Here is a 72,089-nt window from a genome sequence, read left to right on the forward strand (position 1 = left end):
TTTAGATACCACAGAGAAAAATACGCATTTCTTCCCATTAGAAGTCTGTTGACTTTCCTAATTAAGATAAACATGTTTCTGAAGAAGTTAGCTCTCACAGTACTACATTTGTAAAAACAACCATGCTTTTAAAATATATACACAGACAAGGACGTGTGCCAAGAACTAGTGCTGGTGTGGTCTTACAAATCACTTTACAGGAATATTTTTAAATCATTGCGTTATTTAAAAGTGAGCGAATTTCATTCCCTCCAGTCAATTAAATATCTAATTTCAACTCAAGTAGATAATAACCAAAGTATTTTTATATAAATGAATGAACAGTTAGAAAACTGTTAAACACACAGCCCTCAAGCATGAAAAATATATTCGTTTAACTGTTTTATTCTTTTATCGCTAATTTACTACAGAGATTTTGTACTTATATCATTTTAGTTTGTGGCACTGGGGGAAAGAAATCTTATTTCAAAAAGATTAATTCAGATTGAAAATCTCAAGGATCCCTGTGCCACCTGAATTATTCCAGCAACCACATTATGTACGTGGCGAACGGTGTTGATAGACAGTTGTGATTTTTCAACAATGAAAAGTTGTGATTTTTCACAAAAGAAGCCTGTGAAAACTTCCAGTGATCCAATCCCCATGACAAAGCCCATGCAAAATATCAAAAACCATGTTGAAGTCATAAAAGGACCCAGTGCCCATACAAAGGTGCAATGCCTGAAGTTTTGGGGGATCAATTGTAATATTCTACCCTTTCTAGATGCCTGTACAAAGCCACACTCTTATCAAGTGATTTAAAGGAGCCCTTATATCATTTACTCCCATTGTCAAGTGCTCTGTGATCAGTGAGTGTCTTGTTCAAATTGTTGATTCCGCTTCCATCGCAGTTCTTCTAACTGGGATGTGATCCACACCATTCACGTTGTGATCCATCACATAACAATGTAGTGAAAAAGAAACCACATGATGCAAACATCTCATGTTTTGAGCCTAAAAATAAGTTGAGAAAAGTCTAGATGAGAGTATATAGAACAGAAAACATACTGTGTGCCAAAATACACCATAGACATTATGTGTGCGTGTGTGTATACATATGTATAATTTATGCTTTTATCCTTAAAAATCAGAAAAATCTCATTTTATCAACAACAAAGAAAGTTATGCTTCAGTAAGAGTTTCAAAATTGTCTTAGTTGGAACAGATGCTCTTGCAGGTCTTCAAACAGTTGCTGTTTTCATTCTGTGTCCAGAAATATTCATGAGTAATATAAAATGGATCAGAATTTATTGATACTCAACAGTTTGGGTACCACATTGTCTTGGAACCTCATAATCTCCAAACAGGTAAACAAACACATTTTCCCCTCTCACTAATATATTCTCCTCTTTCTAATAACCTGTAGCACTCCTTTGTTTTTTAACTCTCTGGTTTTGTCTCTCTGGTGAGATTGGTGATCTGTTCATAGACTTTCTTCTCCTACTATTTTCAGTGTCTTGAAAAAAATCCAATCATTTTGTTTGGTGTTTTTTTTTTTAGTGCCTATAGATGCTACCTGGCTGTTCTCCATTCCCATTCTTCTAGGGCACAGTCATTTGTTCTACCACATTTGAGAATTAATAGACTTTTGCTTAACATTAGATGTCCATAAGAGAGATGTCCTAGATGCAGACAGCTTCTAACTGCCTGGAGGACATAACTCTAAAAGTTAGATGTCTTAGTGAGGCTGCTGAGTAGACATATTCTTCAATTTATTGTACAAAATGATGAGGTGAATTTGGTTCACAGCCCTTCATGTGTAAATAAATAAATAATACCTCTGAAACTTGATCAGAGATGAAAGAAACCATTTCCTTCAGAGACCTAAAGAAGTGGTTTCCCATGCCATGTGCTTTATGACACACATAGAAGCCTTTGTGGCTTATGTTTTTTATCCTTCGTATTATAAGAAGTCAGATGCATGCCTTAAAATGAGACAGTGTCACTTCTGACATGACTCTTTTTCTATAGTTTGTGTTCTTTCTTTTAAATATTGGTTGTTCTTGTAGAAGCCCCTTACAAAGAAAGATATATGTGCTACACTTCTCAATTCCTGGTTCATAAAATATCATGCGCTGTTATCTTTTTAGATTATCAGAATGGAATCCAAATTGGAAAATACTTTATTTCTTAATCTCACCAAGATTTCATATGAATTTCCTTAAAAATAAGCTGTGTTTTCTCTGCTTTCTAATCTTAGGCCATTTTTTTTTTTTCATATAAAAGCAAAAGGTGCCGGTGGCACAGCCACCTCATGTAATGAAACACATAGATTTCTCTTCTACTTATTTTATTTCTCACATTCATCATTCATATTTAATGCCACAGGCGTTTGACTTCTTAATTCCCTATATTGAATTGAAGAGGCATGCACAGCATGCACTCCAGTTTAATGACTTGTAATTCTTCTTCCTTGATGACATACATTTTCACCTGAAAAACTTGTGGTGAAAAACTTCCTCTCATATCTGCAATGTAGTCAGTATCCTTAACGAGGTGGTGATGGCTGGAGAGCTGAATGCTTGCAAAGTGTAAGGTGCTAACCTTAAATGCCTCTTGGTTTGAGACAATATTGGCCTAAAGGTTTTTCTGTTGATATATTTTTTTTTTTTTCCTGTAGTTGAACTTCAGTTGTTGACTTCTCTCCTGTTGGCTCTAGAGCCTCTTTGCTTTGTCATTCTCCTTCTGTGAGCCGAATTTCAAGTAATGCTTAACTCTCCCACCCCTAAGCTAATTAGCATTAATCTACTGAATAGGTTTGCCAACAATTTTTTCAACAAAAAGGTTTCATAGACTTCACAGGGCTAGCAGATCATATGAATGACAAATTACAGTATCTGATGTCAGTATTTCAAACAAAGATATGATGGACTAAGCATTACCCTGAACATTATTATTTACAGATATCTCACAGGAGTGTCACTGTTAAGGTTAGTTATTTTTAAAAGCTTAAGATTTTGGAATAAAATATTCTGTAGAACTACTAAGCATTAAAGCCATCATAAAAACATTGCACCTTTCCAGGTTTTCAAAGCACTTCAGAAACGTTTACCAATCTTCATAGCCCTGAAGCATGGGTAGTCTTATCTTTTATTGATTTCCCAAACGGGTAGACTGAGACATTGAAGAGTTATGGTTTGCTAACTATGAATACTTTGAAGGCCAAATGCAACGTTTGCAGGAAAACAAAAATTGATGCTGAATTTCCCCTCTAACTATTACAGAGAAACCTTCTGGAGAGTTTCTCTCTGATGCTTTCAGGAAAACAGAGGAAAAGAGCACAGAGAAGAGGTGAAGTTGCCTGGTTATTCAGGGAGAGCACGCCTGAATGGAAACAGGAAGGAGGTAGAGGTGTCTTACAATTGAGCTCAACTCCAGAGTCGAGGAAGAATATTTTTTTCATTCAAAACCTGCTCAAGGCATATGTCCTTTGTGGAGATAGGTGGAATGTGGATGGAAGGGGAAAAGGTTTTCAGAAGAGGAGGGCAAGGGAGGAGAACAGGTCCAGTTTGGTTCCCCGTGTAGGCTTCAGGCTAGGCACTAGCTGATGAAAGCTGTGAAGAGTAAATGTACAGCTCTTTGAACAGCGTTAAAATCTCTGCTGTCTTAGCGTGTTTACTGGGGTCCTCTTTCTGTCCTGTTGTGAGATCCTGTGAAACCATTTACCGCCTGGCAGTGACCTCTCTGTATATGGCTTCTTTGTGTTCGTGACTTCAGCACAGTAAAACCGCAGCTGTCCTGCTGTGAAAAGGCTTTATTTGTTGTTAGGCATGTAGCGAAGAGGAGGAGAAGTGGAGGTTATCCAGGTACTGGTCCTTTTCAGTGTAACACCAGTTTTTCAGGAAGCTCCAAGTGAAAGAAATTATACTTGAGTGAGTGTAATGATTGTGAGAAAATGAGAATTATTCTGTTGATGAATGGTGATTTAACCTTTGTCTTTGTAATATCCTGGAAGATTTTCTTTGGAATATATCCTAAAGTACTTAAAAAAAAAAAAAAATATGTGGCAAAAGATCTTCAAATGTTTCTGTATAGAAACACGAAACTTATGTCTGGGAGGAATTTCAGAGGTGATCTAGTTCCAATTACTGTCCCAAGGCAGGGACAGCTCTACCTAAATGCGCTTCTGTTATCAGGTGTTTTTTTCCCTTGGAAATTTTCAGTTACTTTTATAACTTTCTAAGAGTTCTTCCTCTGCCTGCCTGCCACCTCTCCCCTCCCCCTGAAGATCTTAATGTATTTAGTGTTCTGATTTCTCTTTAGTAGTTAGAAATGTCTCAGAAAGTGGTTATTAATAAATCATTAAAGGTTTGCATCTCATTTAATTTCCTTGCTGCTCTACTACTCTGTATTTTCAACCATAGTACAAAGTCATTCTGAAAATCTAAAGAGGAATTTTTTACAACAGAGCCAAATCTAAATGATGATGACAAACCTACAGTTTTTTTTCTTTACCTGAAATGCTCTTTATTATTCAAGCTATTTGCTTAGATGAAAGATTTCTTAGCCTGATCTTGTTTTATCTGGCATCTGTGAAGAAGGAATAACTGTGCATGCAGGGCTTTGCAAACTGCATATCTTGAAGAGAACATGGAGTCACTTCACCAATAGGGCTTTCCTGGGAATAGGGAATAGCAAGGTTGAATATAACACTTGATAACTACAGATATTTTCAGTAGCACCAAAGGAGGTATGGGAAGTGATGAAAAAACTTATGAAAGGTAAACGGACTATAATTCATACTAAATATCTCCCCTTGTGCAGAAGCTCTTTTTAAATTACTCAGATAAATGAGCTCATTTATGGAATATTTTGTACTGCATGAACTTATATGGGCACCTGTCATGTATATATATTTTTAATACTGAACTCATATAGATGGCTTAAAGTCCCCCTTGCCCTTTAGTAAATTTAAATCTCCCACAAAGCTGCTGTACAGTAGTCATAAAGAAACATTTATGGTTCAACATAATTTCCCTTCATTTCTTTTTCTCTTTCTTAAAAAAAAAAAAGGCAGTTTAAAAGTAATAAAGCACTTCCTTCTGTAAATCTTTGATCTTTTTTCTTCCTAAGGGAAGATTAATTTGTAAATATGCTAATGGATTTGTATAATACGAAACCTTCATAAGAAAAACTACATTAGTTCATATGAATGAACACATCTATCTTATTCAATTTATAAACTAATGGCTGAGAGCATTAACACTGCATTCTGCTCGGTCTCATGTCCAAAATCACTGCTTGCATTTCTAAGACTAAAATTTTACAAAAAAAATGTGTTAAATAGGTCAAATTTTGTCACCTCTGATTCTTGTATTTATTTATTTATCTTTCCTTTTTGTTGCAATAGTGAGGTTTACTGCTGTTCCAGCTCTGAAGAAATCCAGTGTGATGGGAGTTGTGCTATGTGGACACATGCCCTTTCAATGAATCCCGTTGGTTTCTGGTGAGGTGCCAAGTGTGCCAGCTCAATGATCACTCAGGCAGACACCCCAGAAGCTACAGAACTGAAGTTGTTGCAGCAGCAAAGTCTTCACCAAGGTTGCTTACCCAAGCTGAGAACTTGACCCTAAGCCAGCACCTCGCTGGAATAGTGATGCTGCTACTTTTTATTTCTAGCTAGAAGTTGTGGAGAACTTTGGTCCCCTCAGCCTCTCCCTATTTCCCCAAGCCAGTGCAGCTGCAGTGGGGGCAAAACTGACCTCCCTGCCCCATGGCAGGAGGGGAAGGGACATGGGCAAGGTCTTCATGTGGGGGGATTCACACCCAGTGGAGATGCATTAAAAATTGATTCACTGGAACCTTCTCTTACTTGCATCCTGGGAGCCTTCAGGCATTGCAGAGCTCCTTCCTCATTCCCTTTGGCTCCCCAAGCCCACAGTTCACCTCCTTCCTTGTGTTGTGTGTGGGTGTTTTTTTTTTTGGTTTTGTTTTTTTTTTTTTTTTCTTCCCCTCCTTTCTCTGATTTATCCCAGTGCTTAGCTGAGAAGCCAGGGAGGGCTGAGGTTTGCTTCCAGCCTTGCCTGCTAGTGAGGCTGTGGTACCTCTACCACATTTCTTCCAGAGAGAGTTGGGTGGGAGTGCAGGTAAAGAGGACGGGTAGAGCCTACTCTGTTGACCCTTTTCTTTCTGCTGGTGTCTCTTTGCTATTTAATTTTCTCCATGCTCCTTGTCTCCTGGTTTCTTTTTGATTCTTTCCTTTCCTGAACCAAACAATACTAATAGAAACTTAGCACTGTATTAAATCAGGCAGGTCTAAGAATCAAAGTCTGTGTGTTGATCCAGCGGGGTTGCGCTGTACGACTGTGCAGTCACCCCATGGCACCCCAGCCTGTAGGGAAATGCTCTTCTTAGCCATGGGCTCATCTCTGCTTCTCCACAAGGAAGAAATCCATGTGTTTTGATTTTATTCCCTTAAATATACAGTGTAACTCTTAACAGAAAGAGTGGGGGGGAGGATTTAAATTGATTTTGAAGTTAGACCTAATTTTGATCCAATTTTGTCTGCAGAATGAAGCTTAGTGCCGGAGGAGTCTAAATGGTGACCCTGAACCTCTAAGCTTTATACGGGGATTTCTCGGCATTGTAGGTCTGTTTCATTAAGGTAAGGATAGATATCTTGAACTTCAAGCCAGCATAGTCAATGAAGGACTTGTTTGATGTGCTTATGGTATGCAGCACCGAGGAGGTGCGTCGTTAGTGGCTTCAGCAGTGTTTTTTTCCCAAGGGCTGACGGATTTGTGTCCGGCTCCATCGCGTGGCTTTCATCCTGCTAGCCGTAAACAAAAGGTGTGCGTTTCTTCAGGCATGAAGCCTACCAAGACGCCTGCCTGCCATCGTCCAACTGCTTCCCTCGTTTGATGCTATCGCACTCTGGATAAGAATAGAATCGTAATGTGTACCTTAAGGCTGGAGAAGAAGGAGCACAAGGAGGCAATCCGCAGCTGATTTATAATGGGGGTGGGTGGGAGGGAACTGTCAAACACTGCTCAGAATAGATGAATATTATAAAGGGGCCTGGAAAGATCAGAAATAAGAGAGATTCAGATCTCTTTTTTTTTTTTTTTTTTTTTGTCTCTCCAGGAAATTCTTTCCAGTGCTTCTCAATAATAGTGGGGATAGAGGGCGAGCACAGCAAAACTGGTGGGAGAGACTTAGCGGTTGTAATGAACATGAGCCTGCAACGTGATATAGTCTGTTCTCTTTTTAAAAGAAAAGGCGGGGGGGGGGGGGGGGGGATGGGGGGGAAGGGAGGTTTATACTTTTCTCTAGCAAAGTTTTCTTCCCAACAGTCAAAAATAATAGAATGTAGACATAGAAGAGATCTGTTAATTGATCTTGTCCATATCTTGCCCAACACAGGGTTATTCCCTGCAGCATATTTACTAGTGCTGAGTTCAGCTTTGTTTTTAAAACCTCCACAGTGACAATCTCCCGAGGGAAGTGGTGAAAGCCTGACTCTACAGCCTACTACATCTCCTTGTCGATCTGCTTTGCAGAGGGAAACTCTCAAAATCAGGAAATATTTTCTGACGTCCAGCCTACCTCCCTCCTTTTTTTTTTTTAATTCTGTCTTATTAATTCTATTTATACTCCTCTGTATCATCCAAAATAATGTCCTTCCAGGAGCACCACAGGTTAGCTTATAACACCGAAAGGCTGCATTCTCAAGAAAGAAGAGCTTTGCCTCATGCTTACTCTCTTGAAGTAAATGCATAATTTTAACTACCTGACCCATTACTGGCCCATAAATCATTGTTAAATAACCACCTTAACTGCATGTAGAAGTTTTGAGTTGGTTACCTGCATTTTCCCTGCCTCTAAAATTGAGATATTCTGCATGAAACAGATCCAAGAAATCAATAGTCTGGATCCTTAGCATTTTTAAAATTTATTTGGTGCTCTGGATCTCTTTTCTTGCCTCACATTATCAATAGATGCCTGTCTGCAAAGCACGTCCTTTTTCATTGTCTTTTTTCCCCTCTTAATCTTAGCACTAGATCGTGATTTGGTCAGGGTCCTATTTAAATAGTTTTGGGGTTGCCAACATGGTGTGTTCTGATATTCAGATCTCATAATCCAATTTTGAAATTAAAGAGCTTGGGGCAAAAACATTCGCACAACTGAAATGCATGTTTTTGAGAACTGAGCCAGTGTTTTCTTAAGAAAAATATACCAAATCTCTTTCTCTTCCCAATTAATATAACAAATGTAATGCACAAAATCTTCCTTTTTAACTTGTGCCCCGTATGAGGACAACAGACAGCGGAAATTTAAACTGCAATATGATTCCAGGCAAGGTATCTAAATTCCAGCTGAATACAGAAAATATGCAGAATAGCAACTGATTTATAGTGCCTCATTTTCCATCTTAACAGAATGATGTTCTCTGTATTCCCAACAATAAAAGCAACAGCAAGGAAAAAAAAAATCCCTTTTTTTTTTTCTTCTTTCTCCCCACCCCCCCGCTAAGGTTTTTCTCCCCTCTGCCCAAGTCATGATTTTAAGTTTCTCAGTATTAAATCTAAAGGTTCATCAACTCACATCTTTACAGCTCTGTCTTTCTGTATACAGGACCCTGTCTGCCTGTTTCCTCTATTGCACTATTTTGTTTGTACTACTGTAATCATTTTGCTGGCCCAGATCTGTGTGGGTGTGCTGGCAGCTTTACAACAAAGTTACATGGGAACTGAGTTAAGGTTGAATATTTATTAGAAGAAGCCATCTGGCGTCAGGCTGTCTGTACAGGGGGGCTTATTTCTTTAGTAGTCTCTCCTTTTTCTTTCTAGCTCTTCCTCTCTCTCCGTTTCTCATTTACGCGCCGCATATATGTGAAAAGTGGAACACACATCTTGACATATTGATTTGATTCTTGATATTTATAGCAATTAACCCTGCTTGTGTGATTATCCTTGTCCCCTCGCCCCATACCTCTCTCTCCCCCTCTTTCCCCGTGGCGGGGGATGCTCAGGGCTGGTTCCCGTGGTGGCAGCCCCACGGATGCTGCAGGGCTCCCGCCGCAGACCCTTCCCGCTCGTGCCATTTCCCATAGGCTCCAAGCAGCTATAGATTTGCTTAAACATCCCTCTTCTACTCCTTGCACACTTTCCCTCCTTCAGCTCGTGAGCTCATAAAAGTGCTGCACTCTGAAAACTCCCGACTCACCATATTAAACAAACTAGCCAGCAGAAGGGTGTCCGTGCTATTTCACCATTTGTATGACATAGCCAGGCTTCAAAGTGCAGCACTAAATTGCCAAAAGATGTTTACTTTACTTGCTTAAGAGCTCCTCGTAATTCAATTGTTCTCTCTCCCGCAGTAGAAACACACATGCATCCTGAGAGCCGTGCTCTTGTGAGCTCCCACTAGTTATTTACCCATGGGGTTTCCTCCGTTGTTTTTTGCAGAGTGGTTGACATATATTTTTTTTTTTTCCAGGGGCTTATGGCTCAAGGTAATTGTTGTTTTTTTTTTTTTTTTTTTTTCTGGGGTGCTCAGCTATAAGGACCTTGAAAGATACAACTGTCTGGCTGCCTTTTGTTTTTTTCCCCAATGATAGACAGTTAGTGGTTTTTCCAAAAGATTTTTTTTTCTTTTTTTCTAAATAGGCATGAAGTTGGACATCCAAAATTGACGGTCACCTTGGAAAACCTTGACCTATTTTTCCAAGCAGGCCAGGGAAGCTGATGTAGTCTAGCTGGCAGCCCTTCCCATCGTTCCTGACTTTTGTAAGTTAATATTCCAACCTTGCAGCCTTGCGTAACCTTCTTGTTCGTCGGTGTGGTGGTTTTGGTGGCAATGCCAGGTGGGAGAAGGGGAGCGTGCTGGGCAGCAGAGATTCTTTCCACTGACAGAAACAGTGAGTCACTACTGTCCTGTGATTATTCCCTGGCCTTTTTGCAAAAGGCTGCCTGCAGGGATGAAAGGAAAGTCCTTTCTCCATGACCTATGCTGGGGGTTAGCAGCCTACCAAGCTCTGGCAAAGCATAACACGTGGGATGATTTTGAGCAGCATAAAGCAGGGAATGAGGGCTGTGAGCCATGGTATCTTGAAGGACATAAGCTGGGAAAGATGGTGGTTCCCAGTTTCAGCCTCCTGCTACTTTTCCAGCAACTGCTGCCCCATGATACCACTGGTGAAGTGATTGGCAGCATGTTATCTCCTCCCCCAGGTAGTGTTCCTTGGCTTGTCATGTCTTTTTGTATGTTTAATTTGGGAAGATAAAAATAAGGATTTTTCCATGCAGTGTGCTAGGATGGCTTAATACCTGTGCTGCTTGTGGGAAAGGGCTTGGGGAGTGGACCAAGGAGGTGGTCCATGTGGGAGCAATGCAAGGAGGAGGAGGCTGTTCTGAGGAGTGGGTGATAAAGGAGGCTGGAAAAAGGTAGCTGATGAGCTGACCTTCCTCTTTTCGAAGTTTAAATGAAAAGTCACACATCTCAACTAACCCATAGTTACTCTTCCATCTGTAGTGTGGAGAGAGGCAAGACAAGTCCTCTGGTGAGCACCAGTGATCTTAGCTCTTAATTCTCTAGCAAAATGGGAGAGGAAGAAGGTGAATCATGTAGGCTTTGTTTTATGTGTTTTATGGACAGTGAAGAGAGCCAGACCTAGATCTGAAGCCCACTGAGGCTTCCATTGCCCAGCAGACTGAAAGAGTTGTGTTTAAGTCACTGGGCAAGAGATGTTGACTTTGTTACCACTCTTCTTCTCTTTGTCTTTTGCAAGACACTTAAGTCACCTTGCCTCGCTTGTAAAAGCATTATGATAATTACCTTCTCCTATAAGTATTGTAAATTAAAGATTGCTATTGTAGTAAAATTCTCTGAGATGCTTAGAAGAAATATTGTGTTAAGGTGTATAGCTTAGTCTCCCTTGTCAGACCTAGATGCCTGGTAGCTATGCTTTTTCACTGATACAAAATCTATTTTATGTATGAAAGAATAGGCTGAACTGTTAGTTACTGCTCTGAACAAAATATTTTAAAAAGGGTTTTGAATTCAATTTTAAAGCTTGTTGCACTTATAAACTTTCTGTGTTCTCTGGACAGGCAGCATAAGTATTAATCTCTGGTGAAGTATGCCAGCGTTTGCCCCGGATTGGTGTTACACAGACAGGACCAGGTAATGCTGGAAGAAGGACAGTAATGGGGCAGCAGCTTCTGACAAGGACAAGAAAGCAGCCGTGAGACAGGATGAGCATTCAGGATGGAGCAGGACATGGGAGAACATCGGTGCCAGATTGAGTATGTTAAGCAGTGAGTACTGTCACCAATTAAAACAACCATAAAAAGCCAGACATTCCTCGCTGAAATAACTCGTAACAGATCCCGAGCGCTGCTTTACCTTTTCAGTGGAGCTCTGTGAGGGAGCCATGGCCTCTGCAACATGGAGATCTGATCTGGAAAAGGGACAGGAAAGCTTGTTCCCATCTCCCTTCCCAGACCACACCATCTCATTAGTGTTACTCCTTGTGATGGCCCTTCTGAGGCTCTTTCCCCACCTCTAAACCCTGCACAGCTTTTCAGCAATCCCTTTTCTGGTGTCCCTCTCCTTCTCTGTTAACACAGATGGTCCCAGAGTATAACCTTTCTGGATGGTTTGAGTGTAACTCATGAAGCTGGAGACTGGCAGCTTTACCTTCCAGCAGTCCTGTCCTATTAAAAAACTAGGTTTGGCCCACTGTGCCCTAGGCATGGATTGAGAACTCTTCCAGGGTAGAGGTAAGGGGAGCTAGAAATGCAAACTACCTGAAGTCCTCTGCTTGTCTCCTTGGAGAAGCCCCCTTAGTCCTTTGCTTAAAAAAAATTTTACATTCAGGAAACCCTAGAGTAGCTATTCTAATGTGTAAGCACAAAGTAAGGGAGTGTGTGTTTTAATGTGTGCCTTCAAGCTGACAAGTAACTTCTTTTTCAGTACCGGAAGTGAGTAAATACTTTAGATTTGTCTGCTCTCATCTTTCCAGGTAGTCATTAAAAAGTTTCTGTTTAGCCTTTTTTTCTGTTTAAGTGATTAAATTTACCTGTAGCCAAATTTATTATGTTAGTTTTTAAACACACAAGTATAAAAGCGCTGGCATGTATTTGAATGAATAATACAAGTTGAATAATAATAACAAAGTAAAATACAGACTTCAAAATATGAATTCAAGCACTGTGATTTATCTTGGAAGAGGAGATGAGTATCTGAATTGTAGTAGGAACACGTGGCCCCTGTGGTGAAGCAAGCTCGTCCTCCCAGCCCAATGGTTATTCAGAAAAAGAGCCAAGTGACACAATTTAAATAACTACTATGCTAAAATATTCACTGGTTTAGTATTTTGCAAAAGGAGGGTGAGGGTATGACAAAAATGCATGCATTTTGAATTTTTAAGTATAAAATATATTGATACTAAATGCAGTATATACAGTATCCGTATTGTGTTCTAATGAATATTTTTTTACAGCAGTGAAACATCCTTAGGACCCTAAAATTAAACTTTTCAGATGTCAGTGAGGACCTTACCATTCACTCATTCTGTGGATTTGGACCACACAACTTTTTTTTTTAAGTTGGTATTTTTTGGCGTGGGACGGGGTAGGTCTTATAGGTTTGTTGTTTTTTTGGGGTTTTCTTTTTTTTTTGAGTCTATATTAGCTGCTTTAAAATTCAATCACTGTTCACAATAGCTGCCTCTCTAACCCTTGCCCTTATGGCTTCAGTGTTCACATAGGGGAAAAAAGCGTCAGGCGTGTGCTTGTGCTACTAGTACAGCCACACACACATGCAGAGTCTGTCTGCTGCCTTGTCCTTTGTGGCTACGAACTGGGGGTGCTCTCATTTGGGAAAGGGGTTTATTAGACATTTTCCAGTATTGCCAAAACAGGCGTGCTCCAGATAAGATACTCGCATTAGAGGGATTTATGCTGCTTCCCTCTGTTACTCGGAGAAACCCAGCTGCCTGAATTGGGCTGCATCAGACCCAGATACTCTGCTTATGAAATAACATATGGTTTAAAACCCAAACTCTTCTCTCTACTGCTCATTTAGTCAAACAAAATATTTTTTATTGTTGTTTCTTGACTTTTTCTTTTCAGACACAATTCCTCTAGGCTATTGTTGTTTCAACAAAAGAGGGGGAGGATAGGCTCAAAAGAGGGGGAGGATAGGCTCAGCTAGTTACTCTGTGGCTTTCTGGTGAGGAATTAAGAAATACTCTAACAGTTTAATAATGATAATCTCCAAATAGTTCATAACGGCATTAAGGGTAATTAATGACATTTGAACAGTAAGAGTACTTAATCTCTAGGGAAATGCAACATCCACAATTTTATTTACATCTGAAGTTGTTTCAAAGGTAAAGGGGAAAAAACCAATTTCTTTTTAAAATGGTTTCTTGCTCGCACTGTTTCAGCTTTTATCTTAATTTATTATAAGCAAATAAAAATAATAAAGTTTTTGCTAATAATAAAAACTGCATTCCATGTTAAATCCACTGTTAGTTTAAAAATAAAGAGGAACTCTTATATGTTTCCTGTGGGATTAAGATTTTCTGAAAATTATAAATCACCAGTGATACTGTGGTTTACAAAGAAGGATAACTTCTTCGAAGACCCACATATTTACATTTTAAAAATATTTTTCATAGCCTTTAGAGCCATTAAAAGAACTTAAATAATTTTGATGATAAATGCTACGTACTGTAGCTTTTATGTTTTTGTAGCACTTTTTATTTTTTCTTCACATAGCTGACCTCGCTAAACCTTTGAAAAATGCTGTTACATCCTTTTACGTTTTCACAATTTTACAATGAGGGGAAAAATAACTCCTCTGATAGTTTTCAAGATAATACTTGAACTAGCCTGATTCAAATGTTTAGGTTTTGAAAGTCAACAGAAGGAAAAGGGTTTAGTCGACCTTGGGTTTTGAGAATAAATAGGATAACACCTGATTCAAGACAGGAAGCTTTAGCTGGGGTAAACATACAGAGTGAGCGAGAGTGTGTCAATCCAGTTTAGCATTTGAATGCAGCCTCTGCTCTTTTGGCTATGCTTTTGAGCCTGTTTCTACTTTTGGCTTTTACATTCCACAGAACTTCTGTAAAATCAGCAGGGACAGTGCTAATAAATTTATAATGTTGTTTTGTATTTCTGAACATAGTACCTCAGTAATTAAGTGAAATATTTATGATGAATATAAAACAATGCAAATTCATTTGTTTGCCTGAAAGCTAGCTTGTTATTTATTTAGATTTATCTTTGAATGATTCTTTAAATTGAATCACAGTATGAATGAGAGTGATATTTAAAGCATAGAAAATTTGCTATAGTGTATTGATGCATTACACTCTGTTATCTAGTGTTAAAGCTATGCAGAGGATGATTAAAAAAACCCAGAAAACAAAAAAACTTTGACCTAACAAGCATTCTTTCATTTTTTTTCTTGTAGAAATTTCACAAGCGAAATCATTTCTCAGCAACTGAAACCTTAAATAAACCTTATGCTTTATTATAGCTAGTTGTACCTATGTAAACTGGATCTTGAATTATAGGACAGGTAGGAGTAGGTTCAGCATAATGCGATCTAATTTTTGCCTCAGCTGGCTGTATTTTGCTTCATGGGCTACTACTTCCAGTAGTTTCTGTCACTTACTATTTTCAATCCTCTAACCAATTCTAATCCAATGAATGTAGTGACCTATGAAACGAAATGCCTATGCAAAGTGTCCCTGTGTTGATGATTATGAACTAAATTGTTTACTTCAGTCAGACTTTTTTCCTCCTCCTCTAAGTAAAAATTATCTTCTAAAAATAACTTCCTTTACAAACGTATTACTGTTGTTCTCATCTTTCTGTTTGACAGTTGTCATGTTTTTGTCATGTCTAAGGAATGGTTATCTTAATATAAAAAACAGGTGATATGTTTGTTTTGCTTACAAAGGATATTTTATTTCATAGTATTTTATCTAACTCTGGATGGATTGCTATTGTGCCGAAAAATTTTTGAGATTCATAGGTGGGAAGCCTCCCCTAAGATTTTAGAAGACTTTAGCAGTGTATGGTATGCACATATCTTCTGTTTCTTGTTTGATCTTGTTTTTGCCAAAACAATCCTGAGCAATCAAAGGTGACCAACTTCTATGTACAGCTTCCATAAGGTTCTGTCTTACTGACGAGTCTACAGCCAATACCGGGGTGTTCGGTGAAAATATGGCTGTTACTTGGAAGCTCTATTTGTCATCATCATTTTGTTTATTTTATAACTATATGAAGAGATTTTAAAATAGCTTCGCTTCATTACATGAAGGCACGGAGGTTGCTGTGCTCAAACCTAGAGCAGGGTTCCTGGACATGAGCAAAAGCAGAGGCTGAAGTTTCTACCCTACGGTGTCTTATGTTGCCACCAAATGTGCTGCCGCCAGAGTACATGGACTGTGACACACAATCAGCTGGGGATGCAGGAAGGAGCTGTGTGTGACAGCACTGATCTGCAACACGTTCAGCCCAAGGTGAAGGTAGGAACCCGCAAAGGATTTGCAGGTTGGCATGTCTGTTTGGTTGTGGGCTTCCCAGTAGCTCAAGAGGGAGAACATCAGCAAGGTGTTAAGAGATACCAAGTCAAAGATGTGCTGTGCTGGCCTGGAGCAGGACAAGGAGTTTTGAATGACTCTATTGACATCTTTAAGAAAGTTTTAGATGCTTTTTTTTTTGTCTTTTAGAGAAAAGAAACAGCTTAGAATTAACAGAAGGACTTTCATATTTGCTTTTATTTTGTCAGTGAATATATTTTAATTTTACACCTCTCATGCCTTAATATCGATAATTTTGTCTATTAATATATGCATCACACATGGACTATCAATGACATAAAATATAGTTATTAACCCTAATATTTAAAAGAATAAATTTGCAATAAATCAACCATGCCTGCTGCTTACGTTCTGGGCTCTTAGAAAACTATTAGAAGCATGCAGTAAACATAGAGGAAGGCTCAGTAAGTTTAGTTGGCTTGAAATGTGCTACTGTGTGTTACTATAGGAATGATGTTTGGAGTCTCTTGCTGCCACAAATTTTTTTTTGAAATGTAAATCAAGCACTATAGTTTGGTGACATAGTACGGCTGCGAAGTCAAAGAGTAGGCCTCCACTGATACAGAAATATTAAGCACAGAGAAAGGAAAAAGAGTGCTGTGCTATACCATTTATTGCTGCAGAAATTTAACTTGTGATTACGCCTTAGAAATTTAAAATCCAGACACAATGGGCAGTTTCTGTCCCTTCTCCTGTTCCTAGGTCAAAAGGTCCTGCTAGGCTTTCCTTCTTTTCAGGCATTCCCAGTAAGAAGATGAAGTTGTCAGCTTTAGTAAGTACAGCAATGCTCCTCTCTTCCTTCAAACCTCAGTGGCATGAAATTTTCAGCTCTCCTCATTTTATTTCTCCTGGTGGATTCCCCATGTGGAGAGATTTAAAGAAATATATGAAGCACATTCATAACGAAGAACAAGCAAACATTCCCACTCTCTCAATTACTTCTGATTACTAAAAAAAAAAAAGTATTTTTGAGCAAATCTCATAATTTGATGACTGCCTCAAGGCTTCAGATCCCCTAGCTGGCAGTGTCACAGAGGTAATGGGGTGTGCTGTGGAAGGGCATGGCAGGGCGAATCCTACGATCATCTCAATCCAGCTTCAGAAAGGAGGCTAAAAAAAACTCTCTTTGAAGGGATATTTTGGTTAATGTTATATTTTCTGATATTCGCGGATTACATGTACAGTAGAGTCAAAAGTGTATTCAAAAATCTCAAAATAGAACTCAAAATACTCAAAATAGGCCTCCAGCAGTACAAATAGCATCCAGACCAGGGTGCAGAAATAGCCCAGGCTCAGCTCCTCGCTGTTCCTGTGCTGGGCCTGGTGGTGGTGGGGCCACAACAGCAGCAAGGCTCAAGCTGCTGTTATCCACTCTTGGAGGCATACTGCTCCTTTGGGCTCCCCAGTATCGCTCCAGATTGAGAGCTTGCTGTGGCACCCGTGACCACGACTATGGTTAGATATCCTAAGCCATTTTGTCAATATAAATAGTAATAATTTTATGTTGGGTCTGAGCAGACGTATTAAGTTTTTGGCTTTGGCTTCTTGTTGTTATTTTGGAAAGCACTTGGAAAAGGCTCATGAGAAGTTGAAAGTGCATGTATTCTGAGGAAAAAAAATAATTAAATATATAGTTGTTTACACTAATGATCTGAAATGTTATAATCTCAGAAGGGCTCTTGCTATTGAACCCTGCAGTATGTTTTTAGTAAGGGGATTACTAGTTCCTCCCCCCCACCCAAAAAAAAAAAAAAAAGAAACAAAAAAACCCCCCCCAAACCCACATTAATGTTGTGAGTAGTATAATTGCCTCAGTCCTAAGATGTTTCTCTGCTGCGGTTGACAGTACTGGGGAAATAGCTGGCTAAGTGATTCTTGGATTTTAAACCACAAAAGACTGATCAAGAGTCCAATATTCACTTTTCAAACTTGGGAGGAACACGATTTTGACCTCAGAAAAGGCACCATGCCTGTACTCATTAACATCCTCATAGATATTTTTTTTTCTTTAAGGGAGGCTCCATAGGAATATCATGGTGTGCCTGTAATATTGACTCCTTTTATCTCTTTTTTTTTTTTTTTTTTTTTTTTCCCCTTGGCTTTTCAGCAGTTGCAGGAGGTCATGGCCTAAAACTAGTAGCCTTCTAGAACAGGCTCTGGGTCTGCCCATGATAAAATGTAATGTATGTGATAGAGAGCAGCCCCCAACTTTGCTCCAATAAATAATAATATTCTCTGCCTTTGTAGAGATGTTAATTGTTAAGTGCTTGCAACATGCAAGGTAATGTTTGGTTAGGAAAAGAGAACTTACAATGAATGGAATGTTCAGTTATTATGGGTGGTTGGTTGGCTTTAACATGCACATGTCTTTATTGGATGCTGTAAAGCTGCAGTGAGCCCACCTGACTGTGGAGATCAGGTGGATGAACTGGGCTTTCTGAAGCACATGAGCATGGTCCAAACCCACCAGGATTTAGTGGGGAGCAATAGATCCCATTTTTGTCTTGGGGGAATATGTAAGAACTGGGGAAACATGCAGCATACTAAAAAACCACCACTGCTATGCAAGGAGGCAGGTCCAAGTGGTACCTTAGTAGCACACAAATGGATATTATAATTCTGGAAACGTTGCTAGCAGACCATAATACCAATACAAGTGATAGTCAGACTATGTATAGGGTTAGTGATGAAGTCATGGTAATAATGAAGAACGGTGAAGAAGTAAAAATGAGAACTCAGAAACCAAATTTTACCTAGAAATCCAAATGCATATGTTTTCACTGTTCTTAGTGGGTTTCTGAAAGCCCCTTGTACTATGAGTTTTATCTCCATACATTTAAGTGGAGATCAGATACCGTGCCAGTAGCAAAAATTTGCTTTAATTATGAAATAAAAATAATTTTTAGTGGAAATTGAAGTAATTTAGATCTCAGTCCTGCAAAGAGTTTTATGCTTGTGTTTAATTTGTGTTAATTTCTCTAAGCAGTCCCATGATGAATCCTATTGATGAAAATGGTGCTGCTCAACTAGGGTACAGCTAAGCATAATAATATGTCTTTGCAGGGTTAAGGCTTGGTTCACAATTGTACAGATCCATTTTCACTAGAGATCTTTAAAAGAGAAGCTTGAATTCTGAGTTAAAAATACATTTTGCTTTCACTGTTTTATTGCCCCAGTTATTAAGGAAAAGGCGAGATGTATTAACCTGTTGCTTTATACTAAGCCATACACAGTGCTTGCTCCTGTGCGTAAAAGAAGCTTTAAAATTCTTATCATTCTGTTGGCCTGATTTCCACCCTCTCATAGGCTGTCATTCGCACCAACTAAAGTATTTCCACTATCCCTCAGAGAAAAACAAAGCCAAAGCAAATTAATCAGAGTAGCCACCTGCTTATATAGCTTAGATCATCTAATCAAAGAACAAGAGCACTACAGTGATGGAACATTCGGTTCAAATAGCAAATAACACATATCAAAGATTGAGAGGAACAGTGTCTCAGTGTTTTGAGAGAGAGTAATCCCTGCTTATCTGTTGGCTATCATGAAATAGTCAAATATTCTGAATTTTAGATCACACACTGCATTTGTTGTAACTTAGTACTTTTCCCAAATAAAAACAAATGAGGCAAGAAGATGTTTGTCCCATTAGCAATGTGTAAGTGAAAGTCTGCAAATAATTAGATATCTAGGACACATTAAACTGATAAACATTTTAAATTATTAAAAATATTAATAAGGAGCACTAAAGAGGGTTTTTTTCCAACTAAGAAATTATTTTCTGATGAACGCGAGAAAAATTATTCTGTATCAAGTGAATAATTTGTATGTGGTGATTGTTGAAAATTTCATACAGTTAAGTAACTTTCCAGTTTATAAAATAAGACACATGCACACACCTATTCTTATTTTCACTCTCAATTTTAAGTTTGCATTACAACTTTTCTTAAAATTCAGACTTTCAGAGTGACTGCTTTCCTTAGGAGCACTGAGACCATAAACACAAGGACGAGAAGCACTGGGCACGGGTGTGTGTCTGTGTGTATGTACGCACGCGTTATATCAGATGAAGAGCAGCACTTCCCCTGCCTGGTCCTCTGCCTGCCTTTGCTCAGCTATGAACACAAGGAGGGGGGATATTAACTTGCTTACACTTTAAAAATGCATTCCATTCCTGTTTTGATACACGATGAAGGTTGAAGAAAGCTTTAAGTGAGAAATCATCTCCATCTCTCTTTCTTCTCGACATCTTTCCAGTAGCATTTTACTAACCACCAATGTTGATTATTTTTAACTACTTGCTTCTCTCTCCTTTCCCCCAACAGCAGCATGTCAATCAAATCCGTGGGGGTTATTCAGAATGAACCCTTTCAAATATTAACATACATCCAAAATGAAAGAAAAAGTTTCGTTAGTGCCTGTTCTATTTTTACACAACTGGTGAAAGCCAGTGCCGTGAAGAAGTTTGAAGAGGTCAGCATCTTCTAGCGATCTTCCTGTGCTGACCATTGTTTCACTGTGAGCTCCTGATGGACCTGCCCAGGTCTCCTCTGTGGTCAAGACAACACTTTTCCTTACAAAACTTTAAGCCTGCCACTGCATTTGCTGCTAAGTTATGAAAGCTTCCTTGGGTTTTTGTGGCATATTACTGACCCAATGCAGTGTGTAGAATGATATTGGAGAAGAAACGTGTTTCTCTGTGTGTGCTGCAGTGAGTATGACAGCTGAAAGAAGGAGCAATTTTACCTCTTTCTTCTCATGTTTGTGGTGTTTTTTTTTTTTTTCTTAAGAGTAGCTTCCTAACACAGGTGAAGAAATGGCTGGTGTCTTCCTCAATTGCAAGCAAAACATTAGTGGAATGAAATGCACATCTGCCAGTGATGCTCAAGGTAATTTAACATTGAAAAGATTGCAAAGAGGGATCATGTCCTGTATTGGTGGGCAAGTGAAGTCACACAGACAAAAGTAATATCATCAGCTTTGGCTAAGATGTTTGGATGAACTTGGCTGGAAGAGGTGATGCTCCAGTGGTGAAGACAAATAACCTTTCCTACCTTCTGTGGTTGGTTGATCAGGAGACTACTTCTTGTGTAGGTGGCTAACTTCATCTGAAGTGTAAACTTCATCTGAAGTGTGACTTCATCTGTTATAAGTGTTTTTATTTCTTTTTGAGTTGTTACAATGAGAACAATGTAATATATTGTAAGCATGCAGTGTGTTAGATCTGGACTTCAGTGTTGGCTTACTTTAAAATACTGAGTCAAGTTTAAGAGCTCTGTGCTTTTCTTCTAAGCCTCAAATTCAAGGTGAGAATCTTGGTTTTTAGCTCAGGTATTAACAAGCATTCCATAGGTAGTATAGAATAAGTCACCTGAAATTTTTTTGCCACAGTTGCCATTGTTTTCCGTGGTTTCTACAACCATGAAAGAATCACAGAATATCCTTGTTTTTCAGTTTTTACTTCCTCAAAGTGGTAAAAAATAGTACTCTTTTAATCTACTTCAGAGGGGTGTTGTAAAGACAAATATCTTCAGTCTTGCCAACTACTAAGATCCTTCTGAGTGCAGCTAACTATAGTGTGTCTTCAGAGGAAGTTTCTGTAAAGGTCTGTGAAAGTGTTTTATCTTATCTGATCACTGTTCTATCGCATACTACCCATGTTATCCTACCTTTGCTGGCAACAAGGTAGTCATACTGTTTTTTTAAGTGTGTTTGTCTGCTTGACCAGTGTCCGTTTGCTAGAAGTTTCCACCAAGGGCTTAGATTGATGCTTGGCAAGGGAAGGTGGAGGATTTGAAGACCAGTCCTCTGGTGAGATGACATCCTTGTGAGCAGAGTGAAAACCAGGAATACATTCTGCAGGAAAGTTGGGTTGATTTAAGGGAAAATGTGGGGAGATGAAAAGCAATCACCACTGGGCTATGAAGATAGGAACAGAAGGTGAATGAGATACTTTGAGTGGGAGGGATAAAATTAAAATAACAGGGTCACTACTGTGAAATCTCACAAGACCTTGTGTTTAAGTAGGCATATCAAGGCTGTGTCATCTTCAGCATGATGTATGCTCCTTCCTTCCCTCACTTGGTATTTAGCCTTTGCTTGTGACGGTGAATCAGACAGGTCACCCCGGTGCATTGCTTCAGCCTGTCTTGCACACAGCATGGTACCAAATTGATGGCTGCTCCTCGCCCTGTGACTCCCAGCTCCTTTTGGCTTTAGCACAGCGAGTTCCCTCTGATCTTGAATGTCTTCAGCTGTTGTCCTCCACGTAGGGGGCCCTTGTGTTTGGCAGATGCTGCTGGATCTGGCCCATGCAACTGCTACCACAGCTCGTCTTGTCCAGCTTAGCTCCAGGTTATCGGAGTCTGAGGATGAAGTCAAAGATCTTTTGATTCCGATGAAGCCACAGTACATGTGACAAATGCGTTCGCAGCTGGAAGGCAGAGGGACCAGGACAGGTTTCATCAGCAAAGGGGTTGAGCAGTAGAGAAAGAAATTGTTGCACTGCTTGTTCTGAGAGAAAAACACTCTCAAAAAAATAACCCCAACTTTTGCGGTTGATTTACATTTCTATTATAGGCTTATCCTGTTAGCTTGTTCTTTAGAGAAGAGCTGTTCCCTGAGGTATGATTTATCCTTTTTAGAAACTCTCCTCCCCCAAGAAACTTGCAACAGTGGAAAGAACAAAAGTTGGGGCTGTGTTTGAAGGGGAAATCTAGCAAAAGCAATTGAGCAGCTGTATTCAAGGCTGTATGCAATGGCAAACCCACCAGTTAAATAGTTGAGGAACTCTTGACCCTCAAACAGAGGGATTTCATGAGAGCTCTAATGGTCATTTTAGAGGTCTCCCCAGTAGACCTCCCAGATTCTGTTAAGATGATGTTGTTAGAGTTATAAAAAGACATTTAGGAACTATTATCTACTCATCAGATTGCCCTTTTTTTTTTCTCCCCCATGGGTGGCATAGAAAGGTAGAGAATGGTAAGTGCAGTGGAGGTCTGGATGGGTGCAAGAGTCATGAAAGACAACGTTAGGCCAAGAGCTTGCAGAATGCAGGAGAGCTTCGCACCCATGAAGACACCACTGCTGAGACAGGCCTGTGGCTGTGTGCGCACCCAAGAAATACACATGTGCTGATAGAAAACAGATTTAAAAGGTAATCATGAAATTGCTTTAGAGCTCTGGATGTGTTTGGAAGTTTGTGACTGGTTGTCAGTGATGTCATAACCATATTTATTATAGCTCATAAATGGATGGGTCTGACTGTTTTCCTTATTTTAATGTATAAATTGCAGTTTATAATGGCAATAAAACACTCCAGGCTGTGCATTTCAGGGTGATTATTGCATTTCTCAGGTGGTTAAAGTTACTCTAACTGCTTTTCAGCTCAGATTTCAATAGTATTTGCCCAATGTTCAGGCCATTTTTACTTGTATTTTTATGTACAAACCTCAAATTAAAGTGTTTTATTGCTTTTTAATTAAAATGTTGAAGTGTAAAGAAGGAATGGTCACAGGCAGATAGAAAATTGTGGTAGTAGGTGTTTTCATGTAGGAAGGGAATGTATAAGAAGGTAGATGGGGAGAGGAGAGGCTGCAGAGCCTGTCACTATGTTTGGGTATTTCACAGGTACCCACTACATGTTCAGTAAATATGTGGTTGAGTAGAAACATTTGTGAGCCAAAGGCATTGGTGTCTACCTCATAAAAACTAGAACAGAGAAATTATGGGCTAAATGGCTGTGAACCCTTAATTAAGTGCTCGGCACCAATGTGCCCTCCTAGTTGAGGCTGAGACTGATGTTCCCCATGTGGTAGCTTGTGATGTCTCAGCTCATGGTACTCCTGATTTTTTAAAAGTCTTCTGTGCATTCACTCTTTGAGACACTGACCACCTCATGCATGGCTGATTGTGTACAGGACAGACTCCAAATCCAGTGGCAATAGCAGGCTTTTAATGGAATGTTGTTATTCTGGAAGAAATAATTTCCTGGGTATATGAATGAATTAATTCACCAGTTTGGCCCATGTACAGGGTGAAATGTTTGTTAATTGAAATCCTTTTGGCTGATGTCATGTCTAAGTATCTGCTTGCTAAAGCAAAGCACCAAAGTCCTTGAGTTACATGTATTCGTTGAGTGGTGACCACTCACTCTGTGCTGAGGGAAAGACAGTCCTGTAGAGGTAGAGCTGCTCCTTGTTGCTGTGGGGCTGATGGATCCACAATGACATCATTCCGCCACACCCTTCTTGACATAGTGCTGCTCTTTCTCTTACACCAGGACCGCAACAAGTCCTGCACCAACCCACTGGTGAGACGTCCTCTTGCTGGAGGTGCCTACCACACTGCTGACCAGTGAGGCCCCTTCCTAGCTTGGTCCTACAAGCTTCTGAGAGGGCATTGAAGATGGGTGGCACAGCAGGACACAGCATCCATGAGGCTCCTGCTCCTTCCTAAGGCCCCAACGCTGACAAACGTTATGGCCACGTCTCAGGTTTACGGTCATATCTCAATTTGCACAAACTTTCTTCTTGAGGCTGACCATTGCAACACTTTGATGGGTATCTTGTTATTTGCAGTCATCTAACCTTTTCTATGATAGGTGTGGGGTTGGGTAGCTGTACACACAGGTCAAGGTCTTTAACTGGGATTATCTCCTGTGGTACATCTTTACAAGAATTAGTGTCAGAGGCCCCTAGTTCATATCTTGTGGGTACCGTTTTAAAAAACTTAAAAAAGAAAATCATGCCCCTACTTAACAGGTGAGGGCATGACTATTACAAGATTCACAAAGCAAAGTTAAATTAGGGACTGAACCTTTTGCTAAGGAGAAAAAAAGAACCCCCAAAACCAACTAAAAACCAACTGGTTGGGGTGTCTAATTTTACACAAAAAACATACATAAAATATTTTTTTCAAAGCAGTTTTTTCCATTGTTTCCCCCATCTTTATTTCTATTTCTCCTGTGCAAAATATCCCTCTTGCATACCTCCCCTTTCTTCCCATACAAGAATGGAAGAAATGTTTAATGGGAAGCAAAGCACATTAGGAATATTAAGGAAAAATTACAGTATATACACTATGAAATGAAATGCATCTTTTGTGAATAAATCCCCCCAGAAATCTTATATTTCCAGGCATCCACTCACATACCTTCATGTAACAACTTATACATTCGTAAAACATTCATTGAAAGCAGCTCTGCAGTTTTATAGAAAACAACATGCCAGGGATGCAAGAATCTTGCCAGTTCTGTGAAAAATGACACCAATTAAAGCTTAAATTGCTTGTTTTCTCATAAGGTACATATTTTCATAACTTTGAAATCAAATAATTGCTGCTTTTATATTAAATACAATAAAACAAAAAGGATGCTAGTTTAGAGGAACTGCTACAAGCATTTTAATATAATTTTCCCACCATTTAAAGTCACAAAATATGGAAAACAAGTCAAGTATGCAAAGTTCCAAGGAGATAGAGAAACTCCTTCAGATTATTACATCATTTGTCTTTTGTGTCAGGAAATGTGTATGTGATTTCATTGTTTGATTAAATGCCAAAAAAAGGCATATTGCTCTTATCTAACTGATTACAGATTTTATTCATCTGAAAAAGTATTTGTTCGTATTTTGACATTAGAAGGCAATATTTTTTTTAATGGTCCAAACAAGCATTTTCAAAAAAATATAATCCTAACTTCCCAGGCTTGCTTTTTATTTTGTATTAACAATGCACTGTACTAAAATTTCCCATACTGGAACACAGTCCCTAGTGGTTTTCAAGCTATAAACTGAGTAAACAGTCCCTTTCTTATTGAGTGTCTGTGTGAATGCATGTTGTTTCTGGAATACATCATATTCATTTGCAGAAACCCTGTGTATGGATCTTTAACACTTTTTTTTTTTTCCTCTTTTTCCGAGGTACCTAAACTAATAGCTTTTTAAGACAGTATTACAGTCATATAACTTGTTGGGAAAAGCACACTATGGCTCACAATCTGAATTAAGCATGTGTCATTGTGGGTAAGTTTCATTTAAAATACCTATATCTGCTAATTATTTAATATGCTAATGCTATGCTGCTGTACTATCTCTGAATTATGTTAGCATGTTTTTGGCATTGCTGCACTAAGTAGAATATAAGAAAATCAACTAAAAATATTTCCATATTGAGTTCCCTATTATTTTTTTTTGTAAGTGCACATAAAGGTGGCACTTATCAGTGACATTTTTTGGACTCTCACCATATCAGGGTTGAAAAACTTAGCTTTGCATACTGAAGAATCCTTAAAAAAAAAAAACCATAAATAATCTGAGGACAAACACGAAGCTTCATCTGGGGACTTCAAGGTCAGTTACCATTGGCCTGGCCTCCGTTAACCCCCACAGGAAATCTTCCAGGATCCTTATTTTATCTTGAGTGGGTGTTCCCAAACTATCAGTCCTTTTTTTTTTTTTTTTTTTTTTCCACCAAAATAGAGACACAGTTTCCTTTAAAAGACATGAATTTCATCTGTTAGAACATTTTAAAAATGTTTACAAGTCACAGAGAAATTTGCAAAGAGAATGGTGATATTTTAAATTGCTCTATTAACAAAACTCTGCTCTGCCTAAATTTGGAAGAAGGAAAAAGAAGATTTGAAAACTTAGTAAGCGATTAATAGTCAGATATTAAAAGACAGCTAAGCGTTCTCAGTCACTAGGGAAAATAAACTGGTATGGTATAATGAGATCCCTACAGTCTTGTGATCAATCCAAAGTAACAAGAATGTAATACCAATGGGTTAACTAATTATATGTATATATTTAAAAGTCTCTCAGTAGTCTGAATCATGTCCAATATGAATACTGAAGATTACATGATCTATTATTAACCCATTAGTATTATGCTTTTGGTGTGCTTTGGCAATGAAGAACTCTAACGGGAGTAAACTGTCTGAAATATGTGTCTTTTTAATAAAGTGGGTAATTTTTTTGTTGGGGAGGGAGAGTATATCTTATTTATGGTGTCATTTTAAACTCAAGTTACAACGTCTTAGATTTAAGAGACAGGCCAGTAATGCAGGCAAGGGTGTCTCCTGCAAGGAGACAAAGATTAATGCCATGTGTACTGATGATTCTCCACCACAATTTAGGATTCTGGTGGCGCCATGACGCCCCTGTTTTTTATGGTGGTTTGCCAAGAGAAAATTACTTAAACCAATTGTGAATGCATTCCTGTTATACTTTTACACAACCACATTTATGTACATAAATAGCATAATGAGTATTTTTTAAATGATCTCTCATTCCAGATTCACCTACTTTGCATAAAATGTCAAATGCAGGAAGGAGGGGAGTTGGGGTTTTGTTTGTGTTTTTTTCTTTTTTTTTTTTTTTTTTCTAAATGAGAAAGGTTTTCATATGGGAATATACTTCTTTTTCCCCTCCTTCTTTCTCCATGACAACTGACCACAATTGAAGTAGATTCTTCTTAACATACTGTAATGTGAGAATTTTCTTCAGCTGGAGGGTGTTTTATTCCCTAAATTGAAAGCTTTTCTTCTTTACTGCATAAAATGTGAACTTGAAGATTAGGATGGGTACTTTTGCCAGGTAAAAACTGGTACAGGGAGAGCTTGAAGGCCCTCAAAACCATAATAAGGTTTTAAGACTTTACAGGTCTGAGGTTGAGAATGGCTTGTAGGCTGAAATGTTCTGAGCTGAGCAAATGATGTCCTTATGCTGAGGACAGTTTACATCAGGCAAGCAGTGTATTTTAAGACCTTTTGGCTAACTTCACAACTGTTTCTATCAATTTACTTGTGTATGAGTATAGGTATTTATGCAGCATTCATCTTGTTGTTTTCAAAATTTTGCAAAGGAGGCATTTATTCTTTTTTCCCCAGTCTATGAAAAGGCATTTGTGGAGTTGTCTATTTTATGATGTTATTTTTGTGAGGCTGCTGTAGGTCAATAAAGCAAGATTTATTAGAGGCTTTTAGAAATGTTGGTATTCTAATCATTGCTATATTTTTAGGAGCGAGTCTCTTTTTGTTGCCTGAACCACTTAATCTGTCTCCAGGAGTTTGATTCTTGGTTATGTTTCTATTTGAAGGCAATTCTCAAGTGCAAGTGTGTTCATGCTGGGTGATGGAGCCCACAGAGCTGGTTTGTCCCTCGAAGGGTTTTGAAAACTCAAAATGAAATGAAGTATCTAGCTTGATATTTAATGGGAGGAGGGCTGCATGTAAGTATGATGGGCTTGGAGGTTGCCTCTGCTTTTGGTTTGTTGTACACCAAAAGATTTGTAATTCTTTTAAAGTTAGTGGTTTCCTACTGTGACTATGAGAACTATGGCAATCAAGCCTGAAGCTCTTGAATGACAATGTCATCATGTTTAAATATTAATCTGGCTAGAATGGATAGAGATACATTGCTGTAGCTGGGAGAGAATAATATGCATATATAGATAAGATCTTTGTCCAAGGCCAAAAAGAACATCCTCCCTTGGTCCCTAGGCATGGGCTGTTCTTGGTCTGACATGTGGTGTGGAGCGGTCTGATGAATAATCTTCAGTGAGAGTTATATTTTTTTGTTAAGAACTATGTCAGTGAGTGTGCTGAAGAGCGAGAGCTTATTGGATACTGTCTTGTAGCTATTTCAACAAACAATAGGCAGTGCACAAGAAACTTGCGCAAAGCAGCTGACCCAACCATATTGCTATTTTTATGGTGTTCATGGTAAAGAGGTGTTTACTAAGCAGACCTCTCTTTTCCATGCAAAAAAGGTGGTCTCCAGTATATCTTTATGTGTTCTTTAACATAATATTTTGGTTTGGAAATTAGAGATTGAGTTAAAATTATTACCTATAGCATTTGAAAAGTAATTTCCTCTTGATGTGCAATTAAGGTCAGTGTTTACATATAACTTCAATGTCATAATAACAGTTTTTTACTGCTACATGTGGTTCCTGTAGTTAATATATCCAGTTGTATCAATATTGGCTGTTATATTGGTGCAAATACATGGGGTGGTCTTGGCAATACATTTTTCTCTGGAAGTTGGAGAAATCTTCTGGCAAAAGTGAAGAAGAAGGACTAGAAGATTAAATAGTTTGGCAACCAGGGAAGAAGAGGAGGTCTGCTGGCAACTGAGGGGGAATTATTGGCACTGAAAATGAAGAGGGTCTAGCAGTATGGAAGGAGAAGGAGAGGACTTTGGAAAAGAGATGGAAAGGCCAAGTACACAGGACAGAAAGGTCAGGAGGAAGATTGGCAGGAGAGCAAAAGAGTTTGCCTCCAGAGAGAAGCAGAAAGGGATGACTTCTTAAAATAGAAAGTCCAAAGAATATCATCAAAGGATTCAGCTGTGGGAAACCTGTCCAGCTAAAGAGGCAGCAAGTCTGAGATGTTTATTATTTTTAATTTTTTGGAATGCTGCAAGATGTAAACCAGTCAATTTCATTAAAAAAACATGTTTAACTTCAGACTGACAAATTTGCCTTTTAAATTTTCTTCAGAAAACTTTTGGTGCAGTTCAAAAAAGTCCCAAACTAGAACCCCATGTTATCTCAGGGTCTTACCATGTCTGGTTCATAAACTGCTCAGCTATTTGAAACACAGCTGAAAATGGGGGTAGTGGGTTACTTTGCAGACATATGGAGCCTTGTAATAAGGGAAAGTTATAGTTTGAATCATGAAATATTAAGTGTATTTTAACTCAGCCTGACTCTTGTCACTGGGTGAAATTTTCAGACATTCATATTTAACTGTTCAGGTACCTTTTATGATCACCTATTATACACACATTAGTATTTATGTTAGCTTCCAAAGTCAGGACTTGCCGTTAAAATTTTGCACCAACAGGTAATACTTTTTATGAGTGTATGAGACAACACAGTGTACATCAACTGCTGTTGTTGGAGAAATATTGACTTGTGACATAATTATGCTTGATAGCTTGATTATTCATTGCTTTTTCACTTCTTGCTTTTATAAAACTGGTTTCTGTCAGTTTTGAACTATGTTATCTCAAGACCCATACATGGACAGTACTTGAAAGTCAGCTGTAGAAAAGTCTTCACTTAATGAACATGTTTACTTTTGTGCTTCTATGAATAATTTATAATATACATTTCTCAGGTCTAGGGTCCCCTTCCCAGAGGAGAGGTAGTCTTGGTACAGGAGTTCAAAAAAATTAATACATTGCTGCTTCTGCTCATGGCTGTGCAGCTTTACATGATATGATATTAAGTGATAGTATGTTTGCTTCTCACTTGAAGAGATCAATAATGTCAATGAATATTATAGAAAAACAGAGCTGTAGACCTTTTCAGGTGACTGCACTCTAGACTATCTTACCCAAGGAGACTTCCAATTTATGGCTGTTAGGCATATGGAGAGGACACATGTATGATAAAGTAAATAGGAGTTATTCCCATTGCCACCGTGGGCCTCTACCTTGTGCCCTGGTTTAAAAGGGAATTAACAGAATCTAACCCTAATGCACTAAATGTTTGACATTGTAGCTCCATAAAAATTTGGTACTGTACTTTTGAATTATTTACATCCATAATAATGAGAAAAAGTGGTGATTTTACCAAAATACACACTTAAGGCTTGAGTTCTCTGATGAGAATTTTGGTGCTTCAACATTGGTATGTAAGAAGGAAAAGGAATTTAAAATGTCCTTGTAATGAAACTTCTGTTTACTGATGATTTCTAGCTATCCCAAAGTAAATCCTGTGTACTGGGCTGATCATAATTAAATATTTCAGAGGGAGAGAGAGGTAAAATATTTTGATGAATTTAACCGAATTTAACAGAGACTGGCACATGTCCGAGTTTCCAACAGCTGGATGAGAACTGTGTTGTAGAACAATAATCCTACCTAGATTTCTTTCAGTGGGATCAAAGCCCACATTTGCTGAATTTATCTAGGATTTCTAGTTAACCATGAAATTTTGCACACTGTCTGCCTGCCAGCGTCCTCTGTGCCCACTACAAATGATGTCCCATAGCTGAACCACCCATGGTATGAAAAGTCACCTGAATGTACCCCTCAAAGGGAACCAGCCACCTTCCTACACCCACGTAGCTTTTCATCAGGAAGCTGATTGTGAATGTTTAACACAAAAGCATATTTTGCACAGGTGACAAATATACACATTCATTATTTCTTTCATTATTTCTCCTGAGAGGAGTGGGGCTTTCAGGGAGGGCTCTGTGAAAGAGTATGAATCGAGCCATACTGTCATATTCAGCTGATACAGCTGTTCCATTGTACAGCTTCTCCTCTGTGCTTGGACAAGTGCCATGTATGATTTAAGTATGTTTGGAGTCCTGGTGGGTGCAAGACCCTCGCTGGGTAGTCTCGCTGGGTAGTCTCTACTGGGACCAGTGACGGAAGAGGGCATCGGTCGTACTCTCTAGTTGGCAAATTCATGCAATGCAAAAAAATTAAGGAAATTAAAAGCTAACGCTCTTAAAATGGGCAGCCTGACACATAATGGAGATGGGGCATTGAGCCTGGGTATGTCAGGAACATAATTTTTAACACAACAAGACAAATGTAACCAGGCATGACACATTGGCGTGCTGACATGTGAACCAGCGCATCTGAAACAAAGGCAGTTTGCTGAAAATCATATAGATTCCCCTTGCCCTGAACAAATTTCGGTTTACAAGATTTCATGATTAACAAGCTTTCTAGAATATTTACAACTTTCTGAAGTGAGGATTTTTTTTTTCTTTAAAGTTAAATGGAACACACACATTGCCTTTGAAATGTAGCCATAGGAAGGTCATATATTTAGGTGTTACATATTAAAATATTGATTTTTTTTAAAATATAAAACCCCTGCTTACAATAAATACAATGCAAGTCATAACCTTTATTATAAAAATATTTCAGTGTTCCACAGTAAAGGGTCATTAACATTGCTAAACTGTAGAATTTGATCATTAGTGGAGGATACTACATTTTGTTTTTAATAAGGCAGTGATTTATATAGAAACTTATTAAGAAGCAAGATATGGCTTGTTTCTGATCTCTGACATGCTTAAAAGATGTTGCAAATTAAGGGATTGATCCTGTAGATTGCTGAGCTGATATGAAGAAATGTCGATAAACAAAATGCTCTACTCTGTCACTGGCCTTTACCTTGCACTTAAGTAGATGTACAGCATGTGATGGAGGAAACTGAGATGGTAAACCTTTCCCGATCCCAGCCATTTCAGATTTCATATACTAGGTGGGAAGCTAAGCATACGATTCTTTCTTCTTTTTATTCTAGACAACTGGTTGAGTGTCTTTTCTGTGAAGTGGAGAAAACCTCACCCACAAGAGCATGTTGGGATGTTCTCCTGTGCTGTGTCTGTCAGGAGTTGGCTTTGCACCATCTTGTACTTGCTGTGTGTGGTCAGTCATTGCACAGGGGCACCTGGGCAACTAGGAGCATTGAGGAGGGGCTGATGGTAGGCAAAAGTGAGAGGGGACACAGCTACAAAGCTGCAGCAAGGAGATGGTGTCTGTCAGACACATCTTCAGCTCCTGTAGTGAAGGCTGGAGTTCAGTAGCTTCTTCAGTGCAAAAAGTGTCTGAAATTCAACCACAAAATGGTAAGGGGAGTTCACGTGAATGGGTTTTATCTGCCCTACAAATCTCGGATTAATTCATTAATTTAAATGACCCAAGGTGGGATGGTCTTGGCTCTCATCAGTATCTCCGGTGCTGGGAGCCACAGCAGTGCCCGCAGAGCCACTCTCTAAGGCAGTGACAAGAAATAGTGTCCCCTACACGTGTGACAGAGACCACCTATCTGGGACATGGGTCTGCCTGCATGGCTGGGACCTCCTGAGGCAGGCAGAGTTGAGGTCTCTGGGTTGAAGGATGCTTGGGGTGGCAGTAGCAGAGCCAAGGGCATGCAGGGAGAGGAGTGACGCATGGCAATTAAAATAACTGCTGGAAATGGAGAGTTCCTAGGGGGAAATAGCTTGCCTTCATATAAGTCCATTTATGTGTGCAAATCTGTGGACAGTGTGATGAAAATGCATTGTTGTATGTTACCCAAGAAAATTTCATAGAGGGGAGAAAAAATTTCCTTTGCCAGAATGATCCTGTTACACATGCAGTACTTATTAATGTGGGTGAGTCTGGGTTGTGTGTGTTTTTTTTTTTTTTTTGTGGGTTGGGTTTTTTTTTAGGTAGTGCATGTTTCTCATTATTTTAATTGGGAAAAGCCTGATAAAAGAGAGTGTACACTTCACGTGTCAAAGAACATGCTAAAGCTTTTTTATTCATATGTGCAACCTGTTTATATGTCACTTTATATGATTTTCTTTTTAAATTTTATGAGCTGAATTTTAGTGTTCTTTAAAGTAAAAGTGATAGCAACCAGGTGCATTATGGAGCAGATGACACAACCTTGCCAACACACCTATGTGAATAATTCCCACATTTCCAGTCTCTGCCATTTGTGCAGGATCAGGCAGTTGTTTTTTGCTGTTGATACATCCAAGGCTCTCAGACAGATACCACCAGCTTGATTTTGAGATTGTAAGCTGTATTTCACTCCTTTAAAGTGAAATACTAATAAAAAAAAAAATCATTGTTCTTCACAGATTTTACATTTCTGTTTATGTGATTTTTCTCCAATATTTTTCAGTTCTGATGAGAATTAAAAGAAAACTAAACACCCCCCCCCCCCCCCCCCCTTCACCTGCTTTCTGCCTCAGTTGATTGAAGCTTTCCCATGGCTGTTCAAATAACATCTGGAGGGAATGCCAGTTTGTCTGTTAAACAATCAACAATAAATATATGTATTTATGAGGATAGTGAGAGGCACAAACTGCATCCCATGCAGCCGCTGCTGCCTGTACCTACACAAGCCTGTTACTGTTTAAAGATTAAAAAATTTTCTATGGCTATTTTTTTTTTAAAAAAAAACCCAACACAGTGTAGCAAAGACATTTGCAACCTGAGTTTAAAAAAAAAAAAAAAAAAAAGAAAAAGCTTTATATTCTTTCCCTTCAAGCCTTTGATCCCGACTCTCCAGTCGTGGGAACAAGGAGAAATCATCTTCCGTGAACTGTGAGTAGGAAGCTGCGAGGGAATCGGCAGATGAGTTTGAACGTTAGGCCTTGTTTATACAGGGGATTAAGTCATTTGTGGTCAGTAACCAATGCAGCTGGGCTGCTGCAGGCTCCCAGTTCACATCAGATGACATGACTGGAGTGAAAATCGGGGGCACACTCGGCTGCTGGAAAGGGCGATTTCTGCCCTGGCTGTGTGCTTGGGGGCATTTCCCTCCCCGCCCGGTCGGGGTGAATCAGGACCGGAGACGACCTTATGTTGTTGGTTCTTGTGTTTCCAACATGTCAGGTTGGAGCAGGACTCCTTAGGTGAATGGAAAACTTCAGAGAAAAAGGGTTCTGAGGAGATTGATCAAAACCATAATTTTATGGCTGTAGCAATAAACAGCCAAGCCAAGCCTGAACTGCAGAAAAGAGCTGCTTGGTGTTTCTCAAGCTCCTAAAGAAGACAACAATCAGAAGATAGGGAAGTGAAGAGGGAAAAATGCCTAAATTGCTGCAATGATCAGTCTGTGTAAACATTTCAAACATCTGTCTGCTTTTGGAAATATCTGGGTTGTGCTCTGAAAGTATTAAGACTTTTTCCAAAGGTGATTTTATTGTCAACTACTATTATGGCAGATTTATTTTTTTTTTCTAGGAGGCACATGGTTAACATCTTTCTGTGTTTCTAAATATAAACTCGCTTCCCAGTAGTATTATCCAGGTCTCATTCCTTCTCTATTTCTCTTTCCTTTTTTCCTGCTCCTCTCCGTTCCCTCTTTCTCCTTCTGTCACTGTCTGTGTGCATTTGATGAGGCTCTGAGTTACAACTGGACTCTGTGAGGATGGATTCCTTTTGTGATCTGTGCCGAGTTATACCAAGACTTTCTGTAAAGTTTTACTTTCGTGGAGTGCTATATAGTGACTTTTTATGTGTCTAAGAAATGGAAACATTTTGTCTCATATAAAAAAAAAAAAGAAATATTTTTATACTGTGCTCCATTCACAGACCACATCAGAGGTATTCTAAGAATAGAATAGATCAAATATATTTTATGGAAATATAATGAGAAAAGGATGTGTTCCCAAAACTCACTCTGAACAAAGGAATGCAACATAGTCAGGAATACTTTAATGCGCCTAACAATTTTCTCATGTGAAAGGCTGAAGGAACAGTCTTGGTTTGAAGAAATCTTCCAATTCTCCCCAGGCACCCTGAACTTGAAATCAGAACTAGGAAAGCTATATATTACAAAAAAGAAAATGTATGGAAAAAGTGACTGAGGGCATTAACCATAAAAGACGTTTTGAAAAGAAAAATAACATCAATATGAAACATTTTGTCATGTTTCATTTCATTGATCATATATTTATTTTATGTGCTCTGGAGCGCTGAAGCTTAGATGTAACTACATTTCAGGAGCCTCATATTAGACCTGTCATTCTCTTTGTGGTGAAAACTAAATAGTGAGGAAAAAATAAAATAGATTGCAGTTATTAGATTTGGGTTGGATTCCATCGGATTGTGCTTAGAAACTTCAAAAATTGAACTTAGAAAATGAGACATAACATTAACAGCTATTAAAGACACTGCCTGTGTGACAGATAGAGAAGTAGGAGGTACACCTACAATGTAAAATAATGCATCTTTTTCACAGTAATGCAATATGTTCACCTTAAATAGGCTTGTAATTAAAACTGCCAGTGTTGATTAGATCAACCATGTAGGAAAGATGCATTTGTATTAGTTCTAATTGAATCTATTTTAAACAAGTTGAAGTTACAGATTGGTTTTCTTTTTTCACTCAATACAATGGCACATATTTCAGCTGATGTATATAGCTCCCAAGGAGTACAGACCTCAGTTTCAACGGCTTAGTCTTTTCCGTAGCTGGTCTCTGATCCCAGGTTACTTCTGCCTTGGGTCTGGACTTCTTTCTTAGGCAAAACCTGCCATGATTTAAGATAGGGTTGTTACAGGAACACAATGGATGTGATCAGGCCACTGTTAGCATCATCAGAAGGGTTTTTTTTAGCATTGGTAAGGAAAATGAAAGCATTTATCCTAACTCAGACTCTTGAGTAATTGGTCTTAATGTGTTTTCCAATAAATATAAGGTTGTCTTAGAAGTCAGAAGCAGAGAGAAGTGGGGTAGGGAAAGGCACGAGCTCGGGGAGCTCTGGCAGCCCCTAGCACATTCTCGCAGCTTTCTCTGGTGCTGGGTGGCATTTCTCACACCAGGCATCTTTGAAGATTGCTGGTATAAAGCCCAACGAGATACACTGTGTTTTCAAAACTCCCTGTTGGAGTCTGACACCCTGCTAGAGCTGAAAGTTATACTCTTCTTGAATTGAATGGAATGAGGATTTGGCCCTGAGTGGATATTTTCAGATATATCCAGCAATGCAATCTACAAGTGCTAATGAAGTCTCACCACAGTGGTAATTTACGCAGTGGCATTTTATGCAGTTCAGGTCTCTGAACAGGCTTTCAAAGGTGTAACTCCATGAGAATAATATCAGCCTTTCTCTTGGCTCCTCATCCATCCTCTCAGTGCAGAGCAGATCGTAGGTGCGAAGTGAAAACGAAGTGGTGGGAGCCTTTTGGCTCCTCTCTAGCGCTGAACCATGCTGTTGGGCTTTCTCCCTCTCACAGTCCTGGTGGCTTTGGGTGGGCACATGCCAAGACCCTTTTCTCCAAGGCAGGATGAGATCCATCACTTAGAGGGGTCTCTGGGATGGGGTGATGGCCAGAGGTGCTGATTCACCTCTGGCCACGGCGTGGCTCTGCTGCTTTGGATCTCTCGTTGACCCCTGGTAGCCAAGTGGGTCAGGATTGATGCTCATGGCTCTGTGCATGCCAACTTTCTTTTTGAAACAACCTGAGTGCACAGGAAACCTCCAGGAACTAAGAGTGCTGTATCTCACCTTGTAACCCAACTGGAAAAAATAAATTGTGCTGTTTTCATACTGCTTTTCCTTCTCTTGGTACAAAGTTTTCAATTTAAATGGCAGCAGACTGAGGCACAGAATGGGAAAAAATATTGAGCTACACAACTGGGAAAAGAGCCTGATTTTCTGATTTTGTGTCCATGTTATCCAATTAAATTTTGTCACTGTCCTGTGATTTCATGTCCAGTGCAATATTGCTTCCACAGAAGAGCTAATTACGGAGTAAGATAAGTATAAAAGTGCCCATATTTAATTAATATTATATAGTATATCCAGGAAGAAGATTTTTTTTCCTAAAATTGTTTTAATTAACATGAAAGAAAAGCTTCTGCTGACTTTTTATTGTCACAAGATAGAGGGAAAATTATTTCATGCTAGCATTGGACTATATTTAGCTTCCATCTCTCTATCTACAGAAGAAAAATTGAAAATTAGTTTATGTTAGATTGTATTGCTCCTTTTTATCTCATAAGGGTTTCCTTCAAGTGCCATTAAATAATGATATAATCTTTAGAATATTAGTTAACATATGATAAATATTTAATTTTTGTTTGGTTTTGTCTTTTTTATATTTCTTATCCGAGGAAGAAATCTTCTACCTTCCAGAAACCTGATATTTTGGACCACATCTCTCTCTGAACAGGTTGTATGCTGCCCTTTTCAAAATCAAGCTATCAGAAGATGCCCTTCAGCAGAAGTGTTAAGAGGACTTGGTGAGCTTAACATGTTTCGCCTGCTTAATTTAATTTGGAAAAATTCAACCAGAAAATGAAGTTATTAACAGGTTGGTACATTCAGAGATAAGATGATGTCACAGGAAAGCAGTCAAGTGGGTTGCTTGTCAAAATATAAAATATGTATCTGTCAGAATCAAATGATAGATAAGCTGTGGCTGGGTGTAGGATGCAGTGAAAATAGTGTGCTAAAAATTGAAACCAAATCCCACCAGTCTGGAGCACAAGCTTTTAGTAACTATTGTGGTGATCAGAAATATAACAGTTTTGGGGACATGAACTGCACTGCTTAAACACGGTACGCGTAATTTCTTGGCACCAGTGGCCAGAAGCGCATACTTCAGCACTAGACCTCAAACAACCAGGAGAGACCTCGAAAATGTGGGTATTTCTACAGATGACTTTGAAACTGGGACACCCCATTAACTTGGGTATGCAAAAATGAGTATTAATAAATCCTTCCCTGGGTAACTCAGGGACCTTTAAGGCCTTAAAATGTGAAAATAGAGTCTGTCTAGCCAACATGATGAGCCTTTCTGTATTAGAGAGGTTCAGATCAAAGAGAGAAGTCTCCAGTGTATTCTCCAGGAACACGTACGTGTCATGTCAGTCACAGGCCTCTTCCAGCCTTCTGGCTTGCCATATAAAATAGCTGGCACCAGGAGTTTGAAGTTAATAAACTCAGGAATTTTAAATGGCAATTTGGAATCTCATATGAGCAAAACAGAATAGGCTACTTAGGAAGGAATGCAGTCAAACTCCCAAATCCTGTGATGACAAAATGAAAGGAATACCATTATAATAAATGTCGGTATTGAGTTATCACTGAATTTGGGAAAATGATCCCACTTATGTGGAACTTCGTTCACTGCAAGTTACAAAATTGAACTTTAAGACTGTAAACTCTTGGGGAGAACCCATGAAATCTCTCTGTTTGCTCAGGATCTGCCATGATGCAGAGTTTAATGGTGACTGGGAACTCTCAGGAGTAACAGAATAAGAGAAGTCCTAAATAAAATGCTGCTCTTATATTGAAGCGACTGGTGTGACCTCTTGATCTATAGGCTATAAGGCTTTTTTGAGCAACACCACTGTGATATTTCTAATTTCTGCTTCAGTTTAAACAGTTCCTAAAGTCTCAGCTTGAGAAATATTCCTCCTCAGGAAAGAATAAGTTTTACTATGTTGTTCTGATGTTAATTTTTTTCAGTATTTAAAATATTTCTCATTCAAATTTCTGTAGCCTTAACTTCCCACCTTTGAATTTTTGTTCTTTATACTTGAATAAACATATATCAAAAACGTCTTTTATAAACGAAACAGGTGGGGTTTAAATCTGTAGGGTGGGTTCTTAAAAATGTTTCTTTTCTAAGTGAGTTCCAGGGTTTTTGCCACACTTTTTATTGTATGAATGCCAGAACTGAATGTTGTTTTTTTGTAATGACTTCCCCAATGCTGTTCACAGAGAAGACAGCAACCCTCTGCTGCTATGTGTTATCCTCCATTTTATGTACTCAAGGATCACAGTCACCCTTTGGGACTTCATGCTGTTGGGATTATATGTGCTATGCTTACTCTGTAACATGCTAATTTTTTTATTCAATGATAATTGTAACGATGGTATAGAATGATCTGTATTGTTGCCATACATAAGTTTATAACATCATAGCTATGTATCAACTTTTAAAGTTGAACGTATCATCCTTTTTTTGGTTAAAATCTGAAAATAAATTGCAAATCTCCCAGCATGAGGAACTCAGTTTTAGACTTGTGTAACGACAATGCCCTGTAATTGAAAGAAAAAAGAAAAAGGAAATTTGGGAGACTATTAGTCTACATGTGGTATACTTTTTTCCTAAATTGAAAATAAAAAAAAAAAATCCAATGACACATTTGGGCTGAAAAGCTGTTTGCTGCACATGTTTTATATATGTGGGTTTATTACACAGATCATGTGTCTTAATTAGGTAATTTATATTGTGTTATCCGAAGAAGATGTTCTTGTTCAATTGGATACACAATAAAAGTTTCAAGAAAACTTGTTAATCCCGTATTTACAGAGATCAGTGCATGGATACAGAATAACAAGAACTACAACTGTATTTCTATATGCTGGTATAGTTACCTCCTAGATTATGTTCCCTGGAGAATCAGTGTTGCCTACCTATATTGTATTACACATATATAATATAAGTTGTATTTTTAGTAGGACTTTTTAATTCTGTTCCTGAAACTAAACATATTAGCTTTATCCACTGGGCGACTTTTAATGCAAAACCAAAAATTTAGTCATAAATAAAACTAATCCCAATGAGGAAGGTTCAGTCATTTTGTTATCTTGACATCTTGGCCCTTTTTGAGCTGTGGTGTTTCAGAGGGGTAATGACAATGTGAACTTGAGATCTCCTGGCCTTTTTTCCTCCTTCCCTCAAAACCCTGATATTTCCTAAATGAGTGTTTTGTTTCCTTGTACTAATCTGATACTGTTCACCCAGAAACTGAATCTAGTTATTGCTGGTTACGCTAATTGAGATTTCTTAGCTTTTCTTCCCCTTTGTCATTAAACTGGATTTGAGCTTCACATACCCTTGCAATTACTTTGAAATTCCAAGTCTCCTTGCAACTACTTTGAGAAATCTGAAAGCTAAATGATTCCCAAGTTTAAAATATGATGTTCCCTAGTTGAAAGGCAAAAAGCAATATTGTTATATTTGTATTCTGATGAAATTCATTATGTGCAATATAATTTGTGTCTCCATAACAATCTACTCTTCTTCAATTAGGGATTAAGCCAGATACTACAAAGATCTGGAGGAAATACAGTAACTTTTCTTTTTTTTTCATTGAGAATACAGAAGGAATTTGAAGTGTGTGTCACTGGCAGTAAAATACAAGTTTACAGAGTTTTTCTTCTGTTTATTGTAAATGAACTACAGAACAGCAACCTATGGCATTAATCCAGGAAACTGAGATTATGAAGTTAAGAAGTAGAAAGATGAACAGAAAATCATGTTTATAAATCTCAGCAAACCTCTTCCTTGCTATGCAGTGAGGACCTGTTTCAGCTCTCTTTGAAGTCAACAGGAAAACTCCCACCAACTTCCAGTGGGAGTTGGCTCAGACCTTGATTGCTCACATTTGTGCCCAGTTTGGGGTGGGATACAGCAAGATGCAGTGCACGCAGAGAACTGTAACAAACAGGATCAGTCCAAGGACCTTGGATACAGTGGGAAATGAAGGTGAAGAAGTTACTTATCACACCTCATCAGACCAATTTCCTTATTCGTGGGAACCCAAGAGCACTAGAAATGGTGCCATGTTGATGGCCAAGATGTTGATGTGTTATGAGCCCTATCTGCTGTCCACAACTCCGTTCCTCTGAACAATATTTGAAGTGTAGCTTAGGAGAAATCTGTTGTAATTTGCTCTCCTCCTTTCTGTATTTATAAGCCTACAATATTGTAAGTTTTTACTGTGGGTGGACAAGCAACATCCACTCATATCAAAGAAGATACAAGTACAGATAAATATAACTTTATACATTCATTTTTATATAACTTATGCAAATGTATGCGCAAGTTAGTCACAGTCCCCAGGCTGGCAGCAGATCGCTGATGTGGCCATTGTTGTAGCTTCGTTTGGACACTTGTATTGCTGGATGATCCTGCTGCCTTTCAGCAGAGCTTTACATATGTATGTTTGCTCTGTGCTTGCTAGAGCAAGGTCTGGCTGGAAGAAAATGTCAGGATGGGACAGAGAGGGGTACAGTCCTGGTAGTTGTTAATCTTTACTGTTAATGTAGGGCTTAGACAAATTACATGTGGAGAGTCTTTGCATATTTTTTTTTTTTTCCTCTTGAAGGCATTAGCAATAAGGGTTAAAGTCTGAAAACTGAGGAATGAACCATGAGGGGCTGGCATGTGTGTGGACTGTGGCCCTCACTGACATCCATCTCCTTCCACAATGACCTAGCCTGCCTCCTGTGGTAACAGAATTTCTGGTCTCCACCTTTTAAATGAAAAACAGTCTTTCTCCCCATCACATCACTGGTTGCTCCACAAATGGCTTGTTTCACCTAGCACTTGTTGTTAAGTACTAACTGACCATCTTCAAAAGCAAATCAAACTATATAGCCACAGCAGCTTGTTGTTCTTGTTTTATGGAACTTATCTGTTGTTCTCTAAAGACTAAACAAAAAAAAAAGGCCAATGTTGGTATGTCGGGTTCAACTGTCCAAATTAGTATTCCTATCGTTCATCCTTATTTTAAACACCCATGAATAACTTGGTCCCTACTTCTTAGATTATAGGTTTTAGTGTATGAATTTTAATAGTTCTAGTTAATGGTGCTATCTTTATTATATTAATTTGTACTTGTGTTCACTCTTTCATCATGAGATCTCAAAGCGCTCTATTAAACCACACCAAATCTTTGTAAAGTATATGAATTTTAGCCTATTGTGTTTATGTATCGGATAAGTGTAGTAAGGAGAATGAGCAGTTTTTCCAAAGTTCATTTCAGAGCTTTGCATTGATTCTCTGCAATATTTAAACACTGGGAAAATTAGGCTCCAGAAAATTTGACTCCCACATCTACCCACTAAATTATGGATCTCTTTACTTGAAATTCAGAATGGGGAGTAATCTTTCACAAATTTGCATTCAGGAGTCTTCAAATATGAATAGTGATAATTATATCAATATTATTAATATGCACTATTAAAAGACATAAATCTACATTTGCAAAGCTTTGATGTGCTTACAAAACTGAACATTTAAATGAAAGTATGTTTTTAAGTCATGTATGTATTACAGAAATCTATTAAGACTAGTCTCACAAAGATCTGCATACGCTTAGAGCAATGATTCACGTGCTCCTGCAGTGGTGCCCTGGGAGCATCGTAGATGTCTGATGGAACAGACCTGTTCAGCATCTCACAGGTTGTTTCTCAGCCCATTTTTGTTGTGTTTCTTCCTCTTTGTTAATTCTGTATTTTTAAAAAAATCTTTGTTTCTTGTTATATATGATTTTTATAACAGTACAGTTGTGAACTGCGAGGATTACCACCTGGGGAAGTTGTGAGCTAATTTCGCACCAGATCTCCATGGTGGATTCTTGTCTCCTGATAATCTTGCCTTTCAAATACAGACACACCAATGACTATAGATAGCATTGCACATTGTTTTAAAAGTTACATAGGTCTTCTCCTCCTTTCCCACTGCTGTACAGCAAGGTGAGAGCTGGCCATTCACTGCATGGATTTCCTGTTTCTAAAGGGTCTTCATATTTTGGCCTTGTTGGATCAAGCTGGAGCATCATTACTCTTTCTTTTCCGTTTGGACTTTTCAGACTCTCAGCTAGTTTAAAAATAATAAAATTGTGACCTTTAGTTGCCATTATAAGCTTGCATTTTAAAGCTGTGCTTATATTTGGAGGTTGCTGGCTAGGAAAACCAAGACTAACTGAAGTGACTAATTTTGAACTCTTCCCTTATTTTAATGTTGTTTTTTGTTGTTGGGAATTTTAGTCTAAAAGAAGGTGCATGCTTGAGTTGCTCTCTGACCAGGTTGTTGAAGGCAGAAAGTCACTGACAGAAATATTTTGAAGAGCACTATCAGTTTCCCTGCCTTTTTTGCACTAACCACCAACAGCTGGAGAACAGGCAGCAGAAAGGCAAGAGGATCACATCTCATGGACGTGTGTGCATAGGCTTGAGCCTGAGCAGAGTTTCCAGGGGAAAAGTACAGGTTTTTGTTGCCTTTACTTGAATTTCTGTAATTACATGGAATGCAAATTTTTAAATGCTCGTACAAATTGTTGTAAAATATATGAAATTCAGTCTTTTGAGTTTATGTATTGGATAAGTGTAGTAATGTATTTTTTACTTTATAGTTATTTTTACTAAAGCTGAACAATACAGCTAAACAGCAACAGGGAGAGGACCTAGGTGGGACAAAAGGAAAAGTGCGGAGAAGAGAAAGGGGATGTTTATAGGTGACCAGGGAGGTTTCAGATTTTCCACTGACTTCACACCCTGGGATCACTGGATTCTACCTTCTTCAGTAGAAGTGATGGGCAGGGCAGCAGTATATGGGAGCATGTCCCACTGCAAATTATGGCTTTAAAGGGTAATGGGACAGTACTCATATCTATCTGATCTTAGGTCATATGTGGTTGGAAAATGTTTGATCTCTTTTGGAAGATGAGGAGTGTCCCACAGCCACCTTTATTTCACCCGCTTTTGCATCTGTTGAAACATCTGGTGGTGGCTAGTGTTGGAGACATGACAGTAGACGTGTTGGGGAACCAGTCTGGCTCAGGATAAGAGTTTTTATGCTTTTCTGTGCTGCAAAGCATTGGGGGATCTGGAAGTCTTTCATGCTTTGACCTTTAGGAGGTTGAAATGCTCAGAGCAGGGTTGTCACTGAGTAAACACCATTTCCTGCTTAAAACGTCAGGAGGCATATTTTTATTTTGCTTGTATACTTATAACCAGTGATTAAAAATTGGGTCTTTTTAAAACTTTTGCCTTAGACCATCAGTATTTTATAAATAAAAAATCCACCCTTTTTTCCTCAATAGTACGCTTTTGTAGAATGCAGTCATGTGGGAATAGTGTTGACTAGTAATTATTTACTTGGTTGGACTGGTTAGTTTTCTTTCAAATGAGGTACTTCATTTTAGCAGTGGCATCTTCTCTTAAATAGTTATTTAGAGAAAAGCTGCAGAAGATAGCAACTTCACAGAGGAGGGGAAAAAAAAAAAACCCAAACCAAAAAAACAACCACACACAAGTTGGAAGGGTTTAGAATAAATTATTGCATGTCATTCTGTGGGAAAATCTTCCCGTACGAATGCTGTGTTGTTCGCAATGTGAGTGCCAGATCCACTCAGCTCTGCTTTGCACTTCTGTCACCCTTATCACTCATGAGACGATACTCTTCTACTGTAAGTGCTACCCCCAGCGGCATGTATTCATTTATAGGACTTGCATACTTATGCTTAAGTCAGACACCCAAGAGACACAGGATGAATTGACAGTATAGGCAGATGCTTTCAGCAAAGAAACCAGGATGTTAAAAGAGCTTTAGCGTGGTTATTGTTTTGCCAGGCAAATCCATGTACTTGTCATCAAGGTGTTCGGGAGTATTTCAGCCTCGTCGTACAAGCTGAATACAAGAGCTGTAATCAAGAGTTACATCATTTGGTGAGACAAGACCTTGAGGAATACAGCAAAGGGAAGTGTGCATAATTAGAACAGTTCAGTTACAAGGGAAAGGGCTTTGATAGTGTTAGAAATGCAGCTGAAACACACAGTGTCCATTGTCCTGTCATCAGGCATTAGATGGTAGATGTCAGTGGGCTGGGGAGACCTCAGGATCCAGTGAAGGGGTGTGGGGTTCCCTCTTCAAAACTTCCCAACCCTCAGGAAATCATCTAAGGTGACCGTTTGCTGAACGATGAGGTCTTCTCTCTGTAGACAAACACCAAACCAGATAAAATAAAGGATCACTAACTAAAAACTTAGTTTGGAAAAAGCAGATTGTTTTGATAGTTGGTCAAAGAATGTTGAGAAATAAGAGCATGACCGATTTCCCTCCCTCCTCAAAATTCCCATAAAGGAAGAGCCTGACATGAAGAGGGGCCAGACGTGACAGCCATGGTGACAGGGAACCCATCGTAGGTCGTCAAATGCATTAGGGCCAACGCGCTTCCCATGGTGCTTTCCACACTAATTTTTTTGCCAAAATCCTTCCTAGAAATTTCACTTGGGAGGAAAAAAAAAGGTCTCTAGTGACACCCGTTCTGAGTATGCAACATCCAGCCTGTTTTATTTATATTTTTCACAAAATATTTATCACTGCCATAGTGATAACTAACCTAAAAAAAGAGATGACGTTTCAAAGCAATTTGACCTTCTCTAGACCCTATCTAGAGACATCTCTATTCTTACACGTATATTATTGGCAAATGTTTTGAATTTTTGAGTTTGTAGAGGAAAATGTTCAACATCTCAGGGATTCTCGAGCCATGGGAGACTGCTTTCCACCCAGCACTAAGTAGGTTACCAGGCAATACTTAATTTTTAGGTGTCAAATATGTTGTAGCTATCCCTGGACCTTAACATGCAATGAATTAATGACATTGGTCCTCTTTGCTTTTTCATTATACTATTTATTGTGAGCCAAAAGCTGGCAGTTGTGGCAGCATGTAAATGGGTGACTTCCAAGAACCACCATTCAGTGAGCGCTGGAGGAAGGGACTCGGCTGTAGCTGTGGAGCTGATGCTCCTCAAGGACAGTAGCACCAACTGACATCACTGGCATTTGTTTTTCAGCTGAGACTATGGCTGGAACCCTACCTCCCAAAGCAAGAACTGCAGCGGGGCCCTGCAGGTGAGCAGTTCTGAAAATAACTGATTTAATGATAATACAAAAATCATGGTTAGACATTTTTTAATTGAGGCTGCTGGCTGAGGGCTGCTGGGTGCTGTGGAACGTGAGCAGCCCTATGAATATCAGGAATGTTAATAATGGGGTCCCATTTCTAACTTGGGAACAAGAGTTTCATTGCGTGCACATAGCTTCCACGGGCAAGCATTCCTCTTGTCTTGCTGGATGTGGGGTGTGGTTCTGCGTGAATAACCCCGGTCCTTTAAAGTATACTGGAAGACAGACAACGAATTGTTTCTTTGCCAATAATCATAGTGTGGGGAGGCGCCAGGCTCAGGTTTTAATCCTGTAAATGACACCAATGCAGTGGAGGCGGCAAATATAGAGTGCAATTCAAGATCTAGGTCTTTGTTGGTTTTGGGAGTTTGTTTGTTGTTCGTTTGTTGGTTTGGTTTATTTTTTTAAATTAATTTATCAGAGTTTTCTCTGGAAATGTTTGACAATTCAGTGTTGTTTGTTAATAAGACATTAATTGTCTTCAGGGTGTTTAACATGGAGTATTAAAGCCAATAGCACAGGTCAGAGGAAAAGTATAAAGAGACTGCATGTATGAGCATCTGCACATTTGATTTTGTTTGCACCAGATTCCTGGCTATTGCTGTCTTAGGATACCTAAGAGGGTCGCAGTTGTCATAAACATATCTTAAGTGGGTGCTTCAGAATTGTCCTGGGATGGTATTGAGCCAATCTAACAGCTTTCTTGCACGAAGTATGCACAGCGGAAGAGGGAGAGAGGGAGGAGGAATGTGTGGTATTCCCCTCCGTCTTTCTGGCACAATTGTCCTGGTGGTACTGTTTCAGCTGGTGTCATCCAGAACAGCTCTGTGGCTGTGCTACAGCATGTGAAGCTCCTTTTTCTGACCGTTATAGGGCACATGATTGTGACATGGCTGGCAGAGCTTGCAGCTCTTTTTTCTCTTTGGTCTCTTCAGCCGCGATGAGCACAAATTTGACATGTTTAGGAATCTGGCCTTATATTTTAAAACTCCATGCAAATATGGTAATAATAACTAAAGTGACATTTGCTTTTGCTTCTGTATAATATGTCTTTAATATGATTACTACCCTTAACATTTAAAGGAACTTTGACAGTTATGTAATCCCTTCAACATCTAAGTACAACAGGAATTTATTATTAAGTGCAGTGGCTGGAAACGGAGCACTTTTTTCATTCACACTATAAACAGTTATGTTGGATTAGTAATCCTGCTTGTCAGAGTTGTTCACTGTTCGATATTAATCAGTAGGTTTATGAAAGGTGTAATAGAAGGCAGAAATGAACAGTGAAGAAGTTGTAAACCTTGGTTCCATAAAATCAGACTCTATCTAATACGTAGGTTCACAATATTTCTCACAGTGTCCATTAGACTAAGGGGAAAGGAAGTGCTGCTTTATAGTAATGGTACTCCTAACTATCTTTTGATAAACATATATTTAGTTTGTGGCTATATAAATGCAATAGCAGGTAGTGATGAAAGCCAAGACTTTTGAGAATATTTTTAGGTTGTTTTGTAAAGAGTATGTTTTTCAGACTGTTGTATAGCTAGGTGGTATCACACTCAATCAAAACACTTAACAATCAAATATTACATAACAAAATGAATAGCATCTCCTTTTGGTGCTTATCCACTATTAAAATCATGTGCAAATCACTTCACCTGAATATTTCTACCTAATTTGTAGGTTGTTATCTCTGAGCTACATAATTAATTTTTGTATCTTGCAAACTGTGTTGCACTGCAGGGTTTTTTTTAACACCTCTGAATCTCTAGTATATGTTCATGCAGCACATACAGAGGAGCCAGGTCCTTTGGTTGCAAATGTCATCCTGCAAGATCTTTAGATGATCAAAGTGAAAATGACACCATTGTAACACAGGATGTCTTGAAACAGAGCATAATAAATTACCATGATTGGTTAATGAACATACATGATTAATGAAACAAAATATAGACATATAATAAAGGCTTTTCTTGTAAGTGTCAGTCATCTTCCTTGTTCAAGTGCATCTATATACATCCCTTATACACCTAACATAATAGATGACACATATCCATATGTATATTGTAATATATAGTAGTGAAATCAAATTGCAGTGTATGACCTCTCCATTAAAAGTGAAATTAAACTTTAATAGCATATTTGACGTGATTCTATACCTAGGTTTGGTTCAAGTTAATTTTTCCCCCTTTTTTTTTTTAAATCCTGCTTATTATAGTTTTGTTTTGGGTTTAAAAAAAAATCTTCATTGAATAACATTAGTCCTTGTTAAACTATATATATCTTTCATGGATCACTTTTAAAGCAACATGGCATTAGTTTTTTAAATTCTCGTGTCTAAATTTAGCATTTGCTTGCGGTAGGATCAAAAGTGTCAGAAATCTGCATCGCTGCCTCATTATCAATCACTGTGATATTTTTGGAGAAGCCATTTGATTTGCATCGTTGGACCTCCTACCTAGCATCACAGAAGGCTGCGCATCAATAAAATTAACTTTTGTCACTCAAACCAAATTGGGCTGAGGCACTCTTGCCAGAACAGCTAATGTGCGTGCAAGGAGGATGGCTGATCCCGGAAACATTCAAACCTTCTTTGGAAAGGCAGAATAAATTAATCAATCTGCTTCTGGGTGATGTCCCGGAGCTTTCCTTATGTCTCAGATGAAACCCAACAGGAAGGTAATAGATGACCCCAACCCAGACCCAGTAAAATGAAGAGTCTGAGGTCCAACCAGAGGTGCAGAGTGATGGTGATGGGGTGGACCGGACTCTGCCTTGTGCTATTCCAGCGGGCAGAGCCCTGCTCGGCTGTGCCTCACCTGCAGAAGCCTTGAAGCTGTGATTTAGTGTGCAGCCGCTCTTTGCTAAGTTCCCTGTTGCTCCGGAGGAAGTTGCTGCAGTTCTTTGCAGACTGCAGTGTACCTCTCATCTCCTGCCAGCTTTGCAGAGTGGAGCAGTTCCTAGCAGCAGGATCACCACCCTTGTCGCCTCCTTCCTCACTTGCCGAGCTGGAGCTGCTCTCCTTCTAACATCTGGAGGTCTGGTCTGCAGCATGGGGTGCCGGCAGTTCACATGTTCCCCTTCTCCCATGGATCCAGTTCCAGCCATGCTGGGAGCCTTTCCCAGTGAAGCCCAGCATGGCTGGTTGTCCCTGCTGCTAGCAGGCCACCGCAGCAAGGCAATAAAAAGCCAACAAGTCCCAGTCTTCCTAAAATGTCTGTTATTTTTTGCTGGACGCTGTATTAGCCAGAGTCAAGGGAGGTGGATGAGTCCTGCCTGGCTGCGTCCTGCCTTGCAGCGAATCCACGCAAGAGACAAAGTTGACTTTTCTTGGGCCTTTTGGCAAAAGAAGCAATTCTGCTAAGTTTTACCGACTCTGAAAAACTTTGTGTAGCTTTAAGATAGAAAGTGAGGGTTTGTTCTTGGGCATCCAGACCTTATTTTTCATAAATGCCAGCTCATCATCCAGTTATCACTTTTTTTTCTCCTCCTCTCCCAAATTTGTTTCAGGTGTTCTACACCATACTGTAATTATACACGATATTACCTGCTAAAGATACTTAGTGCATCCAGTCCTCTTTCCTCCTATGAATCTGTCAGTAGCCCATTGATATGTCCCTCATCCATATTTACTGAGAGATTTTGGTATTCTTCATCATGAATTCAGAGAATGGTAGGATTTTTGTGCGTTTCTGGGGTTTTTGTTTGTTTCTTTGGGAGTTAAGCTGTTCCATAGCTGCAGTTTGCCACAGGAGTCACCTGGTCTGATTTGTCTTGTTTGTTTTTTTTTTTTTTTTCCCTCACTGGTGGGTATAATACAACAAAACCCTTAGAGAACTGAAGAAACCACTGAGCTTTTTATCCTCTCAAGAAAAGGTAGCAATTTATGAAGAGACTGCAAAAGGCAGGATTAGGGGAGTTCAGAAAATATAAACCTTTTCCTTTTTGGGTTGCATAGGCCTTTCCCAAGATGTCACTTTGAAGGGAAAAGTGCTACTGCAGCGTAGATGGATGTAAAGTTTAAATTCAAGTTTGAAAAAAGTCAGTACATGCGCACTCTAATGTGCTCGGGGATGGATGCTGTCAAATCTCTGTCTTAGTCATTTAAATGACTGTTTCAGTATTGTCTGAATACTGACACAATGGTACAAATATTTAGACTTTGATCTACTTACAAAGCCAGATAGTTCTTGAAAATTTTCATAAGTATTTCCCAATTTCCTGAGCCAAAGGAAGGATTTTACAAAGCCTAAGTCAGCTTGTTTTATATCAGAGGATATAATGTTATTTTAGTGTACCTGGTGAGACCACTGGAATGTGTGCATTTCAATGTGAGAATACCTCAAATGTTCATTTTTTTGCAAATGTTTCTGAGAAGCAAAAATCCAAACAGGACAAAAGAATTTCTTTTAAACCCTTAAGCAAATGAAATACTTAGATTTGTGCTGTCTTTTTTATAATATTCTTCAAGTTCTAATTAACAAGTAAGACTGGCCACATGCAAATTTAAATGAAATTTTATTAAATTTTATCAAATTAATGGTATGGGACATGAAAGGAAATGATCTTAAAAATATCAGCAGAACACTAAATGGTAATAATGTTAATTGGCTTCTCTTTGCTCCTATACTGCTGTGGATACTTGGATAAGTCAGTGGAAAGAAATAGATAAACATGTATGAATTGCACTCTGCTGGGTGAGAAATAATTTCAAGAGGCTGAACTATTTCATGGCAAGATCTGGGCCAAAATATTAAGAATGGCATTGTTTTAAATCAGCTATCATCCGTTCAATGTTTAAAACAATCAAGATTCGCTTTGACGTTAAACTTTTTTTCTGTTTTTTCATACTTTTTGAAAATTAAAATTGTTAAATTATCTGCAAGAAGAAAGATAGGCTACTCCAACAACTTATTAAAAGCTTGGAGAAAAAAGTCTTGAACAGAAACCTGAGTCCTCAAATAATTCTGGTGTAAACAGACATTTTTCTGTTAAAAAAAAAAAAAAAAAGTTTTATGGAAAAAATCCATCTGGCTTAATATTTTAAAATATACTGATTTATTTAGTTATAGTTATTTATTTTAAATATAAATGCTGTTTCAGATGGGACTGTCATACAAGACTGGTTATTTGAATTGCAGCAGGTGAAGCCGTACCAGACTGCGGTGGTTGAAGGTGATGCTGGGAGTTGGTGTAGGCACAAGGGAACAGTGCTGGCATAGGGGGTGCCTCACCACCATGAGGAGACTGAGCAGGTAGCATCTGGGTGATGGGGGGACTCCCAGAATATGTGGTTTCTTTCCGTGGATGAAAAAAAGGCTTTTGTGACAGCAGCTCCATTTCTGCAGCGGTCAGAGTGGTATTTTTGTCAATAGTGAAAAAGCATGATTTGGGTCATCTTTGTATTCCCTGCTGGCCTCTGATATGCCATGGTCCTGGCATAGGTCATTATGTCTGATCATGGGATGTGCTCTACTCTTACAACAACTTCTAGCTGAGCTCCAAACCTGAATTAGCGACATCATCTTGAAACAGGTTTTACAACTGGAAGTAAATAAACTGTGAAAAACCTCGTCCAGAAGACAATGTTAATTAGTATGAGAGCAAGCTATCAAAGCATCCATAGAAAGAGAAAAGCTTCTTTGAAACAAACAGTCCTTTCTTTTCACTGTTTACCCCTTTAAAACACAAGATGAGTAATTTCTAATGTTTGTGTGCTATATTATTTTTCTTTAAACATATTCCTTTGCAACTGACCCTACATAATCTCTCTGTCTGAAAGGCAATCGTAGTATCACTTAATTTCTGTTTCTTCAAGGTTAAGGATGTTGGTAGGTATCAATTCAGGGCATATTTATTCAAAGGTTAGAAAGTACACTGAACTGTTGTCTAGTGTAGACTTTATTTTAGGAGCAAACATAAACACGAAGAAACGATAATCCTGGTGTAATGTAGGAATCTAATTAAGACTAATGAGGCAACATTAAATTTAATGTATGATGCATTTTATATGCTTTACCATTAGAGCTGTAGCAAGCTGTTCGTCAGAGCATCGAACTTTGGTGAATAAGCCCCTCAAGGCATTGTTAAACAATCTGGGCTCAGGCCTTATCCTGCCCATTAGATTGTGTTGGGCTTGCAAAGATCTAGATATAAATGGAAATTTGCAGGGGGAAAAGGAAGGGGGAGGACACAAGAAGTTCTGACCATCTTTGAAGAGCTCAGTGAGCTGATAAAAAGGGAAAATAAATGGAGGGCTGCATGCGATATCCTTGAAGAGGTACGAGGCTGGGACAGAAGGGAAGAGGGTGAAGACTAAGATGTGAACTACTCTTTCACAAGCACTAATAGCAGTGGGAATGAGAAAAGGCTGGGATTTAGGTGACACACAGCATATCAAGAATGGTCATGGTGATCATTTCTTAACTTATTAATAGTATGGTTTGTTGTGGACTTTCTCTTTTTTTGTTAAACTTGTTAGTTCAGTAAATTCCTTACTTGTATTTAACTGTGCAGAAAAATAGAAGTATAGCTCCAGACTTCATTCTCCAAATTCCTTCACCTCAGTACAGAAGACTTCTTCCATAATACGACCAAAACTTTCAACAATGATTTACCAAACAACATTTCATAGGTGAAGAAATGAATGCTCAGTATATCATCATGGTGCATGAGCAGCAGCTTTTCAGAGTAGTTCTTGAAGGTGAAGGATTTGGCTGGCTCTGAGATAAACCGAGGGCCAGAGTTTGCCTTAATGGACAGGGAAGTATAAATGACACCATGAAGTTAAAGATGGGTTTAAATGAAGACTGGGTGCTGTAGAATGGAGAGATTTTTGGAGGAACATGTAATGAGTTGACTTCATGGGTTTACAATATAAACTGACACTATGATGGTTGGAGCTCATGGATCAGAAGTGCAGTGTGAGCTGTAGCTTGGACAAATTTGTGGGCTTTGGTGTCAATTGGTGATAACCAGCTGCTGTCAGACTGGGCCAAACATGAGAAGATGATGAGGAAAGGAAGAGCTAGTGGGCATGGGGAGGAGGGGGTGGGGAGGGTGGATGTCAAAGTGCACTCTGACCTTGCTGCTCCGAAAGCCTACTACATCCTGAAAATTCATTCCAGTTTATATTATTGCATGTGTTAGTGATGGCTTGAGTGTTTGAGACTTTGAAGTATTTAATCTACACATGAAACGGAATTATTTTTTTTTCTTTTTTTTTTTTTTTTTTTCCTGTGGAATATAGCCATGGAAACCTGTAGTCTGTGCTGGAAAATAAATGACTGGAAATGTTCCTCAGTGACTAACTTGCCACAAGATGTTATTATACGTGCAAACACAAAGTTATACTTGTAAAAACAAACAAACGCCACGCACTAGTTTTGAATTAGAGATTTAGCAAAGAAGCTGGTCTGAGGCAGAAGACGCTGTCGGGACGACTGACAGCAGTGTAGTGGGAAGACCGAAGGTACCTGTTGCACAGGTTTGGGGGAATGAGTTATTCCTTGCAGGAACATCAGAGAGCACCGTGAAAGCTCAGCTGGGGGCAGAAAGGAAAATGATGCCACTAGAAGGGTTTCGGGGGAATGGGAAGGAATGATGTGGTGAGCGATGTGTTCGCAAGTGTTTTGGTATTGACCTGACTCTGCTGCTATTGACATGGGGGGGTGGACACGACTTCAATGCAAGCAGATGTAGGCTGACACTGAGAGTTTTTACAGTCCCCTGGTGTGTGTGTAACATTCTGGGACCACCCGATCGTACCTGACCCACGCTGCCTGACAGATGGAGAGAAAAAGCACATGTAAGGGGGGGTCATTTTTCTACCATAACCTGCTCTGCTCTTTCCCTTCCCTAAGGGCATCCCTGTGTGTGTCTACCTGTACAAACTTGAACGCATGCTTGTGCTGTTTGCCTTTGCTCCCCGTTCAGTGCTGAGCAGAAGGTAGATGGGGGATACATTTAATATGGGAGTTGTGAAGGTTTATGGAAGTAGGCGACTCCTGTGACCTCTCTGTTGCCCATCCCCTTGTGCTCTGTGCTCATCTATCCATAGAAAATCCACAAGCAGCCTGTAGAAAGTGCAGATTTATTGTTAAGTAAGTTCATTAATTTATTTTCATTTCACTTTCCCTTCTCCAACCTCCTTCTTCAATGTTTTGGCTGGAGAAGGGTTTAATCAATGATGAATCCTGACCTTTCTTGTGCCTGAGATAAAAAGCATGAATACTTTTTGTAGCACATGCATGGGTCATGTTTTTTCACTTTAGGATTTCATCTTTTCCTTGAAGACATGTCACACTCTGCTCAGCTTTTGCCAGCTGGATGGTCTCTTCTGGGGCTCCTGTGTTTGGTTCCTGTGGACCATGGTGCTGGGATGTCTTTCTAGCTCATCGACCTGCTGGCTTTCACAGTGGTCCAGAGGGCAGTGTGTGCCCCACTGAGGTTAGTAACACACATATTTAAGCACAGATTGCAACCAAAGCAAACAGGGCTAAGACATTTGAAAAGCTCCTAAAACCCCATCATTTGGTATTTAACCTAATTCTAGGGAAAGTATAGCAGATAAATCTACCTGCATTTCCTGGTCGTGCAAGAGTGTTGTTTGGATTTAGGTCAAATTCCTGGAAGGAGCTAAACATCCTTTTTTTCTCTGTGCCCTGGTGCAAATGGCTTTTCCTTTAGAAATGGATTCTCACCCTCCTTTGCAGCCAGCTTCCTTTTGCTGGAATAATCTCCCCAGGGAAGTGGTGGATTCCCCAGTACTGGGGGACACTTTTAATATTCAACTGGGCAGGGTGCTGGGCCATCTTGTCTAAACCACGTTTTTTCCAAGAAAGCTTGGACCAGATGATCCTTGAGGTCCCTTCCAAGCTGGCATTCTATGATTCTGTCCTTCTATGCTCTCCTTCTGAAACAACCGTGGTATTACCATAGCTTGGGATTTCTGTCTAGTGTGTTAGCACAAACAAACAAGGCTGGTGTAAACCTCGGAATAAAGCCAAAGTGTTTGGTCTGATAGAAAACCACCCAGATGAGCCTTGAATAGGATTCATAAATCGTACATGGATCTGGTGGTTGTCAGAAGTCCTTAGTTATATTTACTGCCAGTGTGACCAAGATGCAGTGGGAACTGCTAACTTTGCTAGTGGAGTGTTTTTCCTGCTAGGGTGTGGGTTGTGTTCTCAAAATCCATCTGGCCATTGCTTATTTCCTCATCACAACAAGTAGGCCAAGGTGGTTTTTGCATAAGTAACCCTTTGAAAAAAAAAAAAAAAAAAGGTGATTCTTGCCCAAAAGTATTGCAGGGCTTTAGGCACCTCTCCCCCTGTGACTGTGTTCAGCTTCTGTAGGCACTGAGCTGGCAGAGCTAAGGGGTAGTTTTAATCTGCTCCCTTTAACCTCCTCCCTCCTTAGGGAGCCTCTCTTTTAAAAAGTAAATCACAAACGATGATCTGGGAGAGACTGATACTCCCCACCTCTTCAATAGGTAAATTGCCCCTTTTAGTAGGGTGATCCATGCTCTTGTCCTCATTTTTCATATCTCACTTAAAAAAAGAAAAAAAAAAAAAAGGCAAAACTAATCTTCCAGGGACTTCGACTTAAGCAAAGGCACTTTAGAGTCTTTTTCTAATGTCATTCTGAAGTTAAAAAACAATTTGACTTCAAGGGAGATACGGCCCAATTTTTTAAAAACTTAATAGGATTAGTCATGGGAACTATTTTTAGCAAAAGTTCAACTTTATCCATGTATTTTAATGTGGGAAAAGTGTGTCCTTTTCCCTCTGCTAATGTTTGATGTATTCCAGCCCTCCTGCGAGTGTGTTTGAGTATCTTAGGGGCTCTGGAGTGGAGGAGAACTTCCTCTCGGATTCTCTCTGTTTTCTTTCGTGAAAATGACATTCCTAAGCTGTTTCACTTTCTGACAGGAAATGGAGCCTTGCCAAAAATGATTAAAGTCCAAGAAAGCATAACAGTTCCAAAGCTGCAGCAGTTCTTTAGGAGTCCCGAGTTTGACATTGTGTCAAACAAATGTGAAATATTGTTTAATAAATTTGAATAATACAGGGAAAGGGAAAAATGGTTCTTGGCTTATAATGCTGGTGCTCTTTATTAAGTCTGTAAAGGACTGCCTAGCCCTAATAAATTGAAATATATACATAAATATACTTGTGCATGGATAACAGTTTAATATTGTAATATATAATGAATGGCGCACATGCACCCCCCACATGCAGACGTAGATTTATACATATGTACGACCATATATATATTGATATATGTATGTAGACCCACTCACAAGTTTGTATATATTTATACATGAAATTACCATTTACAGGCAACTCCTGTGCCTGCTTCATATAAGAAATATCATAAGTATTATTTATAAGGTGATGCATGACATTATGACTTTATAAAAATACTAATCTAATGCTAGATAAAACACAATTTGTTAACAGTTTCTCAATGGTTTTTAATTCAATGCTTGTTTAAAGGCTGCATTGTGCAGTCTTTACTCGGCCTGAGTGACACCTTATCGTGTAATTCCAGCATTATTAGAAGGGCTATGCCGAGGCTCACTGAAAGCAGTGAGAATTATATGGCACCCAATAGCCGGGCTCCGCCACCTCTTCACATTTAATAACGCTTGCCAGAAGGGCTACCACTCACTGAAAGTTTGACGATTTTCAATATTAGGTTATTAACACAACAGCTCTATCAAAATGACAGACTTCTAAGAAGCTCCTGTGCTGTTAACCCCAAGTGTGAAAAAGTCCTGTCAGGCTCCTACAGTCCTAAGACTACTTCTCAGAACCCCCCCAAAACCAAAACCCCTCAACATTTGTAAGTTGGCTCTCAAAGTCTTTTGGATTTTGATTGTACTGTGGGTTCACTGAAATCACATTTTCAAGCTGGTCTTTGGCCACAAGGCCAGGAATTTCCTTTTTTCTTTTTCTTCTTGACTTTAATATGAAAGCTGAATTACATCATCACCAGATTTCAAGAGCTCTGAATTTAAAAATGAATCTAATGACTCAAGGCTCAATAAAATCAGGACAGTTGGCAACTTTATTAGAAAACATGAAAAGTTGCTTTGTTGGTTCTTGCAAGAAAACACCACTTGTTTCCCCTTCGTCAGATGCATTGCTTCTCCACCAAAATATATAAAATATTCAAGAACTTATAAAAGAATAAAAATGTTTCACTGACACAGTCTCAAAGACAAAACATTCTTTAAGTGAGGTGCGTTTCAAAGCAAAGCTATAGAAAAGGTTACTATTTTTCATTCCTTGTAAAGGACTGTAGTGTTATTTGTTTAAAGGAAGTCATCTTTATCAGTTTCCTAATGGCATTTGAGATTTCACATCGGTAAAGTTGAACCAGGACTGTTCCTACCCTCATTCAGCAAGGACAGCAATTCACGGCTACTTTTCAGACAAGCTAAATTGATCAGACAAGTCAGTCAATGTCATTGAGCACTATTTGTCACTTCATAAGCAGCTACAATCTGCTGTTCTATAAATGCAGAAGGACCGTCGAATAAATCACATCAACCAGTGGGAGTAGATAGTATCCCTTCATAATTGGTGCAGTCCTCTCCTGTCACATTCGCTCATTCCCTGCGATTCCGGCGCGGATTGACACTGACAAAGAAAGAGCAGCCGCTGTCAAAGACGCTGGAGTCTGTCTGCTACTCCACTCTCCCCGCTAATAGATATCCATCATAATATTGCATTAACATCACAAAAAATCAGACTTATAACTCCGCTATCTGGGTATATCGATGACATATGTAGGGGTCTCTCATAGGTTACGGGGAAAGCTGATTGATGCAAAAGGAAAGCTTCTGATTAAAACCACTTACCAAATCCATCAGCAGTAGGAATATTTACTGCTGCGTGTGCTGCTGCTAATTTCACAGGCAAAAAAATAATAAAAAAAATGAGGGGAACACAATGATTTGTTGTAAATAGCCCTTCTGGAAATTTGTTAATTGTTATTCTCTGCTGCTGCAGGGATACTTTATGGACTTTATTCCTATGAAGTGATTGTATGGTTATATAGTTACCAAAATAATTAAGAAATTACACACAAAACCCCCCTTAAAACTTCTGTCTGCTACTGGGTTTGGCAAAAAAGTGTTTTCTAAGCAAACAGATGAAATTAGCAGGGAATATTTATTGTGAAAGTGTGTCAGGTTACAAACTTTTTTTCCTGGAGAAATGCTGGACAGTTTCTACCAGGAATATGTTAGATTAATCAGCTTGCTCGGCCCTGGCGAGAAATCACAGTGGAATACCCAAACTGCTGTGTAGTCACATGTAAATCTCTCTGACAACCTGAAGGCACGGATCATTTGTTCAGTGTTTAGTTCCAACAACATGCTCGTGGAGGAAAATACCTTGTTTGCTTATCAAAAGATTGTAGCTGAACACGTAATTGCTGAAAAAGGAGCACTGGGATCCCAGGTCTCCAGGATGAAGGTCTGGATCTTTTCTCTTTATTTTTGGGGAGAAAAAGTTTGAAGTCAGTTTGCTTATGTGTAAACAAGGCTTCACATTGCCTGTCATGTGCAAAAGTAGTGAAATACTTGCTTTTTAAAGGTGCTCAGTATAAATGTCATGTTCCTGGCTAGAGTCTTTGCTGGGCCCAAAGGCAAAGCATAATATCAAATGATTCTTACAGTTTTTAGTCTGGGATGTCTCTTGACCTATGTGCACAGATGATGAGCAATTTTCCTTTCTGTGTTGGCTTCTCTGCTTCCTGGTGCAGATGTCATCCTGAAACCTAAGTAACAGGTAAGCAGTAGAAATTATTTTATCTATGGAAGACTTAGTTCTGTTAACATTCATATAAATTCTGCTATAAATACAGCTGGTGTTCAAAAGAAAACTTAAAGCAGTAGATCATAAAAGTAATCCTCACTAAATACAAGACTTTGACTTATTTTTAAATGAACATAATAGAAATGTTAGGCCTAAAACCAAAATGTGAGACAAATCAACGTGCAGTGGAGAATTGAACAGCATCCAGAGGAGGCAGCTTACGTAGGAGCGCATTCATTGTCAACATCTGATCCTGAAAAGGTCAATAGTTAATTAAATAATCCATCACCTTAGGATAGAGAGCAGTCTTCACTTCTGACAATCAATGACAGAAATATTAAAAGGTCAGAAAATGAGTTACTATATATTGTGTTTTCTTACTGTGCATTATAAAGATGTGACTTGGGTTGAGCTGCATGGGCATGAAGATAGGTAGGAAGAAATATTAGCTGTTGCCCAAATATTTTCCTAAATGCCTTTTTTACTAGGCTTCTGAAACGATGGGCCTCAGAGATATAGTAAACTTTTAGAATGACAGTTTAAGACTATATCAACAGAATTTATAACATCCTTTGTTTAATGATCGGGGTGTTTTGGGGAGAATCTTTCTCCCATGTTGCTTGAGGTGATAGTGGAATAAACTGGGTGAGTGTTCTGATATTCAGGTTTTGTTTAGATAGGGATAGAGTTACTTTAGGAGCCCAAGTGGCAGTTTTTCTGTGCCTGTTTTCTAGACTCGATGAGAATGGGTTTAGCAGGGTAGATGAAGCCTACCCACTGACTCCTGTGTCTGTCCCTGCGCACAGGCTGCTGCTTGACCTGCGCTGCCAATGCGTGGCACACACCTGGTTCCAGGTTTATCCTTAAAAATAATTGCATTATTTAACATAGGGTCATGTTTTGGATACTTGAGTGTTTATAAATAATTTAAATACAATAATGGTGTTGCCAAAACATTTTTTGCTTTACTGCCCATTACAGACCCTTCTACTGCAGAAACATTTCCCTCCCTGGTTGCGGGGCTATTCCTGAGGTATGTTTGTCTGATGATGAACATTAGTGACTCGGTGCACTTTTTCCATTCTTTTCTCAAAACAAGCTGAAGTTTTCTCATTTTCTGAATGGAAATTTTGTTTTATATGTTGGGGGGGAAACAGCTGACTCGTGTTTCTGTTTCCACCACAGCTGTAGAGGGCTCCTTTGGGTGATGCTGCCCTCACTATTATCACCCTCCTCCACACCTCTGTGTGCATCTGCAGAGCTGAGAGGGAGTGTCCTACCTCAGGTAAGGGCTATGAACACACTATAACAGGGATCTGCTTCCCTCTTCTTATTACTATACAGCGTGGAACTAACGCATATTTATTAACACTCTCTCTGTTTCTAAATTTTCTGAATTTTACTTTCCTTGTATGTAGCTTTTACCCTGAGTGCATGAAAGTCACCGTGCTGAATTCTGGCAAGTGTTATATGATTATTTTATCTCTCACTATAAAGCGTTTTGAAAGACTTTGTATGAGAGGCAATATAAAAATAAATTGAATTGAACTATGGCTTCACCTTCCCACTTTTTTAGTGCAGAAACCTTTAGAGCAAAAACTGCAATATAATGACAAAGGAGGAGATTAAGACTGTGTCATGAAAGAGGTGAAGCTGGATGACAGGTCCAACCCTGCGTGAGCAGTTTGGTGGGTTTGCAATCGGCTGTGTATTAATTAGATTTTAAGCATGTTCACAATTGGGAAAAAGTCTGTTTGTATTTTTAACTGGAAGGTTATTTTAAGCCATGAGAAAGGTATTAGATATTATCTACTGTGGCGTATTTATATAAACAAAGGTCTACCTGATGGTTGTGCAAACATCTGTTCAGTTCTTACCCAACATTGCACGGTTCATTAAAACTTACCCTGTTGGCCTCTGAAAGGTCGGTTCTGGAAGCACATAATCTTACTTACAGAATCCACAATTGCAATAATTTGTCTTTTGAAAGAAAACAATCTTAGCTTAGGGTAATGAGGTTTTTTTTTTCCCCCCCTGTAGAAATATGATTTTATGTTTTACAATGCAGGCTCAATAAATTACATTAATAAATGACTCCTGGTTCATGAGAAGTGCTGTATTTTGACAATATCAGCCAACCTTTCCATTTGTTTAAGTAAGAAAAGTGGGGAGCCAAAATAAAGCTGTTACAGAAGAAATCTCAAGAATGTTTATGAAACTCTGCTCTAGCTACATTTATTAGGAGTCGAAGCATAGTCTTAATTTGTCATGCAGAATTCCAGGGGAGTGAGTAATTTCTAGAGCTTCTCTAAATGCCAGGACTTAATATTTTTCTGTAGCAATTTGTTTGTAAACATGGAGTAAATTGTATAGGTTGCAATGTGACAAAAAGGTATCTAGGATTTGTCATCTTCTGCTAACAGCTGTTGGGTTTATTTTATAGCATCTCATGGGGTTTTTCAGATAAATGCACTGTTGATGGCAAGAAAAAGCACCCTGAGGATCTCTGATGGTGGGCACGTACAAAGTTTAACTGCAGTAAGCTGTTTGTCGGGGATTTGATCTCCAATGGATCAGCTCCCCTGGGTCGCTGCAGTTCCCACCAGGGTGTCTGTGTGTCACCTTCAGAGAAACCCACACTGAACAGGAGGCAAACTCCAGGCAAGACAGCGGTCTCCCTTCTGGCAAGGTTGCTTCTAGCATCATTTTTCTGATGCGAAGAGGGGAAGCACAGCTTTCCAAGGAGGATTTTTAAGAGATGGGGTTCATGAATTTACTTGCCAAATTCCCTGGTGTTGCAGGAATTTTGTCCCTTTCTCCCACCTCTCTTTCTCATCTTGTGACATATGGTAGTTGTGGGCTTTGGTCTTTTATTCAGTGGTCCGAGGCTAAGTCTATGCTAGTGAGCCACGGAGCAGTAGGGGTGGATCCGAAGAGGAGAGTAGCTGGTGCTGAAGACCTCACATCTACCACGCTTATGTTTTAGGGTTAGCCTTGGACTGAGACTAGTGTGTTCCCATGGACTGTGACCCCCTGTTAGTGACAGGACCACATTGGATTTGCCCTTGGTGTGCACCTGCATTTTAGTGCCGTTCAAAGGGCATCCAGAATGTAGTTTCCAGATAGCTCTTTCCAGTGGCTCCTGATGTGGTGGGTAGAAGGGAATAGGAGATATCTTTCAGAAATTCGTTCTGGACTTACGTGAAGATGCTTACAGAAACACATACCTACATGTTAGACAATATTTTGTGGCCCTTCCTTATGTAGTGTGATGAGTCATGTTCTGTGGTCTCTTCAAAATTAGATCTTTCTAACATGTTTGCTGAATAGCTCTTCCACACTTGCATGCCCTTATTCATTCTTCATGCAGTAGGCAGGTGAACATCGCCATACGCGTCACCAATGCTCTGCTACTGCATCCCTAAGCTCAACGTGAGCACACCAGTAATCCCAGAAACCAAAGTCAATTCACGGGGACTGTGTTTGAGACACATATTGCCTTGGGAGAGTTGTGAACCTGCCTCTGCTAGACCTACATGTTCTTGTATCCTTTCAGAGGTTTTTCATGGCTTTGAATAATGTGGCAGTGACTACTTGCCTGAAACTAGTACATCAGTTCTCATGGTCTCCTGCTCACCAGATCGATTACACCATGTCAGACAAATGCAGCAGAAGTCATCGTCTAAGGGGAAAACCCACTCATTTCTCACTGCATTCCCAATCACTTCAGAACCTCTGCCAGCACATGATAAATCCGATAACATTTTAAGATACCGCTTTAACGAAATGAAGTCCTTGCTTGCAAGGCCACATTGTCTGAAGTTCTCCCATCCTTCGTTTAAATCCAACATAATTAGTACAACTACAGACTTTGTTGTTATACATGCTGAAGTATAATGGCTGCTATTATAGCAGCTTGCAGGAGCAAAGATATATGATATTGAACGATATGTCAAGGAAAAATAAACATGTTTCATTTCTTCATTAGATAATGTTTATTTATAGCGCAATATATATCTACCTCCACTGTACCATTAAAGTTTTGACTGCTTTTTAACTATAAAATTTGATATTGTTGTGGCAGCTGCACTACTCAAATGATTGCTATAGTACAGCTGTTATCAAAGAGTAAGATTTATAGCTACACTACATGGTGTAAAGATATGTGCATATTTACTTTGTGTTTTACTACTATGTCCTATATTTTAATGACACAAGGTGAGATGAAATAGTGAAATAATAAACTCTTTTTCTGCTGCAGAAGTGACTGGCACAATTTAAGTTTGGTGTTTAATTTTCTATTGTGCTAACAATAAAAAAAAAGTTCTTTTCTCTGTTATTTTCCTTTACTTAAATATAATTCACGTGTTAGTAGCTATCTTAGTTTTTTTGTTCTGTTTTTACTTTTCAAAGAAGTGCCTTGGAACTGAAGTGAGAACCACATGCTTGATGGAACATGTCAAGCTGTGTTATATCCTAGGTAAGGATCGATATTTTAACCTTTGGTTAGATTGTTAGACCACAATAAGTGGCAGCTTCCCACATGGGTGCTTTTCTAGGAAAATTATTAGATGAGTGTGTGAAAAGGACACCAATATCCCCTTTTATGAGGCTGCTGTCCCACATGGACAGATTGCAACAGCTGCCTGAGCCCTGCACCAGGTATGAAAAATAGGCTCAGAAGATCTGTTGGTAAGGGAAAGGATGATAAAGTCTGTCCAGCTCAGTGACCAGATCCTGACCATCACTACAAACTCATTTATAGCCAGTGCTGGGCTCTCCTGCTCAAACTTTGAGCAGACTCATGGGGCTGAAAGGTTTATAACTGTAGTACCAAGCATTTGCAGGGAGGTACCTTTCATTGCCATTTCAATTTTATCAGTGACCAATGTCTTTTTATACATCCTCCCTCGTTTTCCACTAATTGGATCTCACTCAACAAGGGCTGTCTAATCAAAAGGGCCTGGAAGCAGAATTAGGTTATTTCATGAAGGCTGAGGTATTTCAGTAGAAACAACGTGACATAGGTCGAATGCAATGTATAGTCCTGTGTGTAAGAGGAGAATTTTAAACTCAGGCATTCTCTGAAAGTCCAAAACCAGAAGGAAACAATAGGAGAAATTAACTACAGAGGAATGATGAGTGATAAACTTTACATTCTTAATTAATTTCTATGATGTGCTTTGGGCACCTTTTTTTGGTCCATGTTGAGTCCAATTACGTCCATGGAAAGTTCAGTCTTGTTGTACTAGTTGTGAGCAGGGGAAGAAGGGGCATCAGTTGCCCCTTATAATAGTCCAGTAAAGTAGTGTTCCTTGATGGTACTCTGCTTTCAGTTGAATCAATCATGTGTTGTGTTTCTTACTGAACTGTTCTGTGTGTTAAATCTATTGCATTTGTGTTTTTGTTGTACTTCCTGCTTTGTCTGAAACAGTAAAATGTTAACTATGGTGACTTGTTAATTTGATCTCCTTTGAGCATACTTCTGCCTGTTGCCTTGAACTTCTTCTTTGCCTATACCAGGTTAAATATACCTTTTCACTGTATTTTTAAAATATTTGAATGAAATCAGGAGAGCATTTGAGATACATCCAACTGAAAGAGGAGATCTCTGGTGCTTTGCTCTGTACCAAGCTGTGGCTCTGTTGAGCCCTGGACAACTCAATGTTAACAGGCTCTCACTGAAGATGTAGTCTGCACATCATGGGACAGGAACGTAGGGACTCTGCCAGGTTTTAATGCATCGTACCGGCTATTTTGACTTGGTAAGCAAAGTAACTCATCATGTCATGGTACATTTTGTTTTGCTAGCTCGATGTACCATTTTCTGCCCCTGCATACACACACACTCTGAAAGCTATGTAAAAATGTTGTGAAAACAAGCTTTCTCATGAGGTCTCCTTTCCTTCCTGTATTTTCTCATGTAATAAATCCAAGAATAGCCTTTTGTCTTGATATTTTTGTATTTCTTTTTTTCTGGCACAGAACAAAAGGCTATGACAAATTAAAAAAAAAAAAAAAAAAAGAGAATTTAACTTCATGTCTTGTAAAAGATTTGGCTCGAGGTTTTGCTTGAGGTTTGAGAAAAGCTTCAGGCTTCCTATTATTTTACCCAGTCATCCCTACCATGAACATATTTTGCCTTAGGGTGATGGCTTGTAGAATTTACTTAAGCATTACTTCTTATCAAAACTTTGACCAACTACTTGATGATCACTGGAGTCCCTAAGCACAGACTGTACGGGGAACTTACAGGCTCACTTAATATGCAAATTACTGCTAATTAGGCAAACAAGCTAACAGTAAAGCAGATCTGGCAAGTGAGTTGACATTAGGTAAAGTAAATGTGATAATTAATAAACTGGAAATTTGGATGGGTCATCAGAATAGAACCTACATTGCTTTATCTATGCTTGATCAATAGCTGCTGTCTGTGTGCATTTTGGTTGAAGTTGTACCAATTCACTTACCTTTGACACCAAGTAAAAATGGCACTTTTATGAAAAGCACACTGCCCAGGTTAGACAGACATGCTAGACAATATCTGTCCTACCAGTTTCAACAGGGTGCTACAGAGGTAGGTCTCTCCCAGTGTAGGGACTAACTCCAAAGGTATGGAGAGCACTACTTTTGATGAATTTATCTTAAAAGAATGAAATGTTAGTTTTCAGTGCTTTGACTGCTTTTTTTCCTTTCTACCCTGGCAGATATTACTGAAGATCAGATTTTGCAATTACAGAGTAACCGCATCCTAATCCCAGGTTTTCCTGCTAATCAGAAACAATTTTTCAGTTGTCGGTTGTGTTACTTTAATTCATTTTGTCTTAACTCTTTAGCTAACAGAAGATAGATGCCTGGAAATTTTCACCTCTATTCATATGGGGGAGCTTTTCCGCTGACCAGACATTAACAGTAACTTTAATAATATAATATTACAGAAAAATTCTTTGAGCACATTAAGCGTGTGACTATTCGAGGTTCAGGAAACAGAAATGAAAGCCAGTAGCTCTGCTATAAAGACTTCTGCATCATCTGTTGAGTCCATTTTCCTTATTTAAAAAACACATAAAAAAAAAAAAAAAGCAGTAAAAAAGATAGAAAATAAGTAGCAGAAAAACACACTGAAATAACACACCCACTAAAATAATGAAGCCATAAACACAAGGAAAATTTGTGTTAAGGCTACAAAAATACTTTACCTCAGTTCCCTTGGGACTTGTCTTTACAAGACACATGGCCCTTTTCACTTTATGAGAAGAATCCAAGACGCTAAGCTATATTTCCAAGGCTGGGCAATACTTTAAGAAAATATTGTAAGACTGCTATGTCTGGTCTAACCCAGGACCCTGAGCCTAGATTCAAAAGAGCTTTATAAGCAAATGCTGGAGCATATGCTTGACTTGAAGTATATCTATCACCCAGCTGATGATGCACACTGGTCTGTTAGCTGATGCATTATAGAGCCGACCCCTTAATGAGGGACCACCTCAGAACAGTCATTTTAAAACTCAAATGTTGAGTATCTCAGTGGTGTGACTGTTTTTTGAGATTGAATAAAACCAAAACTCATAAAGCAGTTGTTTACCCTTTCTTGTGCACTGTGTCACTGTTTTACGCTTTGAAAATACGTTACTATACTCTGAGATCTCCATCTTTCCCTCTATCATCTCTTTGCTTCTTTATGTTTTCCAAGGAATAAAAGAAGCCCACCTCTTCCTCCCACATACTGGTGAGGTGAAGCAGAAATACTCATAGAATTAAACTGATTCTAGTTTGTGTCCACTGAAGTAGTGATATAATCTTAATGACTGGACAAATATAGCTGTCTTAATATTTATACTATTGTTGTCTTCTAGGTCTTAGAAGTCCTTTCCAGTGCCAGACAAAATTAGTATTTCCTGTGACTGAAGTTAATGAAACTATTTGTGTGAGCGAGTACTGCTGATTATGAAAGGCAATAGTGTATTTTAGTGATTATGGCCATATTTTGACCATAAGTACTCCGACATCTCAGCAAGTGCCAGATTTTCAGAGGGGTTTGAAACTCAGTGCCTTTGATTCTAAATCTTGTGGCCAGGTTTTTTGCTGAGATGAACACCCAAAATGCATTCAGTGCGCTGAGCTCTGCACCGAAAAGGGAGGGGAGGCCTTGGGGAAATCCGGCTCTGTGTCTTTGGCAGCCTCACAGCGGCTGATGAACAACCGGCCGACGGTGTTGTTCCTCTGCAGACTTCCACCAGCCATGTGAGAGGTAGCGATGGTCTGCAGTACACGAAAGCAGCACACAGTTTTGACTTTCAGGATGGCTAAGTAATGACTGCATATGTGGGTGGTATAAAAAGATGTTTTGAACGTTTTTAAGGAAGTATCTCTTTCCTCATGTGCCACGTTAGGCAAGACTGTAGCGTTATCTGATAAAGGAAATCTCATCATCTCTTTGAACAAAATGCTTCTGTGGCAGGCTCCTTGCAAATATATAATGCTAGATTTGTGTTTAAAACCATGAAAAGGGGGCTGGACACAGCTGCTGTATTGATTTCACAAGACCTCAGTCTCCCCCTCGATGTGAGGCCGTATGTGCTGTACTGACAACATCACAGTCCTGCTGGTCCCCCCTCCAGGTCCTCCTTCCCACCAAAAATGTTTCACCTTTTTATGACCTAATGGCAGGAATGAACCTTTTAGACTAATTTTCACTATGGCAGTGGATCTCCTTAGAGATTCTAAGTGAAAGTTGTTTTGCTTTTTTAATCACCTTGTAACGACAATACAGCAAGGCCGTAACTACGTCGAATTAAAATTACTTTCCTTCATTATGTTATGATCACGTAAGAGAGGAAAAAAGCTTTCAAATCATGTCTGTGGACTCTCACATTAGTGACAATATTGAGTACATACTATTATGGAAAAACATTTATAACCTCTTAAATTTACTCTTACTATATCTGATCTGGCATTTGTTGCCTATATGCTGGTGTCCATATGTGTGTGTTATAGATCAGTGTGTGTGTACTGTATGGAAGGAGGAAGAGGGCTGACCAACTAAATCCATCAGAAACAAATATGATACAATACCAGTCTGCTTCAATGCTTTTCTTGGTTTCCAGAAACACTCTCTTTTCCATCAGGGCCTCTAAGCCTGCTACATTTTTCCAGAGCTCTGTTCTCACCCTGAAAGAGGGGTGGAAATGCCTAGAAATATACCTTGTGAAGGCTGGTTTAGGAAATATTTTGGGGTTTGCCTTCAATTTTCTGTAAAATTTCTTTTTGTTCTGTTGCATTTTGTTTTTCTTTTTTTTGGGGGAGTGTTTGTTTTTCTCCCATAGATTAAGTAAGATGGGAGGAAGTTTACCTCAGACATGAGCAAGTGTCCTTCCCACACACGTAAGGAAGGTCCATTTTGCAGGCAGCAGGTAAGATGATCCATTGCTTGGCCCACTCTATGTGGGTCAAGGGTCTGTGTGTCCAACTTGCAAAGTTTCTCATCTGTTCTTTCACACTGGATGGGGAGGGACCTGGTATTCATTGCCCCTTCTACACCGTAGGATTTCTACCAGAGATTTAAAAGATGCAACTTCTCTACCCTTGCAACAAAGCCCAATGCAAATGTTAAATCCTATCTCAGAGATGTCTTCTGTAAAAAAACCAAAACAAAACAACCCAAACTGTTATAAATAGAAGTCTTTTACTAACACATAAGCATTTGCTGCATTTTCTTTACTGTTATTTAATGCTGATATTGTTTTTCCCTGAAGTGACCACTCAAACTAATGTGTAAAAAAAACCCAAACCAAACTCCAACAAAAACCATGTTTGTGTCAGTTTTTTGATCTGCTGTTCAATGGTCTGCAGATTTCTTAATAGGCATCTGAAGATAATTTAAAATCTTGATAATTTTCAGTAGGTGCTGGAAGTATGTGTCAGCTGTCAATATCTGTTTCTTGGTTATGTGCAAACACCTCAGTTCTGGTCATACAAATGTCCTAACAGTTTTTTAGGTGAGTCACAGATGAAATCCTAGCTACTGCCTTAAATTAACATGAAAAAAAGAAAAAGTTGACTTATTTATTTTTCCTCAATAATTAACATTTATGAATAAGCACATAATTTTCTAAGTATCTCATGTGTTTTCTTATTCCAAATGTACTGGTAGTCAGTGTGATGGAATTTAAAATAAACTCTTTCCTGGTTTTGCTGGAATGTTTGCATGTTCCTGGTCATGTGAGTTGTAGAGAATGTGTGAACTGGAATTTGAAGTAAGGATGGCTTAATACATCGCAGGATACACCTTGACAGAGGTATTAATTCACTGCAGGTTTAATCCACATGGAATCTCTGTATTTTTATGACATGTACACTTGGTTGTAATGCCATACTGGGTATCATGTATAACATCAAAGAGCTAAGTATAAAGGTATGCTGTATTTCTTCAGTTCACATCCACAAAATCCTTTTCAACCTTGGATACCTCCTGCTTAAAATCTTTAGCTCTTATTGCATTTTTGTTTGCAGCATTTCTGTCCAAAAATAATATTTGTAACAGGAAAATAAAATGACTAGGCTATCTTTTCTGTTTTTGTTATAGTTTTAAATTATTTAACTCTTAGATGTCCTTGGAAAGTGGACAAAAGTCTACCAAATAAAGCTAAGTTCTTGGGGTATCATCAGCTTGTTTTCTACCCTGTCATGAAATTGTTTTCTTAAATTGGACTGCTTCCCAAATACACCATGAAATTTTCCCCTACTGAGACAATGTCCCACAGCAGATTTGCTGAGGTCTTCAGAGATTACTCCTGTGCCAGGACTTCAGGCTCTGCTGAGCATGTTGGCAGAGATTTTTATGGACAGGTCCAAGTAAGGCAGATAAAATCCAGGTGTGACATGGAAGCTGTGTAGATGTTTTCACATGGTATGTGAACCCAGGGTAATTGGTCCTCCTGAGAAAGAGGGCTTGCTGTCTTGAGCTTAGTGGTATCCCATGTAGCTGCACAATTCCTGAGCAGTTTGTAATATGGGTAACCTGAGCATCTGCCTCTCTTGGGAAGGTTGCTGAAATAAAGAAGTTTGGATGTGGAAGATCTGTTGAGCTGAGGTTCGCTGATTGGAGGTGTACATTTATGAGAGAGGTGGGGGCAGGCCTTGATCAGGCTAGTGTATTCTCTTCTCCCTTTAGAGGTGACCCCATATTTCCCCCAATAGAGGAGTGACCAGGCTGCCCTCCCCAAAAGAAGACAAAGGGAACGATTGTCCAACCTTTGCCACGTACTTATGAGTAGTTACCATTAGCTGGCAAAACATGTTAGGAACTGGAAGAGATTTTGTTTCACAAAATAGTTTAAAATAGTGGTTGCAATTGAAACCAGCTGCTGCAGACATTAGTCTTTGCAGTAATGTAATTATAATAATCTTTGCACTTTCTATAGTGCTGCTTCTAGCAAGGCAAATGACTTTCATAAATTTATTTTTGTACAGTGTGTCTGAAAAGTGCCCATCTCTGAGGTGGACAGATGCCAATCCGTACATAATGTATTGTGTAACATATTTCAACTCAGGGCTCAGAAATGTCATAGGATCCACAGTATCCTTGAAGAACAGACAGGACCTCACCTTTTGATGTGTCACTCAAAAGATAGGTTGTATATGACACATAGGTTGCTTTATACCACTATATAATTTGGTGTGCTTATGCAAAGAAGTGCGTGTGGGATCGATGGCATATGGTATATTAAGAAAGAATAACACCAGATTTAAAAAAAATGTATTCATCCATTAAATGGTGTAAATTAAAGTAAGCTGTCAAAATGACAGCACAATAATGCCATCTTTGCAATATCACATACTGCAGCATAGTTAAATCATATCACTTTTGTGGAAGAATTACAGATGAGATCCAAGAAAAAATTGCTTTTGAAATGCAATTCTTTGTTAGTTAAGAATCATCATTGCTAGCCAGGATCCCCTATAAACACATAAAGCACAGAGTAACCATAATAAATCATGATAATTTATATCACAGTTAATTCTGAGGAAGTAGCATCAGGGGTTATACTTCAGATACACTTCATATTACTCAAACTGTAATTATTTTCATTAAAATATAAAATTGCTTACAGCCGATTTACTTGAAACACACAGCATTGCACATTTAACCATGTACACAACAGGGCCACAAGAGTTCAAAATAAGTAAAGTCAAGTGTTAAATAACAGCACTTGACTCATAGTTTTTAATTACATATCTTTGTAGACACAATCAATGTGCTTTTAATATTCCTTTTTAGTGAAACATTGGACTAGCTTTTTCAATCATCATCATGTTGATTAAAAGTCAATGTCAAAATAAACTTGAGAAAATACTGTTAGGTGCTTGTAAATACAGCCTCTCTAATGGTTTGTGCATGTCAAGAGGGCAAATTTTATTTCAGGAGGAGAAAAGGAAATGTTTCAAGTTTGCGAGAAGGTGGGCGGTGGAAAGCTGAAGAGTTTGAATGTTTTCAAGTGTAATAATTTATAACACCAGTCTCTCTCTAGTGCCTTTCTCTAACACTCTCAATGAGTTCTACAAACAGTAATTAATTATGGCCTCCAACACCTCTGCAAGGTACATACAGGCAGTATGAGGTGCTCTTCATCCATCCGTGGAGCAGAGCAACCCTATGAACCCCTGGAAGATACAGGGACTGCAGGAGAGCTTCCCTCTTCCACTGTTAGTCTTGAACAGCCTGTGATGGTACATTGGATCTGTGACTAACAGTTACACATTGGGTTTGATTTATTGCTGGTTATCTGATTTTGCTGTTTATATGATCATTAGAGCAGCAGAGCTGCTAACCTGAGAGCAGAGCATCAGTGAGTTGGACCTACTCTACCCCATCAGCATGCCATGCAGCTGATGATGGCATTTTGTCTGTCTTTTTTAATTTTTATTTTTAAACAGGTGAATGAAATCCAGTTACTGGAGCTGGAGTTGTGTTAATTATCTCTTCTTTTGCATTTTAAACCTTTGTTCCTTGAAGCAAAACCACAGTAACCCCGTCTCTCTTTGAATCATTTCTAGTAGCAGTGACTTGGAACAAAAGCGTGGTAAGGCAGAACATAAAGCTTCATGGCTGTGTTGAAAAAGGAAAGATGAGCTTCATCAGCATGCACGTTGCTCACTTTGTGAAAGCACTTTTTCCTGAAGCTTCAACAAACTGCACTAACTGAAATGCTTGTGCAAGTCTGATCAGGATCCAGAGGCTTAACACAGCGATGGAGCATATTTCATGGCTCTTGATCTAAGCAGAACCAAGACACCTTAAATACATCTATCTTTATCAAATCTAGAGTCAGATCCTGAGAAATAAAATGTAACCTAAAAACTGTTTACTTGCAGGATCATCCCCCATTCACTGCAAAGGATGGGTTTGGCTGCGGGAATGAATCAAAGCTGGGGAGATAACAAGGTCCTCACCTATGTGCT

This window comes from Strix uralensis, chromosome 6 (genome assembly GCF_047716275.1).
Source record: "Strix uralensis isolate ZFMK-TIS-50842 chromosome 6, bStrUra1, whole genome shotgun sequence".
Classification (NCBI taxonomy): domain Eukaryota; kingdom Metazoa; phylum Chordata; class Aves; order Strigiformes; family Strigidae; genus Strix; species Strix uralensis.